Raw genomic sequence first — 72,089 nt, 5'->3', positions numbered from 1 at the left:
ATGGTGACCTTTCCTCTCCTCAAATACTGCCTTTGATCTCCTGCCCCCACTTCTCATGTTTGAGTAAGCGAAGCAGTGAGAGATCTTTTTCTTCTCCCTAATGGACCAATTTACAATGATGCAGTTTCACTGGATTCTTTTAGCCCTTTGATGGTGTTGCTGGGGTCCAGGATCAGAACTATCTGATGGATGACACCGCTGATCTGGTGGATGACCCAGCTGAGTGCTGCTACAGAAGAGATGTCTCCCCGCAGCACTGGGAGAAGTTGCACCATTACTTTCTCAATACGCCCTGGTGCCTAGGCGCTTTGTGGAGGTTTTACACTCAACAAAAATATAAACGCAACACTTTTGGTTTTGCTCCCATTTTGTATGAGATGAACTCAAAGATCTAAAACTTTTTCCACATACACAATATCACCATTTCCCTCAAATATTGTTCACAAACCAGTCTAAATCTGTGATAGTGAGCACTTCTCCTTTGCTGAGATAATCCATCCCACCTCACAGGTGTGCCATATCAAGATGCTGATTAGACACCATGATTAGTGCACAGGTGTGCCTTAGACTGCCCACAATAAAAGGCCACTCTGAAAGGTGCAGTTTATCACACAGCACAATGCCACAGATGTCGCAAGATTTGAGGGAGAGTGCAATTGGCATGCTGACAGCAGGAATGTCAACCAGAGCTGTTGCTCGTGTATTGAATGTTCATTTCTCTACCATAAGCCGTCTCCAAAGGCGTTTCAAAGAATTTGCAGTACATCCAACCAGCCTCAACAACCGCAGACCACGTGTAACCACACCAGTCGAGGACCTCCACATCCAGCATGTTCACCTCCAAGATCGTCCTGAGACCAGCCACTCGGACAGCTGCTGAAACAATTGGTTTGCATAGACCAAAGAATTTCTGCACAAACTGTCAGAAACTGTCTCAGGAAGCTCATCTGCATGCTCGTCGTCCTCATCGGGGTCTCAACCTGACTCCAGTTCGTCGTCATAACCGCTTGAGTGGCAAATGCTCACATTCGCTGGCATTGGCATGTTGGAGAGGTGTTCTCTTCATGGATGAATCCCGGTTCACACTGTCCAGGGCAGATGGCAGACAGCGTGTGTGGCGTCGTGTGGGTGAGCGGTTTTCTGATGTCAGTGTTGTGGATCGAGTGGCCCACGGTGGCGGTGGGGTTATGGTATGGGCAGGGCGTCTGTTATGGACGAAGAACACAGGTGCTTTTATTGATGGCATTTTGAATGCACAGAGATACGTTGACGAGATCCTGAGGCCCATTGTTGTGCCACATCCAGAACATCACCTCATGTTGCAGCAGGATAATGCCACGGCCCCATGTTGCAAGGATCTGTACACAATTCTTGGAAGCTGAAAATGTCCCAGTTCTTGCATGGCCGGCATACTCACCGGACATGTCACCCATTGAGCATGTTTGGGGATGCTCTGGACCGGCGTATACACAGCGTGTACCAGTCCTGCCAATATCCAGCAACTTCGCACAGCCATTGAAGAGGAGTGGACCAACATTCCACAGCCACAATGACAACCTGATCAACTCTATGCGAAGGAGATGTGTTGCACTGCATGAGGCAAATGGTGGTCACACCGATACTGACTGGTATCCCCCCCCAATAAAACAAAAGTGCACCTTTCAGAGTGGCCTTTTATTGTGGACAAGTCTAAGACACACCTGTGCACTAATCATGGCGGTCTAATCAGCATCTTGATATGGCACACCTGTGAGGTGGGATGGATTATCTCAGCAAAGGAGAAGTGCCACTATCACAGATTTTAGACTGGTTGTGAACAATATTGAGGGAAATGTGATATTGTGTATGTGGAAAAAGTTTTAGATCTTTGAGTTCATCTCATACAAAATGGGGAGCAAAACCAAAAGTGGTTGCGTTTATATTTTTGGTTGAGTATACACATATATATATATACATACATAACACCGTTTTGGAGCTAAAAGCTACGTGATGTGACATTCCTTACCAGTGATACACGTTGCTGTGTGGTGCTGGAGACGTTGATACAGATGTTGAAGCTGGTGGTCGAACCTCCTCGCTTATGGAACTGGATTCTTCAACAAAAGCACAAAATGGCGACATGTTAAAACAAAACATCACAGTATGGCACTAATTAGATGTAATGTTTGTTGTTAACGGTTGCTTTTTAGACCAAGCAGAGGAAAAAAAATTATGGGAACACTCATTCTGAGGAAAAAATTATGGAATCATGAAAAACAAAAGAACGCTCCAACAATCACTAGTATTTTGTTGCACCACCTCCTGGCTTTTATAACAGCTTGTAGTCTCTGAGGCATGGACTTAATGAGTGACAAACAGTACTCTTCATCAATCTGGCTCCAACTTCTCTGATTGGTGTTGCCAAGATCAGCTTTGCAGGTTGGAGCTTTGTCATGGACCATTTTCTTCAAACTTCCACCAAAGATTTCAATTGGATTAAGATCCGGACTATTTTGCAGGCCATGACATTGACCCTGTGTGTGTTTTTGCAAGAAATGTTTTCACAGTTTTTGCTCTATGGCAAGATGCATTATCATCTTGAAAAATGATTCAATCATCCCCAAACATCCTTTCAATTGATGGGATAAGAAAAGTGTCCAAATATCAACGTAAACTTGTGCATTTATTGATGATGTAATGACAGCCATCTCCCCAGTGCCTTTACCTGACATGCAGCCCCATATCATCAATGACTGTGGAAATTTACATGTTCTCTTCAGGCAGTCATCTTTATAAATCTCACTGGAACGCACCAAACAAAAGTTCCAGCATCATCACCTTGCCCAATGCAGATTCGAGAGTCATCAACTGAATATGACTTTCATCCAGTACATCCACAGTCCACGATGCTTTTCCTTAGCTCATTGTAACCATTGTTTTTTATGTTTAGGTGTTAATGATGGCTTTTGTTTAGCTTTTCTGTATGTAAATCCCATTTCCTTAGGCGGTTTCTTACAGTTTGGTCACAGATGTTGACTCCAGTTTCCTCCCATTCGTTCCTCATTTGTTTTGTTGTGCATTTGCGATTTTTGAGACATATTGCTTACGTTTTCTGTCTTGACAATTTGATGTCTTCCTTGGTCTACCAGTATGTTTGCCTTTACAACCTTGCCATGTTGTTTGTATTTGGTCCAGAGTGTAGACACAGCTGACTATGAACAACCAACATCTTTTGCAACATTGCGTGATGATTTACCCTCTTTTAAGAGTTTGATAATCCTTTCCTTTGTTTTAATTGACAGCTCTCGTGTTGGAGCCATGATTCATGTCAGTCCACTTGGTGCAACAGCTCTCCAAGGTGTGATCACTCCTTTTTAGATGCAGACTAACGAGCAGATCTGATTTGATGCAGGTGTTAGTTTTGGGGATGAAAATTTACAGGGTGATTCCATAATTTCTTCCTCAATTGAGTGAGTCCATATTTTTCCCTCTGCTTGGTCTAAAAAAGTAACCGTTACTGACTGCCACAATTTTTTTCTTGATTTCTTATAGTGTTTCTTAAAGCCAGAAAGTTTGCCATTTGAAATGACTTAGTTTGTGTCATGTCTGTGATCTGCTTTTTTTGCTACAAAATTAAATAACTGAATGAACATCCTCCGAGGCCGGTGATTCCATAATTTTTGCCAGGGGTTGTAAAGCGCCTTGGGGCAACTGTTTGTTGTGATTTGGCGCTATATACATGTGCTCTGATGTCACTGTTTATCTCCATAGAAACTACCCAAACAACCTTTCATAGAAACTGTTTAAAGGGACATTACAGTGTTGTGGTGGAAATTACAGCAATAGTGTGGGACAACTACATTTTGTTTAAAAAAAAATCACAAAAGTTGTATGACACTGAATACCCAATTATATTTTGATTATTTTACTGATATTTTATTCAGAGATATTTTAAAACATTAGAAAAAACATTTCTTTACTATTCATTTTTATCATTGAAGATCAAAAGTCTGGGTGTCGGACAAGCACAAAACAGCAATATTTGCATATAATGATGCTGAAAAAAGGTGAAAAAGTCATCATAGACTACTAGAACAAATTTCTTAACACACTTTCATTGTAAAGATAACTATAAAAGTGTGAAATTTCCCCTTTTTTCTGTTTTTCATACAATATGATCAAAGGACATAAGTGCCCGTAGTCTAAGAATCACCCTTGTGCTGAACTTCCCGCTCTCCCCTCCACCGCCGGCAGGCTGCAGCTCAGAGAGCACAGTGGGGAAAAAAACAAAACAAAAAACCTCCGTCAAAGTCTTCAGATAAAAAAGCTCCTTCTGCTTGCATAGCTCCAGAAATTTATTTATAGGCTTTATTTACAGTTGAAAGCCTTCATGTTTCCAAAGTTTGCTCAAATACGGTGTGAGAATGAAGAGTCTCTCATTCCCTCACAGAGCGAGGAGAGAGAGAGGGAGAGGAGGAGAGAGAGAGGAGGAAAAAGTGTTAACAGCAGACGCTACACGCTGTAAAAACGCAGCGAAACAATTTTAATAAACTATCATCTTCACCACACAGCCTCAGTGAAACAGTAAAGTGTGAAAAACTGATTCAGAAAGATTTTTCATCCAGGATTAATCTTTAAAAGAGCAGATTTACTCCTTTACTTCTTCCAGAATTTTTTTTTTCATTTTCTTTTTATTATTGTTGTTTATGCACCAATGACACCAGATCAAATTACTTGTATGTGAGAACTTACTTGGCAATAAATCTGATTCTGATTTGACAATCAAATCAGTCCAGATTTAGCTCTTGTTCAAACAAGACAATTAGGGGTCATATTGTTTTTTTTTTTTAAATAAGCATGCAATTCCACTCAAAATGTTGAAAAAAAAAAAAAAAGCTAAACTGTCAACATGACAGTAAAAACTCTGCCTGTACGGTACGGTGTGTCATTTTTAAAGAAGAGAGCAAATGTTATGTCCATCAAATATTAGTGTTTTTAAACTTTTCTATGTCATTTATTTTCTTAACATAGACAGAAAAAATACAAAAAACTTTGACATTACAACATAAGTGTAAATTTTTGTATATTATTATCCACAGGAGCAGGGGTTAATGTTGCATCTAATGATACATTTTCAGCATCTCATGCGCGTGTTCAGGTAGTTCTCTCGTCCGAATCTTTTACCACACTCAGAACAGACAAATGGTTTTTGTCTTTGTTTTTTCATTTATCTTTGATGTCTTTTTAATAGAATCCCGGGGGGGCCCAGACCTGGGGTCTAAAGTTGCACCCTAGGCTCTATAGTTATCCTAACCAGAGCTGGCATTGTATCCAAGGGCTCTCTTCAAGATGATCATTCCCTTAATTGCAGACAACGGCACCTCCTGTGCTTGGGTGACCGGGATTGCCTCAAGGTATTTCTACAGGTTCATTAGGCCTGTTGCTCCCACCGCAACTGGGATGAAATTGATGTCTTTCAATGACCATGTTGTTCATAGTTCATTTTTCAGGTCTTGGTATTTTGTGATCTTTCTTTTTGCCCCGTATGAATTACCATGTGTCTTTTCAGCTGGCTCTTTTGTCCAAATCTTTGACCACACTCAGAACAGACAAATGCTTTTTGCCCTGTATGACACCATGTCTTTTCAGGGTGCTCTTTAGTCCAAATCTTTGACCACACTCAGAACAGACAAATGCTTTTGCCCTGTATGAATTATCATGTGTGAATTCAGGGAGCTCTTCATCTAAATCTTTGGACCACACTCAGAACAGACAAATGGTTTTTGTCGTTTTGTTTTTTCATTATCTTGATGTCTTTTTAGTAGAATGCAATGGGCCCCAACCTGGGTCTAAAGTTGCATCCTAGGTTCTATAGTTATCTTAACCAGATCTGGCATTGTATCCGAGGGCTCTCGTCAAGATGGTGATCCTGTATGAATTACCATGTGTCTGTTCAGGGTGCCCTTTCGTCCAAACCTTTGACCACACTCAGAACAGACAAATGCTTTTTGTCCTGTATGAATCATCATGTGTGTGTTCAGGTAGCCCTTTCGTCCAAACTTTTGACCACACTCAGAACAGACAAATGCTTTTTGTCCTGTATGAATTATCATGTGTTTTCAGGTGGCCCTTTTGTCCAAATCTTTGACCACACTCAGAACAGACAAACGCTTTTTGTCCTGTATGAATTATCATGTGTGTTTCAGGTAGCCCTTTGTCCAAATCTTTGACCACACTCAGAACAGACAAATGCTTTTTGTCCTGTATGAATTATCATGTGTCTGTTCAGGGTGCCCTTTTGTCCAAACCTTTGACCACACTCAGAACAGACAAATGCTTTTTGTCCTGTATGAATCATCATGTGTGTTCAGGTGGCCCTTTCGTCCAAACTTTTGACCACACTCAGAACAGACAAATGCTTTTTGTCCTGTATGAATTATCATGTGTGTTTTCAGGTGGCCCTTTTGTCCAAATCTTTGACCACACTCAGAACAGACAAACGCTTTTTGTCCTGTATGAAGTATCATGTGTGTTTTCAGGTGGCCCTTTTGTCCAAATCTTTGACCACACTCAGAACAGACAAATGCTTTTTGTCCTGTATGAATTATCATGTGTCTGTTCAGGGTGCCCTTTCGTCCAAACCTTTGACCACACTCAGAACAGACAAATGCTTTTTGTCCTGTATGAATCATCATGTGTTTGTTCAGAGTGCCCTTCTGTTTCTGTCCTTTATTCCCATCAGAACAGCTAAATGGTTTTCCACTTGCTTCCCTCCCCTTTTGCTGCGCTGAGTCGTTCATGTGACCAGATGCTTTTCCATATTTAGAGCCTTTAAATTGTTTTTCATCAGTGTTGCCTGAATGAACAATATTGGTATTTTTTCGACAGTTAAAACATGACTGAAGTTTTGTGGTCTCTTTCCAGTCCTCGCTGTCATCGGTCTCAGTTCCAGAACTGTCTGAACTCCTGCCACTGGTATCTGGTTGTAAATGACTGTTTGGACCTGAGTTGCTGGCTGGTTGTGGTCTTCCATCATCCTCTCCATCAGCTTCTGCTGTCCGTGTTCTGTGTACAGATGAGTTGCTGGCTACAGGCTCAGGCTCTGTGCTCTCATCACTTCGGCTTTGATGAAGCTGTGATGACTCTGGTTTTTCATCATCATTTTCACTCTTCACAGGAACGGCAGTAAAACCAAACTTGGTGAGATCTGCCTCATCCAGCTGCTGAAGCTGCTCTCCCTGCTGACTTACCCACAGCTTCACTTCTTTAATGTCCTCCTTGTCAACACTTAGATTACATTCCTGGTGTTCAAGGAGAGTTTCTTCTTTAATCACCAACAATGGCTGCATGTCTGCAAAGAAACAAATTAACAATAAATGTTAGACAACACTCACTAAAATAAGTATCAGTGATGAACTGATGACAGTAAGTTATCGCACTGATCGAATTGATAAAGTGGAAATGTACATCAGCATTTGTTTTAAATTTTGCGTATTGTAATTCACGTCCTTGTCTTCCACAACTGACTATTGCAGTGTTTTATTTTCTAGATTGCTATAAAATAGTGCAGGATGTCTACAGATGGTACAGAACTACTGTTGCTCGGGTTTTGATGAGAACCAGGAGGTTTGATCACAGACATTCTGGCTTCCCTTCACCGACTCGAGGACTAGATTTCAAGCTTTTGTTAGACATTTCAGGCTCTAAACGGTCATGAACTCAACTATCTTGCTGAACTTGGTCAGCCTTATGTGCCTCCTCGTGCCCTGTGGTCCTTGGATGCAGACGTACTCTGTCTCAAAGGTTATAAACAAGTCAGCAGGCTTCAGAGCCTTTTTTGCCGTGGTCGGATCTTGTGGAACAGGCTGCCTGTTAGCATTTAAAATGTGACAGACTATTTTTAAACCATATTTTCTGTCAACTGTAATTAGTTTGAAGGTTTTTCATCTTTTCATTATTTTTTATGCCCTGGGCGGCGCTTGCGCCACGAGGCGGGGCATATAGCATTCGGGTTGTCTGTCCGTCCGTCCTTCTGTCTGTTCGTCCGTCCGTCTGCAATTCGTTCGCCACAATGTAGCTCGGCACCTATTGCTCGCAGAAACTTCATACTTGGTGGGTACATGCCTTGGAGGAATACTTCGCATGGGTTCGAAGGTCGTGACCTTGACCTCCGTTTCAAGGTCGCCAGTGGTTGCATTTTTTTTTTGAAGGCTGGCGACTGTGACTGACTTTTTATGGTCACTGTTTGTCACATCCTCTGTCTAAATAAATATTATGCTAATCTCCAATTTTTTCATTGTACGTATATCCCAGTTTACATCAAATACATAAGGCTTCAACCAAATACCCACCACATACAAGTACATATTACTGCACTTTGCATGGAAAATAACACTGCACGCGGGGCATTTCGTGATGAATGTCTCTAGTTCTTGTTGTATTTAATTCTTTTCTGTTTTTGTTTTTATTTTGGGATATGGGGATCTTTGTTTCATGTTCATCTGCAGCTATGTTCAGCACTTTGAGTTTTTTTCCTTCATTTAAAATGCTTTACAAATGTATTATTATTACTTAGGGCAGCATGGTGGATTAGTGGTTAGCACTGTTGCCTCACAGTAAGAAGGTCATGGGATCGATTCCCATGTGGCCTTTCTATGTGGAGTTTTCATGTTCTCTCCGTGTTTGTGTGGGTTCTCTCCAGGTGCTGCAGCTTCCTCCCACATCCAAAGATCTGCATGCCAGATGAACTGAAAACTTTAAATTGACCCTTGGTGTGTGTGTGTTTGTCTATATGTGGCCCTGTGACAGATCGTCGCTCTGTCCAGGATGTACCCTGCCTCACGCCATCTATCGTGACATTAAACAAATTATATAAAAATATATAAGCCAAACAATTTAATTCATAAAATACTTGAAAATCAACAAATCGTCAAATGTCCCTTGGCTGTTGAAATATAAAATAAAGAATAAAACAGTTTATAATAAAGAACAAAAAAGTTATTTCAAATGGCATTGCTTTATCAAAGTGCTGAGTTGCCATAAAACAACATTGAAACATATGTTATAAAATATATGGTGAAAAAAAGAGGTACTTTTGTTGCTGCAAATGAGCAATTAGCATAACCAGTTAACCATAAAACCTAAATCAAAAACTGTAGCCTGACTCATATGTGTAACATTCTCTGTATAACTTGTAAACTATGTGGTCATTTCACAATGACACATGTGACTCATGTCTCTCTCTTAAAATTGTATTGTAGCATTATTAGTTATTATTACTATTATTATTAATATCTAAATTGAAAATAAATTTAAAAATATTATAATTTGTAATACAATTGACTCTTTTACGACAACAAACGCTGAGCCATTAATTATTATACAGAAAACAAATGCACAAACATGCTGAAATACCAGCAGCTTAATGCTAACTTTAACACTGAAAATGCCATAGACATGCTAACGCGTTAGCATCTGTGTTAGATAAAATACATCTATCAACTGTTTCAGAAGACCATAACAGGTCAGTTTAACATAAAAAAAAGGTAAATATTCCTCACAGACACATGCTCTTTAGGGTTTTAGTGGGGAAAAATTAAGATAAAGCAAAATAAAACAAATGAAACCAACGAAGCAGCAGCTCGAAGCACTCCTTCATTGGTTCAAGATTCAAAACAAAGCTCGGTTGATTATATGGAAGAAACGAAACATTTGCGGTAAAACAAAGTTATTTAGTAACTAATCGATGACTAAATTAGTTGACAACTATTTTAATAATCGATTTACTAGTTGTTTCAGCTCTACTTACATGGCACTCGAACAAGATCAGAAGTCATCAAATATGATATGAACACATCTGTAATGACATTACAACTCATTAAACATATATAAACTGAATAATTTAATTCATAGTTTGTAATGTTGCTGTTTGCAAAAACAAAACGTTAATGGACTGCATTTCTACAGCACTTTTTACCATCTGATACACATGTTCAAAGAGCTTTTGGCCGTTTATTCAACGTCTAGACGTTGAATAAACTTTCACTTTCAATCCTTTTTTCAACATATTTTTATTATAACCATTTTTAAACACTTATTCAGGGTTAAAATGCTCCTTTTTTAAGGCTCAATTAATGATCATAACTTTTTGTGTTGAAACCAGCAACACAAAGTAGCCTTGCTAGTTATGCTGCAACCAAAGAGGTTATATATGAGAACTAGAGTCCACACCCCCAATACTGCCCACTAAATGTGAACGTCCCCTCATGGACAGCGACATGACGCCTCTCCGCCCTTTTTTTTTTTTTTTTTGAAGATGGCACTGTCGACGCACCAGCCTGTTACTTCAGCTCTTCCCCCTCTTTTCCTACATTAGCTATTTTTAATACTTTTTAATAGTGCTTTATTGTTTTTATTTGTAGTGGGTGGTACCCTGTGCAAGTGTGCACATGGGAAACCCACTTTTGTAACTCGTGCTTAGGTTTCTGCTTCTTTCGGCACTTTTTGAGGCAGCACGGGGCAATCCCTTTGTCTCCGGCTCCAGACGCCCCATTGTTTACACCCAGCATCAGCTGCTTGGACTAAGACTATGTACAGTGGGCCGGGTCCCCACTATGCTGAGCACCTGGACATACCTGCAGACATACAAAGGAGACAGAGAGGCTGCAGGGGTGGCATGACGAAGCGGAGAAGGACTTATATTCCGTCTGTGGTCATGGGGAATGTAAGGTATCTCCACAACAAGACCGAGGAGCTAGCACTGCTAACCTGTTTCCAGAGGCTGTATAAGGCCTGCAGTCTCACGTGCTTCACGGAGACGTGGTTGGATGGACATGTACCAGACTATTATTAACATGGACGGCTTCACACTTATCCGTGCGGACAGGATGTTGGCGGAGAGTGGGAAGAAAAGAGGAGGGGGATCGCCGTTTATGTGAGTGAGAGATGGTGCAACGCAGTTCATGTTCACGTAAAGGATCAGATCTGCTCCTCGGACGTGGAGCTACTCGTGATGAGCATGAGGCTGTACTATCTCCCACGGGAGTTTGGGAGTGTGATTGTGCTCCGCGCGTATATTCCTCCCTCTGCAGACGCCACCGCTGCCTGTGAGCGGATTCACAGTATAGTGACACTGCTCCAGGCACAACACCCCGCACTCTCCTCCTCATCACTGGGGACTTTAACTACACCTCCCTCTCCGCCACCCTCCCCACGTTCACCCAGTACATCACGTGTAAAACCAGGGACAACAGAATACTGGACCTTTTTATGCTAATGTGGAGGACGCTTACACCGCCACCCCCTTCTCCCCACTCTGACGCTCGGATCACAACCTCGTCTACCTGCTCCCCCAATACACACCCAGGGTGAGGAGAGAGCCAGTGCAGAAAAGGTTGGTGAAACTCTGGACTGAAGAGGCCACTGACAGGCTGAGGGACTGTTTCAGAACCACAGATTGGAGCATGTTTCAAAACTCTCACGGAGAACATCAACGGCCTGATCCAGTGCGTCACTGACTACATGACCTTCTGTGTGGTGAGCACTGTGTCTACCCAGAGTATGGTGCTTTCCCAACAACCACCCCTGAGACCCCCAAGCTGAAGGTCCTGATGAACCAGAAGAAGAGGGCTTTCAACTCGGAGACAGAAAGGAGCAGCATAGAGTCCAACAGGAACTCCAGTGGAGGATCCGGGCAGCCAAGAAGGAGTATGGACGGAAGATGGAGGAGCAGTTGGCCCAGAACAACGTCAGGGACGTGTGGAGAGGCCTCAAGACCGCCTCCGGATTAGGGCAGGGTGCCAGCAGGACTGCAGATGGAGATTCTTGGTTTGCAGAGGAGCTAAACAGTTACTTTATCCATTTTGGCTCCTCCACACCTGCCCCCCTGCCTGCTCCCGGCTCTCCACACATCTCCAGCACCAGCCCACCTCAGATCACACCTCAGCTCCCCCTCCCCCTCACTGTAACTCCAACCGAGGTGAGAGGCCAGCTCCTGCGGCTGAAGCAGAGGAAAGCAGCAGGACCTGATGGGATCTCCCAGAGGCTCCTGTGCAGATGAGCTCTGTGAGGTCCTCAGCCACATCTTTAACAAGATGTGCAGCCTGGTGGTCCCCACCCTGTAAGAGACCTCCTGTGTGGTCCCGGTTCCCAAAGCACCGCACGCCAAGGAACCGGCCCACTACAGACCAGTTGCCCTGACCTCCCACCTCATGAAGACCATGGAGCGGCTCATCCTGTCTCACCTCCGCACCGTATTGAGTGACATCCTGGACCCGCTACAGTTCGCCTACAGGCCCAACATTGGGGTAGATGACGCTGTCATCTACCTGCTGCAGCGGGTGCTCACCCGCCTGAAGACTGGCGGGAGCACTGTGAGAGTCATGTTCTTTTGATCTCTCCAGCGCCTTCACCATCAGACTGGCACTGCTGCAGGGGAAGCTGGGGGACGTAGGTGTGGATGGACATCTCACCGCCTGGACCATCGACTACCTCACTGACCGCCCGCAGTACGTGTGGCTGCCAGTCTAAGGTGGTAAGGTGCAGCACCGGGGCCCCCCAGGGCACCGTCCTCTCGCCTTTCCTCTTCACCCTTTACACCTCGGACTTCACCTACAACACTGACAGCTGCCGTCTCCAGAAGTTCTGATGACTCCGCCATTGTGGGTCGTGTGTCTGAGGGGAACGAGTTGGAGTACCGGTCAGTCATCACAGACTTTGTGGACTGATGTGAGCACAACCACTTGTGTCTCAACACCAGTAAGACGAAGGAAATGGTGATCGACTTCAGGAGGAAACCACCACCTCACCCACCGGTGAACATCCAGGGGGAGAACAGAGACTGTTTCAAATACCTGGGTGTTCACCTCAACAACAAACTGGACTGGACTCACAACACCGACGCCCTGTACAAAAAAGGCCAGAGTCGCCACCACCTCCTGAGGAGACTGAGATCCTTTGGAGTGAGCAGACTCCTCCTTAAGACTTTCTATAACTCTGTTGTAGCCTCTGCTCTCTCTCTCTATGCTGTCATCTGTTGGGCCCCGGGCAGCACAGAGTGGGAGAGAAAGACTGAACAAGCTGGTCAGGAAGTTCAGCTCTGCCCTGGGCTGTCCTCTGGACTCAGTAGAGGATGGCAGAGAGGAGGGGTGTTCAGGACAACTCCTCTGCACCGGACTGTGGTGGAGCTGAGTAGCTCCTTCAGTGACAGACTGAGGCACCCTCAGTGCAAGAAGGAATGATACCGCAGGTCGTTCCTCCTGCTGCTGTCAGACTGTACAATAACACCGTGAAATAACCATATGCAATAATATGTCCACAAATTATGTGCAATATTAATCTGTCTACAAATCATGTGCAATAACATCTTGTTTACAAATTCCAGCAGGAGTGTCACCTTGCCGCATCTAAACTCCACTTCACATATTGTAAATAAGATGCTGTAGAAGCCCATAATGTCATAACGGCCAATAACGTAATAATGGCCGGTAACGTAATAAATTTCCAATTTTAAAAATGTAATAGGCTAATAATGTAACAACTGGCCTCGAACCGATAATGTATTAACTTTTGGCAAATAACGTAATTATTACGTTATTGGCTGGTTATTACATTATTGGCCTGGTACAAAAAAAATTTATTTGCAAATGTAATAACTGAGTCACTAATGTCATAATATACTAATAATCTTGAAATTAAGTGGAAGCACATGTTTGCAAACAGACAATGGTATGATATGAAATATGTATGACGTAATTCACTATCTAGCCAACAGTTAGCTACCTGTTGAAGAGTAAACACAGCACTGAAATTGCCAGACATCTTGAAGACATTTACACTGAGCATGGTCCACCAAAGGTTATACTGCATGATCAAGGAAAGGAATTCAAAGGTGCAATTTAAAAAAAAAACTCACGGAATCCCTTCAGGTGAAAATAATTCAGAGCTCACCATATCATCCCCAGAGCCAGGGTAAACTGGAGAGAAGCCACCGTGTACTCAGGAAAAAAATAATGTACGACTGAGTCAACTATCAAGAAGGAGGAGTCAACTGGGTCTAGGGCTGCAACAAACGATTTGGATCATCGATTAATCTGATGGGGTTTCGACACGATTAATTGATTAATCGGATTAGCGGGGAATTTTTTAAAAATGTGCCAGGGAAACAATTTTTCTCTCCTTACATCACTTTAACAACAGAACATTATTTGAAAACTTAAAATACTTGAAAATCAAGAAATTGTCAAATGTCCCTTGGCTGTTGAAATATAAATAAAGAATAAAACAGTTTATAATAAAGAAGAAAAATAATTATTTCAAATGGCATTGCTTTATCAAAGGGCTGAGTTGCCATAAAACAACATTGAAACATATGTTATAAAATATATGGTGAAAAGAGAGGCATTTTTATTGCTGCAGATGAGCAATTAGCATAACCAGTTAACCATAAAACCTAAATCAAAAACTGCAGCCTGACTCATTATATGTGCAACATTCTCGTATTTGAGCAAACTTTGGAAACATGAAGACTTTCAACTGTAAAATAAAGCCTATAAATGAATTTCTGGAGCTATACAAGCTGAAGGAGCTGGTTTTATGTGAAGACTTGGACAGTTTTTTTTTTTCCGCTGCAGCGCTGCTTGGCTCTCTGTCTGCAGGGCGGCCAGTGCAGCACAAACAGCCTGGCTGGATTTTACGACTGCTTAAACAAAAACAAACATTTGTTAACTTGCCCAGACACTGAGCTCTCCCCTTCCTCATTGATGACTCTGATATGCTTTCATTTGAGATGCTGCATCATTACCGTCGTACTCCCGTGCCATGCGAGGTCCGACTTGCAAATGTTGGAGTTAACAAACGTCTTTGCGTTGTTTAACGTAAAGTGCTCCCACACTTTTGAAGTCTTGATTTTCTTCTGTCTACTTGTTTCTGCCATATTCTAAGTGTGTAGTTCTTCTACGAAACAGCGTCTGATCTGCTCTGTGCACTGGTTGCTTCTGGCGCCATAATCGCTCGACACAACGCGTCGATGATGCAATGTGTTGCCAACACCTGTTGTAATCGAATTTTAGCGATTTTATCGATTCGTTGTTGCAACCCTAACTGGGTCAAACATTTGTTTGACCCAGTTGTACATGCCAATAACTGCGGGAAATCTCACTCCCATAAAATCCCTGGAGGACTGTCTTCTATCAGTGAGAAGTTGGATGTTTTGTAACTTCCTACTTTTAAACTTTGATAAGACTGAAATCATGGTTCTTGGTCCAGCGAGACATCGGCATCAGTTTGACCAGCTGGCACTTAGCCTGGGTTCCTGTGTCATACAGACAAAATGAGGAACCTTGGGGTAATTTTTGATCCCACGTTGTCTTTTGACCTCCACATCAGGGATGTTACTAGGACTGATTTTTTCCATCTCAGAAATATAGCAAGGATCCGCCCCATCCTGTCCATGGCTGATGCTGAGACCCTGATTCATGCTTTTGTTTCTTCTAGACTAGATTATTGTAATGTTTTATTTTCAGGGTTACCACAGTCCAGCATTAGGGGTCTTCAGCTGGTTCAGAATGCTGCCGCCAGACTTCTGACACGTAGCAGAAGGTCTGACACACACCCATTTTGGCATCTTTGCACTGGCTCCTTGTCTCTGTGAGAGCAGATTTTAAGGTTTTGTTATTGACTTATAAGGTTGTTCATGGACTGGCGCCATCTTATCTGGGTGATCTGGTGGAACGCTACGTGCTGGCCCGGGTTTTGCGGTCGCAGGATGCGGGACTTCTCTGTGTTCCCAGGGTGAAGAAGAAGTCAGCAGGTTAAAGAGCCTTTTCGTATCGTGCACCCACCCTGTGGAACAGTCTTCCTGCGACTGTGAGGCAGTCTGAGTCTGTGGACATTTTTAAGTCAAGACTCAAAACCTATTTTATTCTCTTTCTTATGAATAGTTTTTATTTTTTATTTGTTTTATTCTTTTACTTCTGTTTTTATTAATGTATTTGAATTTTTATTCATTTTTAATTATTTATTCAATTTTATGTTGACTTGTTTTATTTAAGGCGCCTTGAGACAGCTTTTGCTGTGATTTGGCGCATTATAAGCTAATTAAATTAAAATTAAACATTAACCAACATATGCCAGGGTAATGAATGAAGACCCAAAGGAGGTTTTGAGCTGGATGTCTCCTTTGGAGGCGTACTATGGAAGAAAAAGACACAAAATGTCCAACAGGTTAACTTGTTCCCCAGCTGAATTTCCTGAAGAACATTGTCTACCACAACATTAAACACTGCCCACCCAAAAGCCTATGCTTTTGTTTGAGGATAAGCAAATAAAAATTAGGAGAAGGGCACAAGATGCAACATCGGGCAGCACACAGTGAATGACTTCATCAAGAAGTATATACGGTAAATGACAATGTGTTGGTCAGAGTGAAGAGAGGCAATCACAGAGTTTCAAAAAGATATCTTGTAATACCAGGTTTAGTTGTGAAAAGAAACCTAAAGTTGCACAAATTACCCCACTGCGACACAAAAGTGGTTTTCAGTGTCTGATGTCACTAGTGTAACAAGATGAGAAAAAAAAAAAAAAGCAGCGCCAAAAGTCTCAGCCCAAAACAGTTCAACAGATGCACCTGCAAATTCCTTATACACAGAACAGATTGGAGTATTTTGAATCATCAAACCTGAACATTTGCTTAGACACGATGCCAGTTGCCAATTTGCTGCTGTTGCTGACCAATTGGCCACCATTGGAATTTTTCACTCTACATCATTATTGCGCAAAGAAATTGTAGCAGATTTGACACTTAATCTATATGGACTCGATGGGACACCTCTTTCAGAGTATGTCGAGAGGACATGGGCAGATTACTTACAGAGGATGGTGCTAGATGGCACATACGGTGACCACCTAACTGTTCAAAGAGCATCCCAGATATTCAATGTTCAGTTTCTTATTCACTCAACTCTTGGTTCATGTGCAGCCTCTGTCATCTCACCATCTGGTTGTTTTTGTGAAAGCTTGCCTGTCTTGGTTCTTGGCTATTTTGCTGAAGGGCACAGGCAACATTATGTTAGATTAAAATTGACCCATTTTTCCTTATATTCAGGCCGTTCAGGAGGCAGAAATGCATTGATTGTCTCTTGGAATTAACTCCCAACCTGGCCCTCTCTCTGACAATGAACCTTGTCCTATGTTTGATGTTGAAGTTCAGGTTGATTCACCCCCCCCATATTATCAAACTGTAATAGACTATTTTCTTAATTTCAATCATGTTTATACACACACACACACACACACACACACACACACACACACACACACACACACACACACACACACACACACTGGCAAAAATTATGGAATCACCGGCCTCAGAAGATGTTCATTCAGTTGTTTAATTTTGTAGAAAAAAAAGCAGATCACAGACATGACACAAAACTAAAGTCATTTCAAATGGCAACTTTCTGGCTTTAAGAAACACTATAATAAATCAGGAAAAAAAAAAAATTGTGGCAGTGGCACCAAGCAGAGGGAAAAAAAATATGGAATCACTCAATTCTGAGGAAAAAATTATGGAATCATGAAAAACAAAAGAACGCTCCAACACATCAGTAGTATTTTGTTGCACCACCTCTGGCTTTTATAACAGCTTGCAGTCTCTGAGGCATGGACGTAATGAGTGACAAATAGTACTCTTCATCAATCTGGCTCCAACTTTCTCCGATTGCTGTTGCCATATCAGCTTTACAGGTTGGAGCCTTGTCATTGACCATTTTCTTCAACTTCCACCAAAGATTTTCAACTGGATTAAGATCCGGACTATTTGCAGGCCATGACATTGACCCTATGTGTCTTTTTGCAAGGAATATTTTCACAGTTTTTGCTCTATGGCAAGATGCATTATCATCTTGAAAAATGATTTCATCATCCCCAAACATCCTTTCAATTGATGGGATAAGAAAAGTGTCACAAATATCAACGTAAACATGTGCATTTATTGATGATGTAATGACAGCCATCTCCCCAGTGCCTTTACCTGACATGCAGCCCCATATCATCAATGACTGTGGAAACTTACATGTTCTCTTCAGGCAGTCATCTTTATAAATCTCATTGGAACGGCACCAAACAAAAGTTCCAGCATCATCACCTTGCCCAATGCAGATTCATCACTGAATATTACTTTCATCCAGTTATCCACAGTCCACGATTGCTTTTCCTTAGCTCACTGAAACCTTGTTTTTTTCTGTTTAGGTGTTAATGATGGCTTTCGTTTAGCTTTTCTGTATGTAAATCCCATTTGCTTTAGGCGGTCTCTTACAGTTCGGTCACAGGCGTTGACTCCAGTTTCCTCCCATTCGTTCCTCATTTGTTTTGTTGTGCATGTTTGATTTTTGAGACATATTGCTTTAAGTTTTCTGTCTTGACGCTTTGATGTCTTCCTTGATCTACCAGTATGTTTGCCTTTAACAACCTTCCCATGTTGTTTGGTTCAGAGTTTAGACATGGGCCACTTGATCCACAACACTGACATCAGAAAACCGCTCACCCACACAACGCCACACACGCTGTTTGCCATCTGCCCTGGACAGTGTGAACCGGGATTCATCCGTGAAGAGAACACCTCTCCAACGTGCCAAACGCCAGCGAATGTGAGAATTTGCCCACTCAAGTCGGTTACGACGACGAACTGGAGTCAGGTCAAGACCCCGATGAGGACGACGAGCATGCAGATGAGCTTCCCTGAGACGGTTTCTGACAGTTTGCGCAGAAATTCTTTGGTTATGCAAACCGATTGTTTCAGCAGCTGTCCGAGTGGCTGGTCTCAGACGATCTTGGAGGTGAACATGCTGGATGTGGAGGTCCTGGGCTGGTGTGGTTACACGTGGTCTGCGGTTGTGAGGCTGGTTGGATGTACTGCCAAATTCTCTGAAACCGGCCTTTGAGACCGGCTTATGGTAGAGAAATGAACATTCAATACACGAGCAACCAGCTCTGGTTGACATTCCTGCTGTCAGCATGCCAACTGCACGCTCCTCAAATCTTGCGACATCTGTGCATTGTGCTGTGTGATAAAACTGCACCTTTCAGAGTGGCCTTTTATTGTGGGCAGTCTAAGGCACACCTGTGCACTAATCATGGTGTCTGAGTCAGCATCTTGATATGGCACACCTGTGAGGTGGGATGGATTATCTTAGCAAAGGAGAAGTGCTCACTATCACAGATTTAGACTGGTTGTGAACATATTGAGGGAAATGGTGATATTGTGTATGTGGAAAAAGTTTTAGATCTTTGAGTTCAATCTCATACAAAATGGGAGCAAAACCAAAAGTGTTGCGTTTATATTTTTGTTTGATTATATATATATTATATATATATAATATATTCTATTTCTACCTCATCATCTTTGTTTATTGTCTTGCTACAAGTATTATTATTGCTTATCTTGCACACGCTGTTTGACGCACAATTTCCTCTACTCAAACTCATCTTCTATATGTTTTTTTTAAGAGCTGACATAATGTGAATTTTCCACTGTGAGCTCAATAAAGTCTTATCTTATCTAATAAGAAAAAACTAAACTGTCAACATAAAAAAAACCTCTGCCTGTCTGACTGGATTAAAGGTACAGTGTGTCATTTTTGAAGAGGAGAGCAAATGATATGTCCATCAAAAATTAATGTTTTTAAACTTTTCAATGTTATATTAATATTACAAATATTACAAACAATGTACCAAGCGAATAACAATACCTTACCAATAAACATTTAAAATATGTTTGAAAAAAGAGTAAGTAGTTATAATTTGAAGGGCATAGAAGTCTTTAAAAAACCAAGATTCAGAACCAAGATAAAGGAACGGAGTATTGCAGTGAATGGTGTAAAATTATGGAACAACCTCAACAAAGAAATCAATGAATCAAGGTCGCTTAAATTATTTAAAAAATGTATTAAACTTGATGTATTTCATAAGTATGAAACTATGAAATAAGTCAGTGGGCTGTGACAAAGCTAAAAATGTAATCTGTTAATAACGTTTAGAATGTTTGAAGTTTAAAATGTAATCTATTAGGGATGTAGTCTTTTAAATAATTGTTAAAATGAGGAAAGAAGTCGGTGGCATGTGACAGTCATAGAAATGCAATGATGTCGATTGATGATGCTTTGCAAGATTGTATTGTAAAAAAAGGGGCAGAATATATAAGACTTGTTCTTCCAAACTGCTCCTTTTCGTTCAATGGTTTGTAATGTTTTGTTAATTTTGCTTTTCTGTTTTTCTTTTAAATGAATGAAATAAATCCTCAATAAATAAATAAATGTTATTTATTTTATTAACTTAGAAGCATGCAAAAAAGAACTCTGATATTACAACATAAGTGTCATTTTTTTGTCTATTATTCTTGCTTTCAATGCATCTAAAACCAGTCAAAATGACTCACAACGCGCCGCCTCGGGTGATAACTGCCAACAGCACCGCTATACTAATTTCTGGGGAGAACCCTGAAAGCCCATTGCAACAAAACACAGCCGCACAACAAGCTTATTCCAGCATCTAAAACAGAGGCATCTAGCTGCGTGGGAGAAATGCCACACTTTAAGAGGGGAACAAGAGTGCAAACTCCCACAGAAAAGCAGCTTACTCTGGTGGAATCATTTACTCAAGTGTATTTTTTTTAAATCAAAAGAACAGTTGGAGCTTCAATTACAGGAGGTAAGTAGGGGTTAGTTTTAAGTTTTTGCTAAAATAAAAATAAACTAAATCAAATTTGACCTAATTTGACATACATGATTTACTGTAAAGGGAGGGGACGGCCGTCTTTGCCTCGCTGCACGCTACGTTGCCACTGTGCCATCCAAGACACCATCTGGTTTTGACCATCTTGGATGGGTGGTTAGAGAGCCATCTTCTCGGGAGGAACAGTGGATGGTTTGTTGGCCATTGACAGTTTGACATACAGTGAATTTCCGTAATGGGTGAGTTAATAGCATTTTAAAAAGGAATAGTTTGCACCATCTGTCATGCTTAGTTATGTTACGGGGTAACATGTCACCTGCCATAGAATCCAATGGATGTCAACCTTGTTTGACCTTTACTTTGGAGACCAAACATTCAGCACAGTCAAAACTATTTGATTTATTAATTCTTTTAATTTAACCAATAATTTGCATTATTTTTTACTGAAATTGGAGCAACTCTAACTTTTGAGCCCTGTACAAACTGAAATTGACCTTTGTCACCATTTTTGCTGTTTTTACCCCATAACATTCCATCATAGATGTTTCAAACTATACTTTTTTGGAATCGTTATGATCAGACAAATAACGTGATATAGTTTTCAACATGATATGACCTATGTGTAATTCTTCATTGACCCCTTAGGTGGCTACAGCCATGGAAATATAGTCCTGGAATGGACATCATGTGACTAGAGATGTGCGTCCATGGAGCCATTACTATGGGTGGAGAGAGCACCTTGAGAGAGTTACGGCACCTGTTAAAGGAGACCTGCATTGAAAAAAATGCAGTCAGATTTTTTGAACAAAAACTGACTTACATTTACACATGAGATCCTGCTGAATGTAGTAAAGTAAATCTGCAAGCCCAGATCTGTCATTCAACAGAGAAATCTTCATTTGAAAATGACAAATTTACAGCTAACATTTAGCCCTCCACAAATTGTCCCTCTCATCATGGACGCTGCCGAGACGTCACGGACAAGACCCTCTCCCAGCATGCATTGCGCCAATTGTAATTTGTGGATTTACGTCAGTTTGCATCTGCACCTTTTTCTTACGTAAGGATCTACTTTTTTAAAACTTCATATTGTCTTACGGCACGTTTGGTGAGTACACATTTCTTTTATTTGTGCTTGAAAATTATTTTGGGGGACTTTTTCCATACGCCCGTTTGACTGAGTAGTGTCGCATTGAAAATCTACTGTCTTTCGCCTCCAGGTACCATCACGGGGTACAGAGGCAGGACGCGCAAAGAATGCAAGTCATTAAAAAGTTATAAACCTCTCTCAGCGGCCATGGAGCTCTGCAGCTCCGATTACCGAGACGTGCAGCGCTGCGGAAAGTCTGTCCTTGCAGCAACAGGTGTTACCGGCCGCTCGCATCAAAACAGCGAGCGTATTCTCTGGACTTGTGCCAAGTTGGCTGCACCTCCATTCAGTAGCAAGGGACGTGGTGCTGGCTGCACAACAGACACGGGCGATGTGAGTGGCCCGCTTCTGTTTACCGAGCACGAATCGGTAAGCGCAGCAGAGGCAGAAAGCGAGGCGTCGGTGAAGAATGGCGCCCGCTGTCGATGCCGTTGCTCATCTGAGCACACAGATCTGTATCTCACATTCATTGCAGCTTACTTTTGGATGTTGAAACCAGGATGTGTATAAGTAACATTACTAACAGATAATATCAATTTCAATGCGGGATCGGACTGAAGGCGGGAGTGCGTCGTCTTGTCCCTGACGTCACGGAAATGATACTGTACAAACTGTTTTCACAGAGGGCTAAATTTTAGCTGCAAATTTGTCATTTTTAAACGAAGATTTCTCCGCTGAATTACAAAATTGGGCTTACAGATTTACTTTACTGCATTCACAAGGGTCTTATAAATACCTATCAGCTATTTCTTTCTGAAATCTGACCACATTTATTTCAATGCAGGTCTACTTTAAACAAGTGAAATGAGAGGGAAAAAGGCAGCCAGTGCTTTGCCATCAACTGCACTATAATGAACTGTACAACAGCCTTAATGTGAGAGTAATTATGTAAAACAAATGTCTATTTTAAAGTCGTTATGTCGCAATTTAATATCGATACACTGAGACTATAATTCAGCGCCAGCATACACAGATATGGAAACAAAAATGTTTATGTTCATATATATATATATATATATATATATATATATATATATATATATATATATATATTACACACACACACACACACACCACGGTTGTAATATGATATGTACATGGTGGTCACAGGTGGCATTTAAATTTAATGTGGTTGGGGGGATGTGGGTGGTATTTTTTATCCCGACTGAGGCTCAAAAGTCAAATTCCGAATGGCTTTATATCTACTTGTAATAAAATGCTAGTAAATCATATATATCGTATGTTGTCATTAAAAGACTAGCAATAATATTACAGTGGAAAAGCAGCAAAGTAATGACCACAATGGCAAGAATGGCTGACAGGAATCATAGCTGATGCCATTTATGAACATCTTGACAATGGTGGCTACCTGGAAAATGAACAGAAAGGATTTCCAAAAGAAGATTAGGAGCTAAAGACCAGTTACTGACAGACAAAGCTATCCTGGAGGACTGCAAAACAAGGCAGAGGAACCTCAGCATGGCTTGGATTGATTACAAAAAGGCATTTGACAGTGTACCACACTCCTGGATCTTGAGGTGCTTAGAACTATACAACATCAATGAGAAAATAAGAACCTTCCTGAAAGCACAAATGAACAAGTGGAACACCACCATCACCCTCAATCACACAGAGGGACAAATAACAATCCCAGACGTACGAGTTCAGAGAGGGATACTTCAAGGAGACAGCCTTTCACCTCTCTTATTCTGCTTAATCATGGACCCGCTCAGCAAGATCCTGAAGGAGCAAGACATTGGATATGACTTAAGTAAAGACAAAGGAAAGGAAAACCAAAAACTTGTGAACCATCTGTTGTTCATGGATGATTTGAAAATCTATGCCAACACAAAAACGGACTCACTCAACTCGTGGAAACTGCCCATAAGTTCTCAAAAGACATTGTCATGGAATTTGGACTGGATAAATGCTCAAAATGCACAATGACAAAAGGAAAAAGACAAAACTGAAAACATACAATTGGATGAAGGGAGCTACATTGCAGACCTGGCTGCAGACTCCACATACAAATACTTGGGAATTGAACAAAGTAATTCAATTGAACACAAGAAAATGAGAACAAAAACAACAAAAGAATACCTAAACCGCTTAAAAAAGATCTGCAAAACACAGCTGACGCCAAAAAATAAAATCACAGCCATAAACCAGTTTGCAATACCAGTGGTGACCTATGGATTTGGCATAGTGAACTGGCCACAATGCGAACTTAACAAATTGGACACAAAAACCAGAAAAATGCTCACCCTCCACAAACACATACAGAAATCAGTGCATGGACAGAATACCTACCTCGCAGAGAAGGCGGTATGGGTCTTACTGAAATCAACCAGGCCTACAGAGCATCGATAATAAGTATTGGCCAGTACTTAAAGAGCTCTGAAGAAGAAATCATAAAACGGTCACACAACACCACGACCATAAGTGAACGGACCTCAATCACTAAACTGGCAAAAAACTTTGGCGGAGAACTTCTACAAGAGAGAAAAAGCAACAGTCTCACGCCTGCAACAAAACTTGCAAGACAGACCAGAGAACAATACTGCAAAAAAAGAAGGAAAACATCGAGTGGAAAGATGGAAACAACACAAAAGAGCCGGACGTTTCCAAGAAGAACTCGAAAAGGAATACATCGACAAAGTTGGATCAATGCAGTGGCTAAAAAATGGAAAACTTGGTTTTGATGGAGAAAGAATTCTGATTGGAGCACAAGATCAGGGACTTCTAACTAATGGCTTCAAAAAAATGGCAGGGATCTCACAAAATGATAAATGCCGATTCTGTCATACAGCTGTTGAGAGTGTAATCCATCTAACATCAGCATGCCAGATCCTCATGGCAGATGGGCATTATACATCCAGACATAACAAGATCTGTCAATATCTCCACTGGAAGATCTGCAAGGAACTGGAGTTGGAAGTCAAAGAACATGTCTGGGAGCACGAGCCAACACCAGTCTCATCCAATGGAAAAATAACGATCTTCTACGACAAAGAGATCCCAGCAGGAAGACACATAGGAGGTGCAATCAAACCTGATATTGTCATCTGGAACAAGCAAGAGAAAACAGCCAAAATCATTGATGTGACAGTCCCCAATGATTACGGCCTGAATCGAGCTGAAAGGGGAAAGATCTCAAAATACCAAGACCTGAAAAATGACCTAAGAACAACATGGTCATTGAAAGACATCGATATCATTCCAGTTGTGGTAGGAGCAACAGGCCTGATGAAGAAGAACCTGAAGAAATACCTTGAGGCAATCCCCGGTCACCCAAGTGCACATGAGGTGCAGTTGTCTGCGATTAAGGGAACGATCACCATCTTGAAGAGAGCCCTCGGATACAATGCCAGATCTGATTAAGATAACTATAGAACCTAGGATGCAACTTTAGACCCCAGGTTTGGGGCCCATTGCATTCTACTAAAAAGACATCAAAGATAAATGAAAAGGCAAAAAGAAAGATCACAAAATACCAAGACCTGAAAAATGAACTATGAACAACATGGTCATTGAAAGACATCAATTTCATCCCAGTTGCGGTGGGAGCAACAGGCCTAATGAACCTGTAGAAATACCTTGAGGCAATCCTGGTCACCCAAGCACACGAGGTGCCGTTGTCTGCAATTAAGGGAATGATCATCTTGAAGAGAGCCCTTGGATACAATGCCAGCTCTGGTTAGGATAACTATAGACCTAGGGTGCAACTTTAGACCCCAGGTCTGGGGCCCACTGCATTCTATTAAAAAGACATCAAAGAAATAAAAAAACAAAGACAAAAAACCATTTGTCTGTTCTGAGTGTGGTAAAAGATTCGGACGAGAGAACTACCTGAACACGCGCATGAGAATTCATGCCAGTACTATTTAGGCGTGCAACTATAGACCCAGGTCTAGGGCCCATTGCACTCTCTTCGAAGGAAATTGAAGTCAAATGGAAAAAAGATATTTCCTGTAGGAATTCTCATGAATTTAGACATCCTGAAACAAAATATCTGTAAATATCTACACTGGAAAGTATGCAAGGAACTGGAGGTGAAGTAAAGGAACACATCTGGGAGTATGAGCCAGCACCAGTCTTATCCGACGGAAAAGTAGCTGTCTTCTACGACAGAGATCGCAGCAGGAAGACATATCGAAGGAGGTGCAATAAAATCTGCAAGGCTGTGAAAACTCTGTGGATCTGTGAAATTTCGTGGCTTTCATCATGGGAGGAGTGGGGGGTGTTAGTGTTTAACTCTAATTGTGATCATCACTGAATTTTTAAAATGTCTATCGCAAGTGTTGTTTTTTTTCTACGACATTGTGCAAGTTTTATAAGTCCGCGGCGTTCCGTGAACACTGATCTGTGTGTTAAATGCAGATCAATGTCCTCGGATCCGCCGAGTTTCGAGGAGAAAAAAGCATGGCTGTTGTGACAATTTCAGAAAGCGTGATTGGTCGGTTTGCTGCAGTGCCGCTGTGTGGCTCTTGCGCGTAGCATGTGGACATTGCAAACCTTGAGCGCTTTAAAGTTTTTAAAAGAAGAATTTGTGCAGCATGTCTGTGTCACGGACCGACGTCGGACAAAGAGAAGATGGCGAGAAAGTTTGAAAAAGTCTTGTAAGGACAAGAATCTGTGGAATTGTCGCTGGCTTCATCAACAGACCTGGAAAGAAATGGGAAACAGTGAAACTGTGCCATCAGGAAACACGTTAAGAATTTTCCTCTTTCTGGAAAATAAACATTGTGCTGTTCAAACAGGATTTTAGACAGGATTATGTGACTTTTTCCATTAATCTAGACTTTCTGTTCTTGGAAAAAAGACTGGCTTTGAATGGATTTACATGAATTTATACAAGAATATAATTGAGTTTTTATTAATGTAGACTTATTTCATGGGAAAGTGTCACTGACTTGAGTGGATTTACAAGAATTTACACAATGTTTTTTTTTTTACTATAATGTATTGATATTTTGCCATGATTTTCAAATATTGTACAGTCTTTTCAGTCTTCATGAATTTTATGCCATTTAATTGTTCTGAGTTAATCAATAATTTGGTTTACAATAAAAAGGAAAATCATTCCAGGTCCTACTTCCACGTCATATTTCTGTTATTTCCACATGATCATTGACGGTTCAAATGAAAGGTTGAATACAGGGTCATTAATATGTACTAATTTAGAGGTTTTTTTGTTCCAGGAGATGCTGAAAATGTATCATTAGATGCAACATTAACCCCCGCTCCTGTGGTCCTATGCCCCCAGACCCCCTGCAAATTTTCTCGGATTTCACAATTTCATTTCACAGCCCTGAAACTGATATTGTCGTCTGGAAAGAGCAAGAGAAAACAGTTTTTGGGTGTCTGGATGGATTGTAAATTGACCTTTGAACATCATGTCCAGAGAGTTGTCACAAATGTAAAAGGTAGCAAATACAATGATGTGTTTGACAAGAAGTAGCGGGGGAGCTAGGACGAAGTCTCTGAAGCAAATTTATACTGCCATAAAAGATCTGCCTTAGATGATGCATGTGGCGTGTGCAGCTCAGCCGCAAACTCTTATCTTCAAATGGTTGATGTGATACAAGCTCAGGCCCTCCATGTACTATAAATGGTACTGTGGTCAGTGAGTACTTTGTATTTGTATTTAACAATGAAACTTTTTGAAGCAGGATGTGCACACAAGACAACATAAAACTATAGTGTTGCCCTAAAATCTTATCCAAATTCAGTTGATCTTAACTGTCTGCCCATCTGTCTTATAATAACAGCGCAGGGATCCGTCATGGCGCCATGCAGCTCTGCTATGAATAGTGAGGTCATGTGAAGTCTTTCTATTTGAGTCAGATTTCCGGAATATATGTATCTGTTCATTTATAGTCACTTAAAAATAATACACCACATACTTAGATGCTGTAAGAAGCTCCTGGGTTTGTTGGCAAAGTTGCTTTATTCTTCACCTTCTGGAGTCCAGGGTATAATTGGTTGTTTTTGACTACTTTTGGTTTTACCTTAAAAAAAAAAAAACTGTTTACTTTGCCTTGTTTGATGTCATTTTTTCAGCACAACCTCACCTGTGTGACTTTAGTTTTTCTTTCATTCTGACATACTGCATTAAAACACTAAACCTAATTTCACACAAAAAACTAAACTCCCAATAGGAAAAAAGTTAGTTTTTTTACTGTTAAAACTGCAAACGTGTAACAAATTTTTTATCACTTGGAATGTAAGTTTAAAAAATGTATGTACAAATTTGTATATAAACAGTTATATTAAACTATTTGCATTAAATGGAGGAAATTCAAGGGCTTTTTTTTTTTGTACAGCTTTTTACAAAACCATCAGATGCCACACAAATTATATTTGTCCCACAAAATGCCCTATGTTGAACATAACAGACCTGACACTTCCTCCTGTTGTCCACCAGAGGCAGCATTGGGCCTCTGGAGGCTTTTTTCTTTCTGTTCTCTGAGTGACATCTGCGCCCAGGTGGGGTCGATGGTTTTTATTATGTTTCCACCAATGAAAAAGGCCAAGACTTTTTTTCTTTTTTTTTTGCACCAGCCACAGGTGTCAAAACAGACGTTCACATGTGCATGAAGCCAGTGCACATCCGCCTCCAAATATGTCGGTTTGGGTGTTTTTTGCTTCGGCTTGTAAATATATAGTATTTTGTATGTAAGTAGGTATGTGTAGGTGTATATTTATGTGTGTATATATCGGTTTAGGTGTGTAGGAATCTATGTGTATATGTGGCAAAGGGTATTACTGGTTGTGGGGAAGAAGGGGTAGGGAAAAATAAGATGATGCTTCACCCTACCCCTTTTCGGACATGTTGGGTACACAGTAGGAACTTTTTTGTTGTTGTCTTCACTGATCTATCTTGTTGTATCAAATGTTCGAAATAAACAGTTTTCATTCATTCATTGTATTTATCATTTGGTGAAAAAACAGCCAGTTGTTGGGAAAGTCATGGTTTTGTTTCAGATTGTAATTGCTTAGAGCAGAGAGCAGTGAAAAAACCTCATGTTCGTGTGCTGGCTAAAGCGATCACATGGAGCAGCTGTCGTGCTCCACACAGCCACACGCTGTCTTAACATTTTCCACCAAATGGCTGGAGTTTTCTTTTCCACCAAAGCCAAAGGGGAAATCATGGTTTGGTTTTAGACTGTAATTGTTTTGAGCAGAGAGAAAGAGTGAGAAAACCTCTCATTCACGTGCACATGCGTGCTGGCAGAAGTGGTCACATGGAGCAACGCTGCACACTTGAACATCAAAATTCATGAAAAAGCTTGGCGAAAATTATTAATCATTATTAGTCAGGATTTACTTGGTGCAGCAACAAAATTTAAAAACTGGTATATAGGTTGAATTTTCTCATTTTTCAGGTGCACTTGTTCACATTGCCAAGTCCTGCCTCTTGCCAGAGAAAACGTATGCTGCCAGGAAGAACCAGAGGTGTTAGCCAAGATGGATGAAGCTACACCAGTGTATGTATGACAGATCATCCAGGATTGGAGCCAACCTGTTTGAACCCATGGTCTTTGCAGTGTGCTTGGCTAGCATACAAGCAACAATATAAAGGACATGCTTATGATGGGCCTCAAGATGCAAAATATAGACATATCGTCTACAGTTTGTCCGGTGGTGCTGGAAAGTACTTGGTTTTCAATATCGAGTAGTTATACCATCTTGTGTTGTCAGCTGCATCAGGGCAATGTATCCACCACCTGGAGATGAGGAAGATTTTATATTTGTTGGACATAAGTACCCAGATCTTCAACTCAATAAATGTGTTGAAAAAATTTAACTCACTCTACTGATTTACGAATCTTGTAAAATACTTCTCAATTGCATCAGCTTTGACTGGTCTGTCAAAAGATTGACAGAGGTGGTGGTGGTTCACTCAGCTGCTTGTTGTGAGGGGACTTCTCTATTTCCCTCAGCAACATATCAAAGCAATTGTCAACATATTCTGAAAATATGGGTTGAAATAGAAGCAACAATAATTTTATGTGATTTGTTCAATGCAGGTAAAATTTCTAAATCTGGGAAGTGTTAGAATTGTTATTGGCATTTAACGAATATTGAATTTCTCTTGTTTCCTTGTACATCTATGTTCTAATTCCTGAAATCGTGATTTGGCATTATTTACATATGAAAGCCATCCTAGAGAGATAGCTTACCATGATTAGCAGGATAACTTCGTAAACCTCAAATTACGCATATGAAAATATCCACAACCACATAGACAAGACAGTAACCACACCGTAACCACAAGTACCAGTATATACATGTAAATCTAAATGAAAAATCTAAATTTTTATAGTTCATGAGTTGTTAGTACTTATGATAAGATGCATCTACTAGGACCTTTTTCAGGGTGTAGCCTCCGTTTTTGAATTTGGGAAAGGCAATGCTATACTGTGCTGTACCTGCCTTTGTCACAGCTTGGGGCCTACCAGCATTTTCATTATAGTGCATGGCTGCTAGAAGAATCCTGTAATTAGATTAGACCTTGTAATTACTAGCTAAACAAATTTGAGAAAATTCAAGGGTACCACAAGTCCAAAAGTTGAAATTACCTGCTGCGCATACCATTATATGAAAAGCTATACATTTTTGGAACGAAGTGGTTGATAAGGCTATGATAGCTTTCCACTCCACTTGTTTGCCCATATGATGACATCTTTTAGGAAATGAGGTTTTGTCAAAAGCTCCTCCAACTCGACAAAGCATTCACTACCTGAAAAGAATTTTGCTTGAATTTTGAAATAGTCTTTATTTTGTCTATAGTGGATAACCACTTCTCCTTTATGGCATCTTCATCACCAGGGTCCGACGACATAACACACCAATATAGGTGATAGGTTATCCCCTTTATCCACTCCTTTATACTTTCGCAGCCCTTCTTTTTTGATAGCTGGTCCAGTTGTTTGCTTAGTCCTGAAAGTACACACATGTTGGCAAAACAAAGGACAGACAGTGTAGGGAAATATTTTGATGACTTACCTTTCACTACATGCCAGCATTCATAGAAATGAGGCACTTTCCAACTGTCTCGTACCCACTTAGCCACCTGTCGGTGTTGGTCTGTCACCAGAGCTGTTATTGGATGTTCACCGACTTCATCTCGACAACGTTTTAGACCCTCCAGCTCCATGTGATAGCTTCCCAGGGTTTCATTACTCTGAAAAATACATGGTACATGTACACTCAACAAAAATATAAACGCAACACTTTTGGTTTTGCTCCCATTTTGTATGAGATTAACTCAACGATCTAAAACTTTTTCCACATACACAATATCACCATTTCCCTCAAATACTGTGCACAAACCAGTCTAAATCTGTGATATTGAGCACTTCTCCTTTGCTGAGATAATCCATCCCACCTCACAGGTGTGCCATATCAAGATGCTGATTAGACACCATGATTAGTGCACAGGTGTGCCTTAGACTGCCCACAATAAAAGGCCACTCTGAAAGGTGCAGTTTTGTTTTATTGGGGGGGATACCAGTCAGTATCTGGTGTGACCACCATTTGCCTCATGCAGTGCAACACATCTCCTTCGCATCATCCATGAAGAGAACACCTCTCCAACGTGCCAAACAGCAGCAAATGTGAGCATTTGCCCACTCAAATCGGTTACAACGACAAACTGGAGTCAGGTCGAGACCCCGATGAGGACGACGAGCATGCAGATGAGCTTCCCTGAGACAGTTTCTGACAGTTTGTGCAGAAATTCTTTGGTTATGCAAACCGATTGTTCCAGTAGCTGTCCGAGTGGATGGTCTCAGATGATCTTGGAGGTGAACATGCTGGATGTGGAGGTCCTGGGCTGGTGTAGTTACACGTGGTCTGCGGTTGTGAGGCTGGTTGGATGTACTGCCAAATTCTCTGAAACGCCTTTGGAGACGGCTTATGGTAGAGAAATGAACATTCAATACACGAGCAACAGTTCTGGTTGACATTCCTGCTGTCAGCATGCCAATTGCACTCTCCCTCAAATCTTGCGACATCTGTGGCATTGTGCTGTGTGATAAAACTGCACCTTTCAGAGTGGCCTTTTATTGTGGGCAGTCTAAGGCACACCTGTGCACTAATCATGGTGTCTAATCAGCATCTTGATATGGCACCTGTGAGGTGGGATGGATTATCTCAACAAAGGAGAAGTGCTCACTATCACAGATTCAGACTGGTTTGTGAACAATATTTGAGAGAAATGGTAATATTGTATATGTGGAAAAAGTTTTAGATCTTTGAGTTCATCTCATACAAAATGGGAGCAAAACCAAAAGTGTTGCGTTTATATTTTTGTTGAGTGTATAATCAACAGTTTTTCCAAGCTCTCTCATTTATTCAAATAAAATGTGTAAGGAGAGTTATATCTCACCTGAACAAGTTGAACAGAAATCAGCTATTTGTTTCAAGTTCCAGTAAACTATAACTCCCAAACTTTGCACAATGACCCATGGAATCACATCGGGCATCTCCTCCCAAAATAAGGCTTTTGCCTTGGAGCTTTTCCATGAATTTCTCTTTGCCAGTTTTCCAGGTATCAAAAACAACATCATGTAGGTAAAGAGACTGATGATAAAAAAATGAACGAATTGAAAAGCACTGTATGTTTAGGAAACTGGAAAGAAAACAACAATCATCATTAGAATACTTATACAACTACTTCTGAAGTATTTTGTGCATAACAATCCTGATACAAACAAATACTATACATAAGTCATTAGTTAGAACCTACTGAAATAGTCGCAGTACTTTAGTTGGCATAGAGCCGGTGAATAATATTACTGCACTGAGAAGAATGTTGAGGACTGGCATTTGCCTGACAGATGGGTGACTTCGCCATTCACCTTTTTCACCACAGCTGTCACAAACTGTCTTTACTGTCAGAAGGGTGCCTCTCACCTGAATTAATTTATTGAAGTTATTTGTAAGATGGCAAAGGAATAGGTCATCAGTTATAAAAGGATAAACCCTGGTGATTATGGAATTTACCTGTCTATAACAACGATTGGTTCCATGGCTAACAATGTGAAGACGACATATTTCCTTCTCTTATGAAAAGGTTCTTCCTCGTCTAACCTGTGGTATGCAGAAAACGGCATTTAATCATATCTTTTGATAATATCATTAATCTGTAACTAATTTGATTTACAAAAAAGAGAATTAGGCGAAATATGTGATAAAATGACAGAATAATGCTGTTGGGAAGATTTTGAAAAATTCCCAGGGCCTGGTTTCATAAGGGGTTCAATCTTTCAGTTGACTAAGTTGCCATGGGTGACAATGGAGGAACCACTGTTGGTATTTTCAACCTACTTAGAGAGTTATATGATATCTAACTGAGAAAATCACAAAACGTACTTCATCTCATCAAACTGACAGTCTTTGTCACTGAATCCCTCATCAGGTGGGACATAATCATGGTCGTCAATATCCATCTCAGGAAAATCATCATCAGAGAAGTCATCATCACTCTCTGAGAAGTCATCACTCTCATCACTGATGTCCATTTTGGTGGCAACTTTTCTGGCAGATTTGGTCCAACTTGATTTGCCACACTGTATTTTGATGGACCTGTAGCGTCTCTTTTTCCTGCAGTTTTGGCACTTCGGAATCCACTTCAGAGTTTGGATTTCTAGAGAGGGAAAAATCAAAGGTGCCAAGGCTGAGCCATAGTATTCACATAGGCAAAATGTAACCATACGAGGGCTGTCAATAAAGTATAGGTCCTTTTTATTTTTTTTAAAAACTATATGGATTTCATTCATATGTTTTTACGTCAGACATGCTTGAACCCTCGTGCGCATGCGTGAGTTTTTCCACGCCTGTCGGTGACGTCATTCGCCTGTGAGCACTCCTTGTGGGAGGAGTCGTCCAGCCCCTCGTCGGAATTCCTTTGTCTGAGAAGTTGCTGAGAGACTGGCGCGTTGTTTGATCAAAATTTTTTCTAAACCTGTGAGACACGTCAAAGTGGACACGGTTCGAAAAATTAAGCTGGTTTTCAGTGAAAATTTTAACGGCTGAAGAGAGATTTTGAGGTGATTCTGTCGCTTTAAGGACTTCCCACGGTGCGAGACGTCGCTCAGCGCTCTCAGCCGCCGTCGTCAGCCTGTTCAAGCTGAAAACCTCCACATTTCAGGCTCTATTGATCTAGGACGTCGTGAGAGAACAGAGAAGTTTCAGAAGAAGTCGGTTTCAGCATTTTATACCAATACTCCACTGTTAAAGGAGATTTTTTTTAATGAAAGACGTGCGGACGGGTCTGCGCGTCGGGACGCAGCCGACGCAGTGCGGCGGCACAGGAAAAACACCTCCATGTTGATAACCATTTGTAAAATCCAGGCGGCTTTTGATGCCTTTCAGTGGAGTGAGTATATGAGGAATTGTTTAACAGCAGGACATGTTCCAACTTGTCCTTAAGGCTTTCAACAGAGGTGTTTTTCCTGTGGCGGAGCGTTGCGGCGGCTGCGAGCTTTCATTAAAAAAATCTCCTTTAACAGTGGAATATCCGGATAAAATGCTGAAACCGACTTCTTCTGAAACTTCTCTGTTCTCTCACAACATCCTGGATCAATAGAGCCTGAAATGTGGAGGTTTTCAGCTTGAACAGGCTGACGACGGCAGCTGAGAGCGCTGCGCAACGTCTCGCACCATGGGAAGTCCTTAAAGCGACAGTATCACCTCAAAATCTCTCATCAGCCGTTAAAATTTTCACTGAAAACCAGCTTAATTTTTCGAACCGTGTCCACTTCGATGTGTCTCACAGGTTTAGAAAAGATTTTGATCAAACAAAGCGCCAGTCTCTCAGCAACTTCTCAGACAAAGGAATTCCGACGAGGGGCTGGACGACTCCTCCCACAAGGAGTGCTCACAGGCGAATGACGTCACCGACAGGCATGGAAAAACTCACGCATGCGCACGAGGGTTTAAGCATGTCTGACATAAAAACATATGAATGAAATCCATATAGTTTTTGAAAAAAAATAAAAAGGACCTATACTTTATTGTCAGACCTCGTATAATTTGATTTGACATTGGATACACAAAGATACTTACTTTTATCTGCATTTGAACAAATTGCATCACTCAACTCGAGAGGTTCAATTCCAGACAAATCGAGAAGTGCACGGGCTGCAGATTCTCTGTCTTCGAAATCCTGTTCAGCCTCAGCAAGCAGTCGGTGATGTTCCCTCTTTTTGTAGGCACACCTGCAGCTGGGCTCATATTGACTTGTTGATGGTTCTGGATTATCTCTTGGTGGGGCTGGAGTTGCACCATCATCAACTGACTGGATAGGACAGCCCTCATCAGATGGAACCACAGGAGGAGGAGATATCGGAGTCTCTTCTTGCTCAGGTTGACTTGCATGACTAGGTGGTGTAGGCCTAATGATAGTAGTAGTTTTATCGTCAGCTGACTGCAGATGTATAGTTGGAACTGCATCTGATGTAAGGAGAAGTCTGGAAAAAAGCAGGTTTTTAATTTAACAATAGAAGTGTATTCTATGAATGAACATACAAAAAAGGCCTCAGGCCTTATAGGCCTAGGCCCCCTAGCTATTGTTTTTTTTTAAGTATTTTTTGCATAACATTGATTGATGTAGCTAGGCACAGTTGCCTATAGACAAATGATAGATAGGCCTGCCTTTCAGTCACCTATGGCCAGAAAATATATAGATCTAGGCCTACTTTTTACAAACAACTAGGCAAACAACTAAATATGACCAGACATTTCACAATGATGTAGGTAGGTAGCTAGTAGGGTTGCCACCTGTGTCTGACAAAAATCCTGGACATTTTGACCATCGAATAGACCTTTTTGTTTGTAAGCAACGGTGCCCTTCGCACATCTAACCCAAGACAAAAATCGCCCTTCTACGCTGAATTTGTATTGCTCTAAATAGTAAAACTGACACTTGCTAGTTATTTGTTTAGTTAATTGCTTTACATAATAGCAGGTCTTTATTATTTCGGTTTATTTCCAACAATTTTTAGTTGTACACAACTGGGGGCAGTAGTGGGCACAGGTAAAAGGGGAATAGATAATTCAAGGTCAAGGTCAACTTTATTGTCCCATTAGGGAAATTTGTCTTAGGCATTGCACTACATTATTGCTTCACAGGGCAGAAAACAATTTACCTATCTAATGATTTGCAACACACAAGCTTGACATTTCTAATAAATGTAAAAATATTCACAGACCTCATGAGGGCCGGACAGAGACATGCAAAGGGCCACATGTGGCCCCCGGGGCGCAGTTTGCCCAGGTCTGGTGGTGTGCTTTGCTTGTGCTTGCCTCTGCTGCTTGCTGCTCTAAACACACACTTTTTTCTTCACAAAACACACAATGTGCGTGCTCTCCCTTCACTCACTGCCTCTGGAGGTACGGATGCGGGACCCGCAAAGAATCCGAGTCCTCTCTCGGTGGCCACGGAGCTCTGTGGCCAGATTTGGCGAAGTTCCACACAGCAGAGGGCGGTGTGATTGGCCTGCTGCTGCATTTACCGAGCTTGCAGAAAGCGCATCAGAGGCAGTGAGAGCAAAAAAAAAAAAAAAAAACATGAAAAATTGCTCTAAAAAATCCGCAAAACTGCGAGGCCACGAAAGGCGAACCGCGTTATGGCGAGGGACCACTGTACACATTTTGCCCAACATGTACAAAAATCCGGGACATTCAGTGTCCCAGATTTTTTTTTTCAGGTTTTAGCTGGGGTTTGTTTCTTTTGAAACATCCTCATACCAAGATCTCTCCTGGCAAACCCCTTCACAGTGGGACCGAGGACACTCGAGGCTTGTGTCCAGTAAGAACTCCAACCCACCATTATCATGTGTCTGTTCAGGTTGCCCTTTTCTCCAAACCTTTGACCACACTCAGAACAAATGCTTTTTGTCTTTTGGTTTTCATTTATCTTTGATGTCTTTTTAGTAGAATGCAATGGGCTCCAAACCTGGGGTCTAAAGTTGCACCCTAGGCTCTATAGTTATCCTAACCAGATCTGGCATTGTATCCGAGGGCTCTCTTCAAGATGGTGATTGTTCCCTTAATTGCAGACAACTGCACCTCATGTGCACTTGGGTGACCGGGGATTGCCTCAAGGTATTTCTTCAGGTTCTTCTTCATCAGGCCTGTTGCTCCCACCACAACTGGGATGAATTATCATGTGTGTTTTCAGGGTGCTCTTATGTCCAAACCTTTGACCACACTCAGAACAGACAAATGCTTTTTTTCCCATTTGCCTTGAATTTCCTTCTACAAAAGTGCAGTGGGCCCCAGACCCAGGGTCTAAAGCTGCACCCTTAACATTACTGGCTTTGTATCCGAGGGGCTCTCTTCAAGATGGTGACCTTTCCTCTCCTCAAATACTGCCTTTGATCTCCTGCCCCCACTTCTCATGTTTGAGTAAGCGAAGCAGTGAGAGATCTTTTTCTTCTCCCTAATGGACCAATTTACAATGATGCAGTTTCACTGGATTCTTTTAGCCCTTTGATGGTGTTGCTGGGGTCCAGGATCAGAACTATCTGATGGATGACACCGCTGATCTGGTGGATGACCCAGCTGAGTGCTGCTACAGAAGAGATGTCTCCCCGCAGCACTGGGAGAAGTTGCACCATTACTTTCTCAATACGCCCTGGTGCCTAGGCGCTTTGTGGAGGTTTTACACTCAACAAAAATATAAACGCAACACTTTTGGTTTTGCTCCCATTTTGTATGAGATGAACTCAAAGATCTAAAACTTTTTCCACATACACAATATCACCATTTCCCTCAAATATTGTTCACAAACCAGTCTAAATCTGTGATAGTGAGCACTTCTCCTTTGCTGAGATAATCCATCCCACCTCACAGGTGTGCCATATCAAGATGCTGATTAGACACCATGATTAGTGCACAGGTGTGCCTTAGACTGCCCACAATAAAAGGCCACTCTGAAAGGTGCAGTTTTATCACACAGCACAATGCCACAGATGTCGCAAGATTTGAGGGAGAGTGCAATTGGCATGCTGACAGCAGGAATGTCAACCAGAGCTGTTGCTCGTGTATTGAATGTTCATTTCTCTACCATAAGCCGTCTCCAAAGGCGTTTCAAAGAATTTGGCAGTACATCCAACCAGCCTCACAACCGCAGACCACGTGTAACCACACCAGTCGAGGACCTCCACATCCAGCATGTTCACCTCCAAGATCGTCTGAGACCAGCCACTCGGACAGCTGCTGAAACAATTGGTTTGCATAACCAAAGAATTTCTGCACAAACTGTCAGAAACTGTCTCAGGGAAGCTCATCTGCATGCTCGTCGTCCTCATCGGGGTCTCAACCTGACTCCAGTTCGTCGTCATAACCGACTTGAGTGGGCAAATGCTCACATTCGCTGGCATTTGGCATGTTGGAGAGGTGTTCTCTTCATGGATGAATCCCGGTTCACACTGTCCAGGGCAGATGGCAGACAGCGTGTGTGGCGTCGTGTGGGTGAGCGGTTTTCTGATGTCAGTGTTGTGGATCGAGTGGCCCACGGTGGCGGTGGGGTTATGGTATGGGCAGGCGTCTGTTATGGACGAAGAACACAGGTGCATTTTATTGATGGCATTTTGAATGCACAGAGATACGGTGACGAGATCCTGAGGCCCATTGTTGTGCCACATCCAAGAACATCACCTCATGTTGCAGCAGGATAATGCACGGCCCCATGTTGCAAGGATCTGTACACAATTCTTGGAAGCTGAAAATGTCCCAGTTCTTGCATGGCCGGCATACTCACCGGACATGTCACCCATTGAGCATGTTTGGGATGCTCTGGACCGGCGTATACGACAGCGTGTACCAGTTCCTGCCAATATCCAGCAACTTCGCACAGCCATTGAAGAGGAGTGGACCAACATTCCACAGGCCACAATTGACAACCTGATCAACTCTATGCGAAGGAGATGTGTTGCACTGCATGAGGCAAATGGTGGTCACACCAGATACTGACTGGTATCCCCCCCCAATAAAACAAAAGTGCACCTTTCAGAGTGGCCTTTTATTGTGGACAGTCTAAGACACACCTGTGCACTAATCATGGTGTCTAATCAGCATCTTGATATGGCACACCTGTGAGGTGGGATGGATTATCTCAGCAAAGGAGAAGTGCTCACTATCACAGATTTAGACTGGTTTGTGAACAATATTTGAGGGAAATGGTGATATTGTGTATGTGGAAAAAGTTTTAGATCTTTGAGTTCATCTCATACAAAATGGGAGCAAAACCAAAAGTGTTGCATTTATATTTTTGTTGAGTATACACATATATATATATACATACATAACACCGTTTTTGGAGCTAAAAGCTACGTGATGTGACATTCTTACCAGTGATAACACGTTGCTGTGTGGTGCTGGAGACGTTGATACAGATGTTGAAGCTGGTGGTCGAACCCTCCTCGCTTATGGAACTGGATTCTTCAACAAAAGCACAAAATGGCGACATGTTAAAAACAAAACATCACAGTAATGGCACTAAATTAGATGTAAATGTTTGTTGTTAACGGTTGCTTTTTAGACCAAGCAGAGGGAAAAAAATATGGAATCACTCAATTCTGAGGAAAAAATTATGGAATCATGAAAAACAAAAGAACGCTCCAACACATCACTAGTATTTTGTTGCACCACCTCTGGCTTTTATAACAGCTTGTAGTCTCTGAGGCATGGACTTAATGAGTGACAAACAGTACTCTTCATCAATCTGGCTCCAACTTTCTCTGATTGCTGTTGCCAGATCAGCTTTGCAGGTTGGAGCTTTGTCATGGACCATTTTCTTCAACTTCCACCAAAGATTTTCAATTGGATTAAGATCCGGACTATTTGCAGGCCATGACATTGACCCTGTGTGTGTTTTTGCAAGGAAATGTTTTCACAGTTTTTGCTCTATGGCAAGATGCATTATCATCTTGAAAAATGATTTCATCATCCCCAAACATCCTTTCAATTGATGGGATAAGAAAAGTGTCCAAAATATCAACGTAAACTTGTGCATTTATTGATGATGTAATGACAGCCATCTCCCCAGTGCCTTTACCTGACATGCAGCCCCATATCATCAATGACTGTGGAAATTTACATGTTCTCTTCAGGCAGTCATCTTTATAAATCTCACTGGAACGGCACCAAACAAAAGTTCCAGCATCATCACCTTGCCCAATGCAGATTCGAGATTCATCACTGAATATGACTTTCATCCAGTCATCCACAGTCCACGATTGCTTTTCCTTAGCTCATTGTAACCTTGTTTTTTTATGTTTAGGTGTTAATGATGGCTTTTGTTTAGCTTTTCTGTATGTAAATCCCATTTCCTTTAGGCGGTTTCTTACAGTTTGGTCACAGATGTTGACTCCAGTTTCCTCCCATTCGTTCCTCATTTGTTTTGTTGTGCATTTTCGATTTTTGAGACATATTGCTTTACGTTTTCTGTCTTGACAATTTGATGTCTTCCTTGGTCTACCAGTATGTTTGCCTTTACAACCTTGCCATGTTGTTTGTATTTGGTCCAGAGTGTAGACACAGCTGACTATGAACAACCAACATCTTTTGCAACATTGCGTGATGATTTACCCTCTTTTAAGAGTTTGATAATCCTTTCCTTTGTTTTAATTGACAGCTCTCGTGTTGGAGCCATGATTCATGTCAGTCCACTTGGTGCAACAGCTCTCCAAGGTGTGATCACTCCTTTTTAGATGCAGACTAACGAGCAGATCTGATTTGATGCAGGTGTTAGTTTTGGGGATGAAAATTTACAGGGTGATTCCATAATTTCTTCCTCAATTGAGTGAGTCCATATTTTTCCCTCTGCTTGGTCTAAAAAAGTAACCGTTACTGACTGCCACAATTTTTTTCTTGATTTCTTATAGTGTTTCTTAAAGCCAGAAAGTTGCCATTTGAAATGACTTTAGTTTTGTGTCATGTCTGTGATCTGCTTTTTTTCTACAAAATTAAACAACTGAATGAACATCCTCCGAGGCCGGTGATTCCATAATTTTTGCCAGGGGTTGTAAAGCGCCTTGGGGCAACTGTTTGTTGTGATTTGGCGCTATATACATGTGCTCTGATGTCACTGTTTATCTCCATAGAAACTACCCAAACAACCTTTCATAGAAACTGTTTAAAGGGACATTACAGTGTTGTGGTGGAAATTACAGCAATAGTGTGGGACAACTACATTTTGTTTAAAAAAAAATCACAAAAGTTGTATGACACTGAATACCCCAATTATATTTTGATTATTTTACTGATATTTTATTCAGAGATATTTTAAAACATTAGAAAAAACATTTCTTTACTATTCATTTTTATCATTGAAGATCAAAAGTCTGGGTGTCGGACAAGCACAAAACAGCAATATTTGCATATAATGATGCTGAAAAAAGGTGAAAAAGTCATCATAGACTACTAGAACAAATTTCTTAACACACTTTCATTGTAAAGATAACTATAAAAGTGTGAAATTTCCCCTTTTTTCTGTTTTTCATACAATATGATCAAAGGACATAAGTGCCCGTAGTCTAAGAATCACCCTTGTGCTGAACTTCCCGCTCTCCCCTCCACTGCCGGCAGGCTGCAGCTCAGAGAGCACAGTGGGGAAAAAAACAAAACAAAAAACCTCCGTCAAAGTCTTCAGATAAAAAAGCTCCTTCTGCTTGCATAGCTCCAGAAATTTATTTATAGGCTTTATTTACAGTTGAAAGCCTTCATGTTTCCAAAGTTTGCTCAAATACGGTGTGAGAATGAAGAGTCTCTCATTCCCTCACAGAGCGAGGAGAGAGAGAGAGGGAGAGGAGGAGAGAGAGAGGAGGAAAAAGTGTTAACAGCAGACGCTACACGCTGTAAAAACGCAGCGAAACAATTTTAATAAACTATCATCTTCACCACACAGCCTCAGTGAAACAGTAAAGTGTGAAAAACTGATTCAGAAAGATTTTTCATCCAGGATTAATCTTTAAAAGAGCAGATTTACTCCTTTACTTCTTCCAGAATTTTTTTTTTCATTTTCTTTTTATTATTGTTGTTTATGCACCAATGACACCAGATCAAATTACTTGTATGTGAGAACTTACTTGGCAATAAATCTGATTCTGATTTGACAATCAAATCAGTCCAGATTTAGCTCTTGTTCAAACAAGACAATTAGGGGTCATATTGTTTTTTTTTTTTAAAATAAGCATGCAATTCCACTCAAAAATGTTGAAAAAAAAAAAAAAAAGCTAAACTGTCAACATGACAGTAAAAACTCTGCCTGTACGGTACGGTGTGTCATTTTTAAAGAAGAGAGCAAATGTTATGTCCATCAAATATTAGTGTTTTTAAACTTTTCTATGTCATTTATTTTCTTAACATAGACAGAAAAAATACAAAAAAGAACTTTGACATTACAACATAAGTGTAAATTTTTGTATATTATTATCCACAGGAGCAGGGGTTAATGTTGCATCTAATGATACATTTTCAGCATCTCATGCGCGTGTTCAGGTAGTTCTCTCGTCCGAATCTTTTACCACACTCAGAACAGACAAATGGTTTTTGTCTTTGTTTTTTCATTTATCTTTGATGTCTTTTTAATAGAATCCCGGGGGGGGCCCAGACCTGGGGTCTAAAGTTGCACCCTAGGCTCTATAGTTATCCTAACCAGAGCTGGCATTGTATCCAAGGGCTCTCTTCAAGATGATCATTCCCTTAATTGCAGACAACGGCACCTCCTGTGCTTGGGTGACCGGGATTGCCTCAAGGTATTTCTACAGGTTCATTAGGCCTGTTGCTCCCACCGCAACTGGGATGAAATTGATGTCTTTCAATGACCATGTTGTTCATAGTTCATTTTTCAGGTCTTGGTATTTTGTGATCTTTCTTTTTGCCCCGTATGAATTACCATGTGTCTTTTCAGCTGGCTCTTTTGTCCAAATCTTTGACCACACTCAGAACAGACAAATGCTTTTTGCCCTGTATGAATCACCATGTCTTTTCAGGGTGCTCTTTAGTCCAAATCTTTGACCACACTCAGAACAGACAAATGCTTTTTGCCCTGTATGAATTATCATGTGTGAATTCAGGGAGCTCTTACATCTAAATCTTTGACCACACTCAGAACAGACAAATGGTTTTTGTCTTTTGTTTTTTCATTTATCTTTGATGTCTTTTTAGTAGAATGCAATGGGCCCCAAACCTGGGGTCTAAAGTTGCATCCTAGGTTCTATAGTTATCTTAACCAGATCTGGCATTGTATCCGAGGGCTCTCTTCAAGATGGTGATCCTGTATGAATTACCATGTGTCTGTTCAGGGTGCCCTTTCGTCCAAACCTTTGACCACACTCAGAACAGACAAATGCTTTTTGTCCTGTATGAATCATCATGTGTGTGTTCAGGTAGCCCTTTCGTCCAAACTTTTGACCACACTCAGAACAGACAAATGCTTTTTGTCCTGTATGAATTATCATGTGTGTTTTCAGGTGGCCCTTTTGTCCAAATCTTTGACCACACTCAGAACAGACAAACGCTTTTTGTCCTGTATGAATTATCATGTGTGTTTTCAGGTAGCCCTTTTGTCCAAATCTTTGACCACACTCAGAACAGACAAATGCTTTTTGTCCTGTATGAATTATCATGTGTCTGTTCAGGGTGCCCTTTTGTCCAAACCTTTGACCACACTCAGAACAGACAAATGCTTTTTGTCCTGTATGAATCATCATGTGTGTGTTCAGGTGGCCCTTTCGTCCAAACTTTTGACCACACTCAGAACAGACAAATGCTTTTTGTCCTGTATGAATTATCATGTGTGTTTTCAGGTGGCCCTTTTGTCCAAATCTTTGACCACACTCAGAACAGACAAACGCTTTTTGTCCTGTATGAATTATCATGTGTGTTTTCAGGTGGCCCTTTTGTCCAAATCTTTGACCACACTCAGAACAGACAAATGCTTTTTGTCCTGTATGAATTATCATGTGTCTGTTCAGGGTGCCCTTTCGTCCAAACCTTTGACCACACTCGGAACAGACAAATGCTTTTTGTCCTGTATGAATCATCATGTGTTTGTTCAGAGTGCCCTTCTGTTTCTGTCCTTTATTCCCATCAGAACAGCTAAATGGTTTTCCACTTGCTTCCCTCCCCTTTTGCTGCGCTGAGTCGTTCATGTGACCAGATGCTTTTCCATATTTAGAGCCTTTAAATTGTTTTTCATCAGTGTTGCCTGAATGAACAATATTGGTATTTTTTCGACAGTTAAAACGTGACTGAAGTTTTGTGGTCTCTTTCCAGTCCTCGCTGTCATCGGTCTCAGTTCCAGAACTGTCTGAACTCCTGCCACTGGTATCTGGTTGTAAATGACTGTTTGGACCTGAGTTGCTGGCTGGTTGTGGTCTTCCATCATCCTCTCCATCAGCTTCTGCTGTCCGTGTTCTGTGTACAGATGAGTTGCTGGCTACAGGCTCAGGCTCTGTGCTCTCATCACTTCGGCTTTGATGAAGCTGTGATGACTCTGGTTTTTCATCATCATTTTCACTCTTCACAGGAACGGCAGTAAAACCAAACTTGGTGAGATCTGCCTCATCCAGCTGCTGAAGCTGCTCTCCCTGCTGACTTACCCACAGCTTCACTTCTTTAATGTCCTCCTTGTCAACACTTAGATTACATTCCTGGTGTTCAAGGAGAGTTTCTTCTTTAATCACCAACAATGGCTGCATGTCTGCAAAGAAACAAATTAACAATAAATGTTAGCACAACACTCACTAAAATAAAGTATCAGTGATGAACTGATGACAGTAAGTTATCGCACTGATCGAATTGATAAAGTGGAAATGTACATCAGCATTTGTTTTAAATTTTGCGTATTGTAATTCACGTCCTTGTCTTCCACAACTGACTATTGCAGTGTTTTATTTTCTAGATTGCTATAAAATAGTGCAGGATGTCTACAGATGGTACAGAACTACTGTTGCTCGGGTTTTGATGAGAACCAGGAGGTTTGATCACAGACATTCTGGCTTCCCTTCACCGACTCGAGGACTAGATTTCAAGCTTTTGTTAGACATTTCAGGCTCTAAACGGTCATGAACTCAACTATCTTGCTGAACTTGGTCAGCCTTATGTGCCTCCTCGTGCCCTGTGGTCCTTGGATGCAGACGTACTGTCTCAAAGGTTATAAACAAGTCAGCAGGCTTCAGAGCCTTTTTTGCCGTGGTCGGATCTTGTGGAACAGGCTGCCTGTTAGCATTTAAAATGTGACAGACTATTTTTAAACCATATTTTCTGTCAACTGTAATTAGTTTGAAGGTTTTTCATCTTTTCATTATTTTTTATGTCCTGCGCGGCGCTTGCGCCACGAGGCGGGGCATATAGCATTCGGGTTGTCTGTCCGTCCGTCCTTCTGTCTGTTCGTCCGTCCGTCCGTCTGCAATTCGTTCGCCACAATGTAGCTCGGCACCTATTGCTCGCAGAAACTTCATACTTGGTGGGTACATGCCTTGGAGGAATACTTCGCATGGGTTTGAAGGTCGTGACCTTGACCTCCGTTTCAAGGTCGCCAGTGGTTGCATTTTTTTTTTGAAGGCTGGCGACTGTGACTGACTTTTTATGGTCACTGTTTGTCACATCCTCTGTCTAAATAAATATTATGCTAATCTCCAATTTTTTCATTGTACGTATATCCCAGTTTACATCAAATACATAAGGCTTCAACCAAATACCCACCACATACAAGTACATATTACTGCACTTTGCATGGAAAATAACACTGCACGCGGGGCATTTCGTGATGAATGTCTCTAGTTCTTGTTGTATTTAATTCTTTTCTGTTTTTGTTTTTATTTTGGGATATGGGGATCTTTGTTTCATGTTCATCTGCAGCTATGTTCAGCACTTTGAGTTTTTTTCCTTCATTTAAAATGCTTTACAAATGTATTATTATTACTTAGGGCAGCATGGTGGATTAGTGGTTAGCACTGTTGCCTCACAGTAAGAAAGTCATGGGATCGATTCCCATGTGGCCTTTCTATGTGGAGTTTTCATGTTCTCTCCGTGTTTGTGTGGGTTCTCTCCAGGTGCTGCAGCTTCCTCCCACATCCAAAGATCTGCATGCCAGATGAACTGAAAACTTTAAATTGACCCTTGGTGTGTGTGTGTATGTCTATATGTGGCCCTGTGACAGATCGTCGCTCTGTCCAGGATGTACCCTGCCTCACGCCATCTATCGTGACATTAAACAAATTATATAAAAATATATAAGCCAAACAATTTAATTCATAAAATACTTGAAAATCAACAAATCGTCAAATGTCCCTTGGCTGTTGAAATATAAAATAAAGAATAAAACAGTTTATAATAAAGAACAAAAAAAGTTATTTCAAATGGCATTGCTTTATCAAAGTGCTGAGTTGCCATAAAACAACATTGAAACATATGTTATAAAATATATGGTGAAAAAAAGAGGTACTTTTGTTGCTGCAAATGAGCAATTAGCATAACCAGTTAACCATAAAACCTAAATCAAAAACTGTAGCCTGACTCATATGTGTAACATTCTCTGTATAACTTGTAAACTATGTGGTCATTTCACAATGACACATGTGACTCATGTCTTTCTCTTAAAATTGTATTGTAGCATTATTAGTTATTATTACTATTATTATTAATATCTAAATTAAAAATAAATTTAAAAATATTATAATTTGTAATACAATTGACTCTTTTACGACAACAAACGCTGAGCCATTAATTATTATACAGAAAACAAATGCACAAACATGCTGAAATACCAGCAGCTTAATGCTAACTTTAACACTGAAAATGCCATAGACATGCTAACGCGTTAGCATCTGTGTTAGATAAAATACATCTATCAACTGTTTCAGAAGACCATAACAGGTCAGTTTAACATAAAAAAAAGGTAAATATTCCTCACAGACACATGCTCTTTAGGGTTTTAGTGGGGAAAAATTAAGATAAAGCAAAATAAAACAAATGAAACCAACGAAGCAGCAGCTCGAAGCACTCCTTCATTGGTTCAAGATTCAAAACAAAGCTCGGTTGATTATATGGAAGAAACGAAACATTTGCGGTAAAACAAAGTTATTTAGTAACTAATCGATGACTAAATTAGTTGACAACTATTTTAATAATCGATTTACTAGTTGTTTCAGCTCTACTTACATGGCACTCGAACAAGATCAGAAGTCATCAAATATGATATGAACACATCTGTAATGACATTACAACTCATTAAACATATATAAACTGAATAATTTAATTCATAGTTTGTAATGTTGCTGTTTGCAAAAACAAAACGTTAATGGACTGCATTTCTACAGCACTTTTTACCATCTGATACACATGTTCAAAGAGCTTTTGGCCGTTTATTCAACGTCTAGACGTTGAATAAACTTTCACTTTCAAGCCTTTTTTCAACATATTTTTATTATAACCATTTTTAAACACTTATTCAGGGTTAAAATGCTCCTTTTTTAAGGCTCAATTAATGATCATAACTTTTTGTGTTGAAACCAGCAACACAAAGTAGCCTTGCTAGTTATGCTGCAACCAAAGAGGTTATATATGAGAACTAGAGTCCACACCCCCAATACTGCCCACTAAATGTGAACGTCCCCTCATGGACAGCGACATGACGCCTCTCCGCCCTTTTTTTTTTTTTTTTTTGAAGATGGCACTGTCGATGCACCAGCCTGTTACTTCAGCTCTGCCCCCTCTTCTCCTACATTAGCTATTTTTAATACTTTTTAATAGTGCTTTATTGTTTTTATTTGTAGTGGGTGGTACCCTGTGCAAGTGTGCACATGGGAAACCCACTTTTGTAACTCGTGCTTAGGTTTCTGCTTCTTTCGGCACTTTTTGAGGCAGCACGGGGCAATCCCTTTGTCTCCGGCTCCAGACGCCCCATTGTTTACACCCAGCATCAGCTGCTTGGACTAAGACTATGTACAGTGGGCCGGGTCCCCACTATGCTGAGCACCTGGACATACCTGCAGACATACAAAGGAGACAGAGAGGCTGCAGGGGTGGCATGACGGAGCGGAGAAGGACTTATATTCCGTCTGTGGTCATGGGGAATGTAAGGTATCTCCACAACAAGACCGAGGAGCTAGCACTGCTAACCTGTTTCCAGAGGCTGTATAAGGCCTGCAGTCTCACGTGCTTCACGGAGACGTGGTTGGATGGACATGTACCAGACTATTATTAACATGGACGGCTTCACACTTATCCGTGCGGACAGGATGTTGGCGGAGAGTGGGAAGAAAAGAGGAGGGGGGATCGCCGTTTATGTGAGTGAGAGATGGTGCAACGCAGTTCATGTTCACGTAAAGGATCAGATCTGCTCCTCGGACGTGGAGCTACTCGTGATGAGCATGAGGCTGTACTATCTCCCACGGGAGTTTGGGAGTGTGATTGTGCTCCGCGCGTATATTCCTCCCTCTGCAGACGCCACCGCTGCCTGTGAGCGGATTCACAGTATAGTGACACTGCTCCAGGCACAACACCCCGCACTCTCCTCCTCATCACTGGGGACTTTAACTACACCTCCCTCTCCGCCACCCTCCCCACGTTCACCCAGTACATCACGTGTAAAACCAGGGACAACAGAATACTGGACCTTTTTTATGCTAATGTGGAGGACGCTTACACCGCCACCCCCTTCTCCCCACTCTGACGCTCGGATCACAACCTCGTCTACCTGCTCCCCCAATACACACCCAGGGTGAGGAGAGAGCCAGTGCAGAAAAGGTTGGTGAAACTCTGGACTGAAGAGGCCACTGACAGGCTGAGGGACTGTTTCAGAACCACAGATTGGAGCATGTTTCAAAACTCTCACGGAGAAGACATCAACGGCCTGATCCAGTGCGTCACTGACTACATGACCTTCTGTGTGGTGAGCACTGTGTCTACCCAGAGAGTATGGTGCTTTCCCAACAACCACCCCTGAGACCCCCAAGCTGAAGGTCCTGATGAACCAGAAGAAGAGGGCTTTCAACTCAGGAGACAGAAAGGAGCAGCATAGAGTCCAACAGGAACTCCAGTGGAGGATCCGGGCAGCCAAGAAGGAGTATGGACGGAAGATGGAGGAGCAGTTGGCCCAGAACAACGTCAGGGACGTGTGGAGAGGCCTCAAGACCGCCTCCGGATTAGGGCAGGGTGCCAGCAGGACTGCAGATGGAGATTCTTGGTTTGCAGAGGAGCTAAACAGTTACTTTATCCATTTTGGCTCCTCCACACCTGCCCCCCTGCCTGCTCCCGGCTCTCCACACATCTCCAGCACCAGCCCACCTCAGATCACACCTCAGCTCCCCCTCCCCCTCACTGTAACTCCAACCGAGGTGAGAGGCCAGCTCCTGCGGCTGAAGCAGAGGAAAGCAGCAGGACCTGATGGGATCTCCCAGAGGCTCCTGTGCAGATGAGCTCTGTGAGGTCCTCAGCCACATCTTTAACAAGATGTTCAGCCTGGGGGTGGTCCCCACCCTGTAAGAGACCTCCTGTGTGGTCCCGGTTCCCAAAGCACCGCACGCCAAGGAACCGGCCCACTACAGACCAGTTGCCCTGACCTCCCACCTCATGAAGACCATGGAGCGGCTCATCCTGTCTCACCTCCGCACCGTATTGAGTGACATCCTGGACCCGCTACAGTTCGCCTACAGGCCCAACATTGGGGTAGATGACGCTGTCATCTACCTGCTGCAGCGGGTGCTCACCCGCCTGAAGACTGGCGGGAGCACTGTGAGAGTCATGTTCTTTTGATCTCTCCAGCGCCTTCACCATCAGACTGGCACTGCTGCAGGGGAAGCTGGGGGACGTAGGTGTGGATGGACATCTCACCGCCTGGACCATCGACTACCTCACTGACCGCCCGCAGTACGTGTGGCTGCCAGTCTAAGGTGGTAAGGTGCAGCACCGGGGCCCCCCAGGGCACCGTCCTCTCGCCTTTCCTCTTCACCCTTTACACCTCGGACTTCACCTACAACACTGACAGCTGCCGTCTCCAGAAGTTCTGATGACTCCGCCATTGTGGGTCGTGTGTCTGAGGGGAACGAGTTGGAGTACCGGTCAGTCATCACAGACTTTGTGGACTGATGTGAGCACAACCACTTGTGTCTCAACACCAGTAAGACGAAGGAAATGGTGATCGACTTCAGGAGGAAACCACCACCTCACCCACCGGTGAACATCCAGGGGGAGAACAGAGACTGTTTCAAATACCTGGGTGTTCACCTCAACAACAAACTGGACTGGACTCACAACACCGACGCCCTGTACAAAAAAGGCCAGAGTCGCCACCACCTCCTGAGGAGACTGAGATCCTTTGGAGTGAGCAGACCCCTCCTTAAGACTTTCTATAACTCTGTTGTAGCCTCTGCTCTCCTCTATGCTGTCATCTGTTGGGCCCCGGGCAGCACAGAGTGGGAGAGAAAGACTGAACAAGCTGGTCAGGAAGTTCAGTTCTGCCCTGGGCTGTCCTCTGGACTCAGTAGAGGAGGTGGCAGAGAGGAGGGTGTTAGCCAAGTTCAAATCCATCATGGACAACTCCTCTCACCCTCTGCACCGGACTGTGGTGGAGCTGAGTAGCTCCTTCAGTGACAGACTGAGGCACCCTCAGTGCAAGAAGGAATGATACCGCAGGTCGTTCCTCCCTGCTGCTGTCAGACTGTACAATAACACCGTGAAATAACCATATGCAATAATATGTCCACAAATTATGTGCAATATTAATCTGTCTACAAATCATGTGCAATAACATCTTGTTTACAAATTCCAGCAGGAGTGTCACCTTGCCGCATCTAAACTACACTTCACATATTGTAAATAAGATGCTGTAGAAGCCCATAATGTCATAACGGCCAATAACGTAATAATGGCCGGTAACGTAATAAATTTCCAATTTTAAAAATGTAATAGGCTAATAATGTAACAACTGGCCTCGAACCGATAATGTATTAACTTTTGGCAAATAACGTAATTATTACGTTATTGGCTGGTTATTACATTATTGGCCTGGTACAAAAAAAATTTATTTGCAAATGTAATAACTGAGTCACTAATGTCATAATATACTAATAATCTTGAAATTAAGTGGAAGCACATGTTTGCAAACAGACAATGGTATGATATGAAATATGTATGACGTAATTCACTATCTAGCCAACAGTTAGCTACCTGTTGAAGAGTAAACACAGCACTGAAATTGCCAGACATCTTTAAGACATTTACACTGAGCATGGTCCACCAAAGGTTATACTGCATGATCAAGGAAAGGAATTCAAAGGTGCAATTTAAAAAAAAAACTCACGGAATCCCTTCAGGTGAAAATAATTCAGAGCTCACCATATCATCCCCAGAGCCAGGGTAAACTGGAGAGAAGCCACCGTGTACTCAGGAAAAAAATAATGTACGACTGAGTCAACTATCAAGAAGGAGGAGTCAACTGGGTCTAGGGCTGCAACAAACGATTTGGATCATCGATTAATCTGATGGGGTTTCGACACGATTAATTGATTAATCGGATTAGCGGGGAATTTTTTAAAAATGTGCCAGGGAAACAATTTTTCTCTCCTTACATCACTTTAACAACAGAACATTATTTGAAAACTTAAAATACTTGAAAATCAAGAAATTGTCAAATGTCCCTTGGCTGTTGAAATATAAAATAAAGAATAAAACAGTTTATAATAAAGAAGAAAAATAATTATTTCAAATGGCATTGCTTTATCAAAGGGCTGAGTTGCCATAAAACAACATTGAAACATATGTTATAAAATATATGGTGAAAAGAGAGGCATTTTTATTGCTGCAGATGAGCAATTAGCATAACCAGTTAACCATAAAACCTAAATCAAAAACTGCAGCCTGACTCATTATATGTGCAACATTCTCGTATTTGAGCAAACTTTGGAAACATGAAGACTTTCAACTGTAAAATAAAGCCTATAAATGAATTTCTGGAGCTATACAAGCTGAAGGAGCTGGTTTTATGTGAAGACTTGGACAGTTTTTTTTTTTCCGCTGCAGCGCTGCTTGGCTCTCTGTCTGCAGGGCGGCCAGTGCAGCACAAACAGCCTGGCTGGATTTTACGACTGCTTAAACAAAAACAAACATTTGTTAACTTGCCCAGACACTGAGCTCTCCCCTTCCTCATTGATGACTCTGATATGCTTTCATTTGAGATGCTGCATCATTACCGTCGTACTCCCGTGCCATGCGAGGTCCGACTTGCAAATGTTGGAGTTAACAAACGTCTTTGCGTTGTTTAACGTAAAGTGCTCCCACACTTTTGAAGTCTTGATTTTCTTCTGTCTACTTGTTTCTGCCATATTCTAAGTGTGTAGTTCTTCTACGAAACAGCGTCTGATCTGCTCTGTGCACTGGTCGCTTCTGGCGCCATAATCGCTCGACACAACGCGTCGATGATGCAATGTGTTGCCAACACCTGTTGTAATCGAATTTTAGCGATTTTATCGATTCGTTGTTGCAACCCTAACTGGGTCAAACATTTGTTTGACCCAGTTGCACATGCCAATAACTGCGGGAAATCTCACTCCCATAAAATCCCTGGAGGACTGTCTTCTATCAGTGAGAAGTTGGATGTTTTGTAACTTCCTACTTTTAAACTTTGATAAGACTGAAATCATGGTTCTTGGTCCAGCGAGACATCGGCATCAGTTTGACCAGCTGGCACTTAGCCTGGGTTCCTGTGTCATACAGACAAAATGAGGAACCTTGGGGTAATTTTTGATCCCACGTTGTCTTTTGACCTCCACATCAGGGATGTTACTAGGACTGATTTTTTCCATCTCAGAAATATAGCAAGGATCCGCCCCATCCTGTCCATGGCTGATGCTGAGACCCTGATTCATGCTTTTGTTTCTTCTAGACTAGATTATTGTAATGTTTTATTTTCAGGGTTACCACAGTCCAGCATTAGGGGTCTTCAGCTGGTTCAGAATGCTGCCGCCAGACTTCTGACACGTAGCAGAAGGTCTGAACACATCACACCCATTTTGGCATCTTTGCACTGGCTCCTTGTCTCTGTGAGAGCAGATTTTAAGGTTTTGTTATTGACTTATAAGGTTGTTCATGGACTGGCGCCATCTTATCTGGGTGATCTGGTGGAACTCTACGTGCTGGCCCGGGTTTTGCGGTCGCAGGATGCGGGACTTCTCTGTGTTCCCAGGGTGAAGAAGAAGTCAGCAGGTTAAAGAGCCTTTTCGTATCGTGCACCCACCCTGTGGAACAGTCTTCCTGCGACTGTGAGGCAGTCTGAGTCTGTGGACATTTTTAAGTCAAGACTCAAAACCTATTTTATTCTCTTTCTTATGAATAGTTTTTATTTTTTATTTGTTTTATTCTTTTACTTCTGTTTTTATTAATGTATTTGAATTTTTTATTCATTTTTAATTATTTATTCAATTTTATGTTGACTTGTTTTATTTAAGGCGCCTTGAGACAGCTTTTGCTGTGATTTGGCGCATTATAAGCTAATTAAATTAAAATTAAACATTAACCAACATATGCCAGGGTAATGAATGAAGACCCAAAGGAGGTTTTGAGCTGGATGTCTCCTTTGGAGGCGTACTATGGAAGAAAAAGACACAAAATGTCCAACAGGTTAACTTGTTCCCCAGCTGAATTTCCTGAAGAACATTGTCTACCACAACATTAAACACTGCCCACCCAAAAGCATAGGCTTTTGTTTGAGGATAAGCAAATAAAAATTAGGAGAAGGGCACAAGATGCAACATCGGGCAGCACACAGTGAATGACTTCATCAAGAAGTATATACGGTAAATGACAATGTGTTGGTCAGAGTGAAGAGAGGCAATCACAGAGTTTCAAAAAGATATCTTGTAATACCAGGTTTAGTTGTGAAAAGAAACCTAAAGTTGCACAAATTACCCCACTGCGACACAAAAGTGGTTTTCAGTGTCTGATGTCACTAGTGTAACAAGATGAGAAAAAAAAAAAAAAAAAAAAAGCAGCGCCAAAAGTCTCAGCCCAAAACAGTTCAACAGATGCACCTGCAAATTCCTTATACACAGAACAGATTGGAGTATTTTGAATCATCAAACCTGAACATTTGCTTAGACACGATGCCAGTTGCCAATTTGCTGCTGTTGCTGACCAATTGGCCACCATTGGAATTTTTCACTCTACATCATTATTGCGCAAAGAAATTGTAGCAGATTTGACACTTAATCTATATGGACTCGATGGGACACCTCTTTCAGAGTATGTCGAGAGGACATGGGCAGATTACTTACAGAGGATGGTGCTAGATGGCACATACGGTGACCACCTAACTGTTCAAAGAGCATCCCAGATATTCAATGTTCAGTTTCTTATTCACTCAACTCTTGGTTCATGTGCAGCCTCTGTCATCTCACCATCTGGTTGTTTTTGTGAAAGCTTGCCTGTCTTGGTTCTTGGCTATTTTGCTGAAGGGCACAGGCAACATTATGTTAGATTAAAATTGACCCATTTTTCCTTATATTCAGGCCGTTCAGGAGGCAGAAATGCATTGATTGTCTCTTGGAATTAACTCCCAACCTGGCCCTCTCTCTGACAATGAACCTTGTCCTATGTTTGATGTTGAAGTTCAGGTTGATTCACCCCCCCCATATTATCAAACTGTAATAGACTATTTTCTTAATTTCAATCATGTTTATACACACACACACACACACACACACACACACACACACACACACACACACACACCCCTGGCAAAAATTATGGAATCACCGGCCTCAGAAGATGTTCATTCAGTTGTTTAATTTTGTAGAAAAAAAAGCAGATCACAGACATGACACAAAACTAAAGTCATTTCAAATGGCAACTTTCTGGCTTTAAGAAACACTATAATAATCAGGAAAAAAAAAAAATTGTGGCAGTGGCACCAAGCAGAGGGAAAAAAAATATGGAATCACTCAATTCTGAGGAAAAAATTATGGAATCATGAAAAACAAAAGAACGCTCCAACACATCAGTAGTATTTTGTTGCACCACCTCTGGCTTTTATAACAGCTTGCAGTCTCTGAGGCATGGACGTAATGAGTGACAAATAGTACTCTTCATCAATCTGGCTCCAACTTTCTCCGATTGCTGTTGCCATATCAGCTTTACAGGTTGGAGCCTTGTCATTGACCATTTTCTTCAACTTCCACCAAAGATTTTCAACTGGATTAAGATCCGGACTATTTGCAGGCCATGACATTGACCCTATGTGTCTTTTTGCAAGGAATATTTTCACAGTTTTTGCTCTATGGCAAGATGCATTATCATCTTGAAAAATGATTTCATCATCCCCAAACATCCTTTCAATTGATGGGATAAGAAAAGTGTCACAAATATCAACGTAAACATGTGCATTTATTGATGATGTAATGACAGCCATCTCCCCAGTGCCTTTACCTGACATGCAGCCCCATATCATCAATGACTGTGGAAACTTACATGTTCTCTTCAGGCAGTCATCTTTATAAATCTCATTGGAACGGCACCAAACAAAAGTTCCAGCATCATCACCTTGCCCAATGCAGATTCATCACTGAATATTACTTTCATCCAGTTATCCACAGTCCACGATTGCTTTTCCTTAGCTCACTGAAACCTTGTTTTTTTCTGTTTAGGTGTTAATGATGGCTTTCGTTTAGCTTTTCTGTATGTAAATCCCATTTGCTTTAGGCGGTCTCTTACAGTTCGGTCACAGGCGTTGACTCCAGTTTCCTCCCATTCGTTCCTCATTTGTTTTGTTGTGCATGTTTGATTTTTGAGACATATTGCTTTAAGTTTTCTGTCTTGACGCTTTGATGTCTTCCTTGATCTACCAGTATGTTTGCCTTTAACAACCTTCCCATGTTGTTTGGTTCAGAGTTTAGACATGGGCCACTTGATCCACAACACTGACATCAGAAAACCGCTCACCCACACAACGCCACACACGCTGTTTGCCATCTGCCCTGGACAGTGTGAACCGGGATTCATCCGTGAAGAGAACACCTCTCCAACGTGCCAAACGCCAGCGAATGTGAGAATTTGCCCACTCAAGTCGGTTACGACGACGAACTGGAGTCAGGTCAAGACCCCGATGAGGACGACGAGCATGCAGATGAGCTTCCCTGAGACGGTTTCTGACAGTTTGCGCAGAAATTCTTTGGTTATGCAAACCGATTGTTTCAGCAGCTGTCCGAGTGGCTGGTCTCAGACGATCTTGGAGGTGAACATGCTGGATGTGGAGGTCCTGGGCTGGTGTGGTTACACGTGGTCTGCGGTTGTGAGGCTGGTTGGATGTACTGCCAAATTCTCTGAAACGCCTTTGGAGACGGCTTATGGTAGAGAAATGAACATTCAATACACGAGCAACAGCTCTGGTTGACATTCCTGCTGTCAGCATGCCAACTGCACGCTCCCTCAAATCTTGCGACATCTGTGGCATTGTGCTGTGTGATAAAACTGCACCTTTCAGAGTGGCCTTTTATTGTGGGCAGTCTAAGGCACACCTGTGCACTAATCATGGTGTCTAGTCAGCATCTTGATATGGCACACCTGTGAGGTGGGATGGATTATCTTAGCAAAGGAGAAGTGCTCACTATCACAGATTTAGACTGGTTTGTGAACAATATTTGAGGGAAATGGTGATATTGTGTATGTGGAAAAAGTTTTAGATCTTTGAGTTCATCTCATACAAAATGGGAGCAAAACCAAAAGTGTTGCGTTTATATTTTTGTTGAGTATATATATATATATATATATATATATATATATATTCTATTTCTACCTCATCATCTTGTTTTATTGTATTGCTACAAGTATTATTATTGCTTATCTTTGCACACGCTGTTTGACGCACATTTTCCTCTACTCAAACTCATCTTCTATGTTTTTTTAAGAGCTGACATAATGTGAATTTCTCCACTGTGAGCTCAATAAAGTCTTATCTTATCTAATAAGAAAAAACTAAACTGTCAACATAAAAAAAACCTCTGCCTGTCTGACTGGATTAAAGGTACAGTGTGTCATTTTTGAAGAGGAGAGCAAATGATATGTCCATCAAAAATTAATGTTTTTAAACTTTTCAATGTTATATTAATATTACAAATATTACAAACAATGTACCAAGCGAATAACAATACCTTACCAATAAACATTTAAAATATGTTTGAAAAAAGAGTAAGTAGTTATAATTTGAAGGGCATAGAAGTCTTTAAAAAACCAAGATTCAGAACCAAGATAAAGGAACGGAGTATTGCAGTGAATGGTGTAAAATTATGGAACAACCTCAACAAAGAAATCAATGAATCAAGGTCGCTTAAATTATTTAAAAAATGTATTAAACTTGATGTATTTCATAAGTATGAAACTATGAAATAAGTCAGTGGGCTGTGACAAAGCTAAAAATGTAATCTGTTAATAACGTTTAGAATGTTTGAAGTTTAAAATGTAATCTATTAGGGATGTAGTCTTTTAAATAATTGTTAAAATGAGGAAAGAAGTCGGTGGCATGTGACAGTCATAGAAATGCAATGATGTCGATTGATGATGCTTTGCAAGATTGTATTGTAAAAAAAGGGGCAGAATATATAAGACTTGTTCTTCCAAACTGCTCCTTTTCGTTCAATGGTTTGTAATGTTTTGTTAATTTTGCTTTTCTGTTTTTCTTTTAAATGAATGAAATAAATCCTCAATAAATAAATAAATGTTATTTATTTTATTAACTTAGAAGCATGCAAAAAAGAACTCTGATATTACAACATAAGTGTCATTTTTTTGTCTATTATTCTTGCTTTCAATGCATCTAAAACCAGTCAAAATGACTCACAACGCGCCGCCTCGGGTGATAACTGCCAACAGCACCGCTATACTAATTTCTGGGGAGAACCCTGAAAGCCCATTGCAACAAAACACAGCCGCACAACAAGCTTATTCCAGCATCTAAAACAGAGGCATCTAGCTGCGTGGGAGAAATGCCACACTTTAAGAGGGGAACAAGAGTGCAAACTCCCACAGAAAAGCAGCTTACTCTGGTGGAATCATTTACTCAAGTGTATTTTTTTTAAATCAAAAGAACAGTTGGAGCTTCAATTACAGGAGGTAAGTAGGGGTTAGTTTTAAGTTTTTGCTAAAATAAAAATAAATAAACTAAATCAAATTTGACCTAATTTGACATACATGATTTACTGTAAAGGGAGGGGACGGCCGTCTTTGCCTCGCTGCACGCTACGTTGCCACTGTGCCATCCAAGACACCATCTGGTTTTGACCATCTTGGATGGGTGGTTAGAGAGCCATCTTCTCGGGAGGAACAGTGGATGGTTTGTTGGCCATTGACAGTTTGACATACAGTGAATTTCCGTAATGGGTGAGTTAATAGCATTTTAAAAAGGAATAGTTTGCACCATCTGTCATGCTTAGTTATGTTACGGGGTAACATGTCACCTGCCATAGAATCCAATGGATGTCAACCTTGTTTGACCTTTACTTTGGAGACCAAACATTCAGCACAGTCAAAACTATTTGATTTATTAATTCTTTTAATTTAACCAATAATTTGCATTATTTTTTACTGAAATTGGAGCAACTCTAACTTTTGAGCCCTGTACAAACTGAAATTGACCTTTGTCACCATTTTTGCTGTTTTTACCCCATAACATTCCATCATAGATGTTTCAAACTATACTTTTTTGGAATCGTTATGATCAGACAAATAACGTGATATAGTTTTCAACATGATATGACCTATGTGTAATTCTTCATTGACCCCTTAGGTGGCTACAGCCATGGAAATATAGTCCTGGAATGGACATCATGTGACTAGAGATGTGCGTCCATGGAGCCATTACTATGGGTGGAGAGAGCACCTTGAGAGAGTTACGGCACCTGTTAAAGGAGACCTGCATTGAAAAAAATGCAGTCAGATTTTTTGAACAAAAACTGACTTACATTTACACATGAGATCCTGCTGAATGTAGTAAAGTAAATCTGCAAGCCCAGATCTGTCATTCAACGGAGAAATCTTCATTTGAAAATGACAAATTTACAGCTAACATTTAGCCCTCCACAAATTGTCCCTCTCATCATGGACGCTGCCGAGACGTCACGGACAAGACCCTCTCCCAGCATGCATTGCGCCAATTGTAATTTGTGGATTTACGTCAGTTTGCATCTGCACCTTTTTCTTACGTAAGGATCTACTTTTTTAAAACTTCATATTGTCTTACGGCACGTTTGGTGAGTACACATTTCTTTTATTTGTGCTTGAAAATTATTTTGGGGGACTTTTTCATACGCCTGTTTGACTGAGTAGTGTCGCATTGAAAATCTACTGTCTTTCGCCTCCAGGTACCATCACGGGGTACGGAGGCAGGACGCGCAAAGAATGCAAGTCATTAAAAAGTTATAAACCTCTCTCAGCGGCCATGGAGCTCTGCAGCTCCGATTACCGAGACGTGCGGCGCTGCGGAAAGTCTGTCCTTGCAGCAACAGGTGTTACCGGCCGCTCGCATCAAAACAGCGAGCGTATTCTCTGGACTTGTGCCAAGTTGGCTGCACCTCCATTCAGTAGCAAGGGACGTGGTGCTGGCTGCACAACAGACACGGGCGATGTGAGTGGCCCGCTTCTGTTTACCGAGCACGAATCGGTAAGCGCAGCAGAGGCAGAAAGCGAGGCGTCGGTGAAGAATGGCGCCCGCTGTCGATGCCGTTGCTCATCTGAGCACACAGATCTGTATCTCACATTCATTGCAGCTTACTTTTGGATGTTGAAACCAGGATGTGTATAAGTAACATTACTAACAGATAATATCAATTTCAATGCGGGATCGGACTGAAGGCGGGAGTGCGTCGTCTTGTCCCTGACGTCACGGAAATGATACTGTACAAACTGTTTTCACAGAGGGCTAAATTTTAGCTGCAAATTTGTCATTTTTAAACGAAGATTTCTCCGCTGAATTACAAAATTGGGCTTACAGATTTACTTTACTGCATTCACAAGGGTCTTATAAATACCTATCAGCTATTTCTTTCTGAAATCTGACCACATTTATTTCAATGCAGGTCTACTTTAAACAAGTGAAATGAGAGGGAAAAAGGCAGCCAGTGCTTTGCCATCAACTGCACTATAATGAACTGTACAACAGCCTTAATGTGAGAGTAATTATGTAAAACAAATGTCTATTTTAAAGTCGTTATGTCGCAATTTAATATCGATACACTGAGACTATAATTCAGCGCCATGCATACAGATATGGAAACAAAAATGTTTATGTTCATATATATATATATATATATATATATATATATATATATATATATATATATACACACACACACACGCAGTTGTTTAATATGATATGTACATGGTGGTCACAGGTGGCATTTAAATTTTAAGTGTGGTTGGGGGGGATGTGGGTGGTATTTTTTATCCCGACTGAGGCTCAAAAGTCAAATTCCGAATGGCTTTATATCTACTTGTAATAAAATGCTAGTAAAAATCATATATATCGTATGTTGTCATTAAAAGACTAGCAATAATATTACAGTGGAAAAAGCAGCAAAGTAAATGACCACAATGGCAAGGCATACTTCAGATTTATAGTTTAATACATAAGGGTTTTTTTTTTTAATCCAGGCATGTATGGGTTCATTAGAGCTTTTAATCAGCTTGAATACAACTTACAATGCTTCATTTATAAAAATCCATCGAGAATTATGATGACAGGAAAAAAACATCACAGTAAATGAACAGAAATATTTTCCCCCAAATTTCCACAATTTACATAAAACATTTTTTTCTACCCAGGCATGCATGGGTTCAAAGAGCAATTAAAGGGCTTTAAGACAAGCCTACTTTTATTAAAATCTGTTAAATAGCGACAATAGCAGCGCAGTTTGTCATAATTTCCCCAAATTTCTGCATTTTACATAATTTTTTTTTCCCCACACACATGCATAGGTTCTTTGGAAAGAGCTTTCAAAGGGCTTTAAAACAAGCCTACATTTATTAAAATCTGTTAATAGCGACGCTAGTGCAAAAAAAAGCGGTCAGTTTATTATGTGTGCACATCTCTACCCATAGCAATGGTGCCGCCCTGTCATGAGCGACGCTAAGATTGAGGCGCACACATCCATTCCTGGTCTATATTTCCATGGCAACAGCTACCACACTGTGATGGCTATAATACATTTTTTTGTAGGCCATGGTACACTGAGGCTGGATTTTAAGTGTTGTTTGGTCACCTTCAGTGGTACCAATCAGGTCAAAATTGATGACTACTCCTGGACTACTTCTGGATGGAGCTGCATTTCAAACGGTAACCAGATGATTCATAGACATGGACCATTTATAGACCAAAAAAAAAAAGGGGGGGCCATTCATAGACACAAAGTACAAAATTCATAGACAAAAAAAAAAAGAAAAAAAAAAGACTATTCATAGACAGATTTACTGAAAGAAGTCAAGTCATACTTCTGAGATCACACCTGTGTTATAACATGTATCTGTTATGTTGTATCTAGAAATATAATGTATTCATTAGTCAGTATTTTTTTGTATATAGAAATATTTATGGCCTAATCATATATTGTCTCTTCAAATCACAAAAATAGTTGACTTTAATGCCACTATCTGCCCTCTCTATCATATATTAGTGTGTGTATATATGTATAGTGTGTGTACGATTCCAGTGTTTGCAAAATACCTGTCTACAGTCTCAGCTATATCAGAATATTCTATTACTGTTAATCCCAATATGAATATTAAAATACGACAAACCATTTGTCCTGTATCATAGCTACATGTAAGATGTTTAGTATTCAGAGACTTACAATGGATTAAATGTGCTGTGCCTGTCGAACAGCACTGAGCCGAGCAGATGACTGGTCCAAGATGGTGACCCCACGGCTCATCAGTGCCAACAGACAGCAACACCCGAAGCGTCAATTCTTTATAATGTCTACAGTCAACTCATACTACTGATAGATCACACCTGTGTTAAAAGAATTGTCACTTATAAAAAGAAAGCTGCACCAGATATAAAAATCAGTATGGTGTTAGCAGGGATGTTCCATGGAAGGGTCAGTCCATCTCAGATCAACCAATGAGTTAAACCCCACCTCCTACAATTTTTATGAAATTTGGTATATAGGTAACTCAGTCAGAAAAGCCAGAATTTCAAATTTTAACTTGATTTGACCAGTAATTTTCGAGATACTGCAATTTCATTTTTTTCACAAAAAAGGGTGTGGCCACCAAATTTCAAATTACTGTAACTCAGCAACCACTGGTCCGATTTTAAAAAGACATTTCTGTAATAGGAAGACCATGAGGAATCTAAAAGTGGCATTGTTTTGTGCATTTGGGTACTTTTGATTTGGATGACCTTTTGACCTATATTTTGACCCTGAAATTGACACTGAGGGACACGCCCGACCTCTTCGGCCCCAGTACGAAAAATGTAGCCCTATATGTCAACTACAACATATAAAAAAAAAATGGAGGGGTTTCCTTTTTCATACTTGAGCAAACTGGGATAGATTCTGTGTATACAGAGTGCAGAAGATATGAATACAGACCCAATATGTATGTCATTCAGCTGTGGTACCACCTTGCAATTTTAACAGTTCTAAACAAGCCCATATTCTAATCAATGTTTACACTACAGTTTAGTTTTCTGATTACTTTTTGCCATTTGGCTGCTAACTGGTTTGTGATTGACAATATTTTGTGGAATACATCAACTTGAGACACTATGTATATAAATGTACTGAAGTATACAGAATGGACACTGAATGGATCTCTGAAGGAATGGGTATGTAAACATCCACAAGGTATTGCATGAAAATAAAAAACAAAATCCCTCCAATTTTTTTTATATGTTGTAGTTGACATATAGGGCTACATTTTTCATACGGAGGCCGAAGTAGTCGAGCGTGTCCCTCAGTGTCAATTTCAGGGTCAAAATATAGATCAAAAGGTCATCCAACTAAAAAGTAACCAAATGCACAACACAATGCCAGGTTTAGATTCCTTAGGTTCTCCCCATTACAGAAATGTCTTTTTTTTTTTTTTTTTTTTTTAAACGGACCAGTGGTTGCTGAGTTACAGCAAATTGAAATTTGGCAGCCGCACCCTTTTCGTGAAAAAGTAAAAAAATGAAATTGTGATATCTCGAAAACTACTGGTCCAATCACGTAAAAATTTGAAAGTCTGGCTTTTCTGGCTATGAGTTACCTATATACCACATTTCATAAAAATTGGAGGGGGTGAGGTTTAAAAACGCCATTTTTTTTGGGTGATTTGAGATGAACTGACCCAGAACATCCCTACATCACCTGCCATAAACCAGTCCACAATCATCACCTGTGACAGTGCTGTTTTAATCAATAATTAATCATTCTTTACATGTTGATGAATGGTCCTTTTCTATGAATAGTAATTTTTTTTGGTCCGTGAATGTTCTTTTTTGGGTCTATGAATGGTGTTTTTTTTTTCTAAACTGATGGCTGCTTTATGAGTTTACATGGGAAATCAATGGAGGAGGCAAGAAAAATCACTCCGCATGGCTGAAAAATGATGAATTTCAAACAATTTAAGCAAAATTATCTGAGAAAACACAGTGAACACCCCGACTATACTAAAATACAAAATGGAGCCGAATAATCACGAAATGTGGGTAAAAAGTAACAAAAAGGAGCAGACTGGCCCAGACTGACAACAAATATGATTAAATATGATTCAATTAATTACTTTTATCTTATTATTTTTAAGCGAAATGGGACTGATAACGAAACGGGGGTTAAACGTAGCGAAATGACTGAAGTTTCATCTCTTGAACGCCAGATGGCGCACCTGCCCCTACTACATGAACTAAGCTCATCTCACAAAAACAAAAGCTAAAGAATTAAATAAAAGTAATTATTTGGAGTCAGTCTGGTTCAATATGCTCCATTTCGTTACATTTTACCCAAATTTCGTATTTTAGTATGGCTCTAAACACCCTAAACTTGAAAATCGGCATGATGGTGCTGAAAATGTAACAACCTGGTGCAGCGCCACGTTTCCATTGTTTAAACAGTGACCTGAATAACAAAAGTTTAGTGGACAAACCTGCTCTGGATCAGCGAACTTCAGGCTTGAAAGCAGCTTCTTTAAATTCACTTGTTTCTTCTTGCTGCTCTGCGATCTGTTTCTACCAACTCAAATATCTCGACATTAGCAGCAGTTAGCCGCTGTTTCAACAACCTTCTCAGCTCTTCCACCTTTTCGCGTTAACGTCACCTTTTCTTCTTCTTCCGGTTTACTGTCGACCTTTGTGCTTCTGGAACTCTTCAAAAACATATTCGAGGATCAGAGAGTGCAGTTTGATCTGTTCAGAGAAGCGTTTCCAGCGTCTTCAGCTAACTTCTTCTTCTTCTTCTTCTTCTTCTTCTAATAGATTCTGGCAGGCTATACGCTGGCGTAACATAATGCTGCCCCCCACAGGTAATAGTTAAATACTTTATCTCATGTTAGACTCAAATAGAGCTTGGTGGAATGGAGGAACTTAATCACAGCTTTGTCCACTAAATGCGAGTAACTGCCCTCAGAAAAAATTGACCTAAAAGAAAACTCAGTCAATCCACAGTCTGACAAATCTTTAAACAATTTCCGCCTATCACTAGAATACATAGGACAGCACATTAAAACATGATGAACACTTTCCAACTGACCACACTGACACAACCCATCTGGATGTTTTCCAATCACTTTTAAATATGCTGCCAACCCACAATGCCCCAGTCTCAATCTAATCAATTTGACTTGATCCTTACGACAGGATGAGGAGAGGAGTCTCTTATTTTTAATCGAAGGCTGACACATAAAATAGTGCCGCCCTACCGACTCACTCTCCCACTGCTTTTGCCACTTCTGATCACTCAACTCTTTAAAAATACTACAACAATCAACCTTTCCCAAAGGGATATTAGCATCAACTTTATTTTTGAGAAGGGACTCTTTGGCCAATGAATCTGCGATCTCATTACCTAAAATGCCAGAGTGCCCAGGAATCCAAGTGAAGGTTACACAACAGCCAGCTGACTCAACGCGATGGAGGCAAGACAGAATCTCTAGCACGAGGTCAGGACGAGCTCCTCCCGAGGCTCCGCCCATCAAAGCTTACAATGCAGCTGCAGAATCAGAATAAATATGACACTCAGAAGGTCTGTTACTTTGTACCCACTCTAACGCCCACCATATGGCCGACAGTTCCGTCGAACATACATAAGAGCAATTAGTAACACGGGTACTCTGCCTTATCTGATTATTCATAACATAAACCCCAAAGCCTGCCCTACCAGAGCTTGGATCCCTAGACCCATCTGTAAAAATGTGGCACATACTAACTGTATTCTGAGATATAAATCGATTTACTAAATTGCTGGCTACAGTCTTATTCAGCCCCAGAAGGTCCAACTCAACATCTGGTACAGGCAAAACCCAAAAAGGAATAGGAGACCACACTGGCCCTATCACCTTATTTCCCTTGACAGCCCTTTTAGCGACCTGCCGGACATCAAAAAGGAAATTAGATTTATCCTTCTTTTTAGTAAATTCATAACTCTCTTCCAATAAACACTTCGCGGATGAGTTATGCGCAAGTCCTGACAGCCTGGCCCAGTACTGAAGACCCAACTTCTCTCTCCTAATACTCAAAGGGGTCTCTCCCATTTCGACTAACAGTGCTGGGATAGGAGTAGTTCTGAAGGCACCGCTACAGATTCTTAGGGCTTTTGCTTGGATCCTATCAAGCTTGAGAAGTCTGGATTTAACCGCAGCACCAAAAACAAAACAACCATAATCCAGTGATGACCTTATCATTGCTCTATAAATCATGTGCAACGTTGACCTTTCTGCCCCCCAATCACTACCAGCCAGACTACGAAGTACATTATTAATCTTTTCACATTTCACAACAGTTTTTTCTATATGTGTACACCACGTTAGTTTTTCATCCATCCACATACCTAAAAATTTAAAAACTTTCACCCTCTCTAAATGACAGCCATACATGATAAGGATTATGTCTGGGATTTTCTTTTTAAGTCCAAAAATCATATAACTACTTTTTGATATAGAAATCTTAAAGCCCCATTTATTTGCCCGCCGCACTATTTGGTTTAAGGCGATTTGAGTTTGTTTCATTAAAAACGCAATGTTTCTACCCCTCCTCCAGATGGCGCCATCATCAGCAAACAAAGACCTCCCAAATCCTACTTTGATATCAGAAAAAAATGTCATTAATCATCACATTGAATAAAACTGGACTAATAACTGATCCTTGCGGAGTACCATTAAAAATACTTACTATTTCAGAAAATTCCCCTTCAACTCTTACTTGTATAGTTCTGTCACTTAAGAAATCTTTGATCCATATGAACATCCTACCACAAATGCCTGAATTATGTAATTTAATCAACAATCCCTCTCTCCACATACTATCATAAGCTTTCTCAATATCAAGAAACACTGCAACTACTGCTTCCTTATTGATTATAGCTCGTCTTATATCTTGGTCTAATACTGCAACTGAGTCCATAGTATTTCTTCCAATTCTAAAGCCATTTTGATAATCAACAAAGAAACCCCCAACTTCTAAATAATAAACAAGTCTGTTTGTGACCAATCTCTCCATCACCTTACACAACACCGCAGTAAGTGCTATGGGTCTGTATGACAATGGAGAGGAAGGGTCCTTTCCTGGCTTCAAAATTGGGAGCACAATAGCTTGTTTCCAAGCTTTTGGCAAAGTTCCAGCATCTCAGATATAATTAAAGAGGGCTAGAATCTCCATTAAGACTTCATCGTCAAGATGTTGCAACAGTTTATAACTAATTCTATCTTGTCCTGGTGACGTGTCTGCACCAGCTTGTGCTGCCGCTTTTAGTTCTTCAAGGGAAAAATACAAATTAAAAGCACAGTCATTTGTATCTACACTACCTTTCAATTTCCAACATTCTACACACAAAAACTCTTCTCTCAATCTCAAGCTTTCTTCACTTAATAATTCTGAATTATGAACTTCTTGGAATGCTTTAACACACATTCCAGCCTTATCCTTACTACAAATAGCTTCTCTACATCCATCTTTTAAAACTGGAATTGAAGAATTGTTTACCTTACCTGACATCTTATGGATTCTAGCCCAAACCTGCTTCACTGGGGTATTAGAGTTTATTGTATTACAAAATGCCCTCCAGCATTTCTTTTTTTCCACTTTTATTGTCTTCCGATCCAGAGCCCTACACCTCTTAAACTCAACAACATTTTCCGGAGTAGGATTCTTCCTTAAATTCTTAAATGCCTGCTTCCTATTTTTAACCACCTCGTCACAAGCTTTGTTCCACCAAGGCACAATAACTCGATTACGAGGACTTCTTGTACAAGGAATAGCCTCAGATGCAACCCTCACAATCGTTGTTAAAGACTCACACATTTCCTCTATTGACCCGTTACTATTAACAAAATCCAACCCTTTAACTGTATCTTCTCTAAACTTTCCCCAGTCAGCTCGAGAAAAATCAAACCGAGCCACTCTGTCAAACGGGTTCACTACTAAAGACTTATCAAATGTACTTAAAACCGGAAAGTGATCACTACCATGTGTATCTTCTTCTAACACCTTCCACTCTGCTATCCTAGCTAAAGCTGGAGTAGCAAAGGTTAAATCTAAGCAAGAAGTCTTACCTGTATTTATATCAATACATGTAGGACTGTTGTCATTCAACACTACCAGGTTTCCATGATCTAAAAATTCCTCTATTACTGTACCGTTAAAATCCCTGTCGTGACTTCCCCACAGAGGGTCACGAGCATTGAAATCACCAACCCAAAGGGCAGGAGCACCTATTTTACTTAACACCTCCTCAAGCTCGGCAAGGACAAGGGGTTTACATGGGTTATAACAATTAACTACATGAATTTTACCCTCAGTAGTCCACACCTCAACAATCACACATTCAAGCGACACTTCACATTCACACCATTTGTATTGTAACCCCGTTTTAATAAATGTAGCACATCCACCTCCCTGCCGATCAACCCTGTCCTCGCGTAGACACTCATATCCCGGAATAGAGAAGTCAAGACACGGTTTCAGCCATGTTTCCTGCATACACAAGAGGTCTGGTTTAGCACTAAGATCTTTAATGAACTTTTTAAACTCTTGACCGTTTGCAATCAGACTTCTAGCATTCCACTGCAGGATACAGACCATAAAAATAAAACTAAACATCATCTATATTGCCTTCAAAATCACATTCCCCTATGTCAAACCCTTCTTCCTCGTCCTCCTCATCCTCCTCCCCTAAGAGTGGATGACTCAAAGGCTCCTGTCTTGTCCTCATAAAGGCATGTAGATCCTGGGGAGCATAATCCTTAATCCCCAAGAATCTTGCTGCAGCTTCCGATACAAACTTTATGTCAGACCTTGATTGCTTGCCACGGGTACCATAAAGAACATCAACAATAAAAACGAGAAAAGCCTCTTTGTTAACAACAATCATCTCTTGACTAGAACTGTTAGCTGGTGAACTACTGCCCTCTATCGGCACCTTCAGGTAATGTTTCATATTGCTTGGGACAGGAGAATCTTTTTCCACTTTTTTAAGGGCCTCAGCGTAAGATAGTTGTTGCTGTTGCTTTATTTCTTGCACTTGTTTGGCTTTTACAAACTGAGTACACTCTCTTGAAGATGCCACATGACTGCCTCCACAATTGCAACACCTAGGAGCCGACACTGAACAGGAGACAATGTCATGGTCACCTCCACATTTTGCACATCGCCTGCCCCCATTACAGGAGCCAGCCATATGGCCATAACGCTGACATTTAAAGCATCGCAAAGGGGGTCTTTGGTAACTCTTCACTTGGAAAGACAAACAGCCCACAAACACTCTTTCTGGCAAATTTTTCCCAACAAATGTAATCGAAACTGGGGCATTGGGGTTTCCACCGTCACGGGCTTTAAACCGCTTTACATCGCGCACAATACCTCCCTTAATGTTTTCTTTGATTTCACTCTCAGACATTTCAGCACACACGTCATAAATAACACCTCTTACAAGTTCAGTATTTTCTACAGCTAAAGCTTCTACTTTCTTACCCACAATTTTCATGACTTTCTTCGCTCTATTCACTTGGTCCCTGTTTTTACAGAACACTAAAAGCACTCCGCTTGGTAAAACACGGGCGTCAAGGCCCTCACCAACACTCCTAAGCGACTCAACAACCTTTAGTGGGTTAACAGTTCTAAACCCACCGCCGGTTTGATCTTTAAGCTTATAAATCACTTTATATTCCTCACTGGGCTTTGCCATCTTAATAGACCTAGCACCTTCTTTGTCAAGCGATACATCAGCCCTATCACGCTTTCCAGCCAGTTTAATTGACTTCTCCCTCTCAAACACTTGACTTTCCCTCCCTCCACCTCCCGAGGAAGAAGCCATACAAACAACTCACACAAACAATCAAGCGACTACTATTGAAACAGGTATTGCACACCACACAACCAACAGAGAAGAATAGCACAGAGTACCGCTACCGGTGTCGTGGCCTGAGTTTGTGCCGGTCTCATTTTACCACGCGCATGCGCAAATCGATTTTTTTTTTTCGCGGTCAACTTCCGGGAGGTCTAGAATTACGATTTCTTACGGCGTTCTTCAACTGAGCAGACGTACAAGGGCTGTCAATAAAGTAAGGGTCCTTTTTTTTCAAAAACTATATGGATTTCATTCATATGTTTTTACGTCAGACATGCTTGAACCCTCGTGCGCATGCGTGAGTTTTTCCACGCCTGTCGGTGACGTCATTCGCCTGTGAGCACTCCTTGTGGGAGGAGTCGTCCAGCCCCTCGTCGGAATTCCTTTGTCTGAGAAGTTGCTGAGAGACTGGCGCGTTGTTTGATCAAAATTTTTTCTAAACCTGTGAGACACATCGAAGTGGACATGGTTAGAAAAATTAAGCTGGTTTTCAGTGAAAATTTTAACGGCTGATGAGAGATTTTGAGGTGATTCTGTCGCTTTAAGGACTTTTCACGGTGCGAGACGTCGCTCAGCGCTCTCAGCCGCCGTCGTCAGCCTGTTTCAAGCTGAAAACCTCCACATTTCAGGCTCTATTGATCCAGGACGTCGTGAGAGAACAGAGAAGTTTCAGAAGAAGTCGGTTTCAGCATTTTATCCGGAGATCGAGACGCAGCCGGCGCGGTGCGGTGGCACAGGGAAAAACACCTCCGTGTTGATAACCATTTGTAAAATCCAGGCGGCTTTTGATGGCTTTCAGTGGAGTGAGTATATGAGAAATTGCTTAACAGGCAGGACATGTTCCAACCCCATTTTGTGGGTGTGGTATCCAGTCATGTTAAGTACCGTTACATTGCCTCAACCTGCGTGAAAACTGCTTCCTTTCTTCTCTACACTGAAAATCCGCTTACCTCGAGTGGACGTATGATGAAAACATCACCAAATCAGGCTGGGAAGTGACCAACTTCATTACTAAACATGACAAACCATTAGCAGAGGCCAGTTTAACAAAAACTGTTCCACACCATCGGTGGAGAACATTTGCCCTGAGAAGAAGCAACAAATTTCTGATGTTTGTTTGTCTCCTAACACTGTGGCACAGAGGACTGAAGACACATCATCTGAAATTAAAAACACAACTGGGGGACGGAGGTGAATTTAAAGCACAGATTCTTTTGACACCAATCAGTTACTGATTTTTTTTGAGGCTCTGACGATGACATGAACGTCACAGAAGAGCTGCCCTCCAAAAGTATTGGAACACTTGGTATTTCACATATTTTAATTTGTTTATGCCATTTCTAATACAAAAAATACCAAAAAATAACATTTCTAAAATTATTTTCCTTAAACTAAAACTGAAAGCAAATCTCTACAAGTTGATATAAATTGATTAAAAATATAAAAACCAAGATGATGGGACACTTTGGTTTAATACCTGTAAATAATTGGTTTTATTGCCTATTTATTTTCAGACAAGTCAGGGGATGGACACAAGAACATTTCAAAGTCACTGAATATGTTTTTGACTATATTTACATCGATTATTAAGAAATACAAACAGTATGGTACTCTATGGTAAATCTGTATGAAGCAGACAGTTCTGAAAAACTGACTGTGCATGAAGGAGAAGAGTGAGGAAAGCCATCAAGACAACCCAGAAGTTACTGTACAGGCTTCTGTGGCTGTGATTGGAGAAATTGTGCACAGTGCATGTTTTGCATTTTGTGTCTCCAGTTATACAGCTTCATGGTGAAGAGATAGAGAGGAGGATTTTCTTTCACCAAATCATCAAATCTAGGCTTCATCTCAGATGTACCTTCTGCCAAAATGGAGCTGAACTTTCAGGTCTTTTTTTTTTTTTAAAGAAAATCCTGGCTGCCTCAAATCTTTTTCCTTGTGGATTTATATCAGATCAGCAATACATAAATATGACACACACATATGTAAAATACATTACAGAACTCTATGGAAATTAAGACAAATATAAGTGTCTTCAAACATGATATTGGAAACATATGCAGAAATGGCAACATGCACATGCTCAGTCCACTTTGTGAGGGGTTGCACAATCTGAGGCTCGGCTCGTCACTGTCTCATCTTTTGTCTCTGTTGTATTTCAACAGAAAATAGAGGATTTCAGTGATTTTGACAATAAAAATGATCGGGGGGGGGGGGGGGATGGAGCTGCAGACCTTTGACCTCCTGAGAGGCTACAAAGTAAGTTTCTATTGCTCCAGATAAACTTTTTCTGCAAGTGACCAAACATTGTTCAGAAAACCACAGCGTTCACACAGGTGTCTTTTATACAGGTAACAAGTTCAAACAGGTGCAATTAATACAGGTAAAGAGTGCAGAATAAAAGGGCTTCTTAAAGAAAAATTAACAGGTCTGTGTGAGCCAGAATTCTTGCTGGTTGGTAGGTGATCAAATACTTCTTTGCAGCAGTAACATACAAATAAATAATTAAAAAATCATACATTGTGATCTCTGGATTTTTTTTTTGATTATGTCTCTCACAGTGGACATGCACCTAAGATGAAAATTTCAGACCCCTCCATGATTTCTAAGTGGGGGAAGTTGCAAAATCGCAGGGTGTTCAAATACTTATTTTCCCCACTGTATACTCTAGGGATGCTAAAATC

The 72,089-nt window shown here is 41.0% G+C and overlaps 1 protein-coding gene and 3 long non-coding RNA genes across 4 annotated transcripts; all 4 read right to left on the bottom strand.

The window, feature by feature from the left end:
• Window positions 1-5,519: 5,519 nt before the first annotated feature.
• Window positions 5,520-6,038, bottom strand: LOC117508030. Its single transcript, XR_004559954.1, has 2 exons — window positions 5,956-6,038; window positions 5,520-5,567 (listed from the first exon to the last, which is right to left on the bottom strand). It is a non-coding gene; the product is annotated as an uncharacterized LOC117508030 (long non-coding RNA).
• A 24,251-nt stretch (window positions 6,039-30,289) lies between these two features.
• On the bottom strand, window positions 30,290-32,392 carry LOC117507606. Its single transcript, XR_004559788.1, has 3 exons — window positions 32,256-32,392; window positions 30,872-31,049; window positions 30,290-30,805 (listed from the first exon to the last, which is right to left on the bottom strand). It is a non-coding gene; the product is annotated as an uncharacterized LOC117507606 (long non-coding RNA).
• An 18-nt stretch (window positions 32,393-32,410) lies between these two features.
• LOC117507837 lies at window positions 32,411-35,611 on the bottom strand. The gene is made up of 5 exons (XM_034167624.1): window positions 35,605-35,611; window positions 35,465-35,483; window positions 34,937-35,340; window positions 33,242-33,515; window positions 32,411-32,959 (listed from the first exon to the last, which is right to left on the bottom strand). Exons 1-5 carry the CDS (start codon window positions 35,609-35,611, stop codon window positions 32,869-32,871), a joined length of 795 nt encoding a protein of 264 aa, XP_034023515.1. The 3' UTR covers window positions 32,411-32,868.
• A 7,148-nt stretch (window positions 35,612-42,759) lies between these two features.
• LOC117507607 lies at window positions 42,760-43,284 on the bottom strand. The gene is made up of 2 exons (XR_004559789.1): window positions 43,202-43,284; window positions 42,760-42,807 (listed from the first exon to the last, which is right to left on the bottom strand). It is a non-coding gene; the product is annotated as an uncharacterized LOC117507607 (long non-coding RNA).
• Window positions 43,285-72,089: the final 28,805 nt, after the last annotated feature.

This window comes from Thalassophryne amazonica, chromosome 3, assembly GCF_902500255.1.
Source record: "Thalassophryne amazonica chromosome 3, fThaAma1.1, whole genome shotgun sequence".
In the NCBI taxonomy this organism is placed as follows: domain Eukaryota; kingdom Metazoa; phylum Chordata; class Actinopteri; order Batrachoidiformes; family Batrachoididae; genus Thalassophryne; species Thalassophryne amazonica.
Note: the sequence above shows the minus strand (reverse complement) of the source record. Positions and strands in the feature narration are given on the sequence as shown.

Coding starts and splice junctions, on each gene's coding strand:
- LOC117507837 (XM_034167624.1), bottom strand. Junction 33,516..34,936: donor TTGTTCAAATGCAGATAAAA/GTAAGTATCTTT, acceptor TTCCCTCTCTAG/AAATCCAAACTCTGAAGTGG. Junction 32,960..33,241: donor TGTCAGTTTGATGAGATGAA/GTACGTTTTGTG, acceptor TGCATACCACAG/GTTAGACGAGGAAGAACCTT.